This window comes from Physella acuta, unplaced genomic scaffold (assembly GCF_028476545.2).
Source record: "Physella acuta isolate Inbredline_101_S28 unplaced genomic scaffold, ASM2847654v3 ptg001553l, whole genome shotgun sequence".
Classification (NCBI taxonomy): domain Eukaryota; kingdom Metazoa; phylum Mollusca; class Gastropoda; family Physidae; genus Physella; species Physella acuta.
In genome coordinates this window covers 14,572-85,195 of record NW_026733068.1, presented here as the reverse complement: position 1 = coordinate 85,195, position 70,624 = coordinate 14,572, and the positions used below count along the sequence as shown (strand labels likewise).

Sequence of the window (70,624 nt, the reverse complement as noted above, 5' to 3'; positions counted from 1 at the left end):
CCTTAACTTTCCTCTCTTAGCAGTTGTCTGTCTTGCCAAAGTCGAGTAAAAAATCCAAGTTTTTACGATGTTTAATAATAAAATTAACTAATAATAAATTAAATTGAATCTTTTTGTTTTAATACATAATATAGTATACAAACTAAACTGATAGAAATAAAATGTTAGCCAAACAAAAGACAGTAAGCAATTTTTATTAGATTTGACACCTTCCCCGGCCCCACAAAACCCTGACCAATGCTATAAAAAATGCCCCCCCCCCCACAAAACCCTGACCAATGCTATAAAAATTCCCCCCCCCCCCCCCCAACAAAACCCTGACCCAATGCTATAAAAATGCCCCCCCCCACAAAACCCTGACCAATGCTATAAAAATGCCCCCCCCCACAAAACCCTGACCAATGCTATAAAAATGCCCCCCCCCCCCCACAAAACCCTGACCAATGCTATAAAAATGCCCCCCCCCCCCCACAAAACCCTGACCAATGCTTTAAAAATGGCCCCCCCCCCCACAAAACCCTGACCAATGCCATAAAAATGCCCCCCCCCCCCCCACAAAACCCTGACCAATGCTATATAAAATGCCCCCCCCCACAAAACCCTGACCAATGCTATAAAAATGCCCCCCCCCCACAAAACCCTGATCAATGCTATAAAAATGCCCCCCCCCCCCCCACAAAACCCTGACCAATGCTATAAAAATGGCCCCCCCCCCCCCCACAAAACCCTGACCAATGCTATAAAAATGCCCCCCCCCCCCCCCACAAAACCCTGACCAATGCTATAAAATGCCCCCCCCCACAAAACCCTGACCAATGCTATAAAAATGCCCCCCCCCCCCCACAAAACCCTGACCAATGCTATAAAAATGCCCGCGCCCCCACAAAACCCTGACCAATTGCTATAAAAATGCCCCCCCCCCCCCCCCCCCCGCTCCCCACAACACTCTACCCAATGCTATACATAGCGCAGGTGAAAGCGCAGGCAAATCCAGACCTTCATCAATTTTCCTGATTTCCTTCCCAGGTTGAAAGTCGATCCTTTGTCCATCAGGTAGATGGTTCACATATCTGTGGACAGTAAAGACAGTAAGTTGTGGGGACAGCAAGGACAGCAGTCTGGTGAGGACAGTAAAGACAGCAGACAGTTGGGGACAGCAGTCAGTTAGGGAGTTAGGTACAGCAGATAGTTGGGTACAACAAGGATAGCAGTCTGGTGAGGACAACAAGGACAGCAGACTGGACAGTAAATACAGCAGACAGTTGGAGACAGCAAGGACAGCATTAAATTTGGAAAAAGCAGATATACGGGGACAGTTGGTGATGGCAAAGCAAGCAGAGAGTTGGCTAATTTGTAGAACCCAAACGCTAATTTGCTGATTGATTGATGATAAATTTCAATTCTAAAGCTGGGCATGTGAAAAGGTATGACCAGGAGCCGTCCATAAATACATTTACAGGCGTGTGTGTGTGTGTGTGTGTGTGGAGGTGGAGGGGTGTGTGTGTGGGGGGGGGGGGGTACTTTTTGAGCAGGTTTCACCGAATCGTGTGGGGAAGAGGAGGTGGGGGGCGTAAAGAATTCTGAGTTCATTCTATTGTTTGTACGGAAATACACACTAAATTTGTCCGGTTAGCGGAAAAAAAAGTTACCATTTTGGATCTTACTGTCAACGCGAAAGGTGAAGTAGAGTTAACCACTTTTGTGCGGCAAATGAGTGTGGTCAGCACTTTATCCAGCCACCTTAACATTCCTTAACGTGAGTCAGGAAGCCATTAAAGCTTGGCGGTGTACATTTTTAGCCCGAGATCTGAACTCAAGACTTTAGTGTTAGCATTCGTGCGCTCTACCGTTCCACCACGGCCACCACGGCTAACAGAAAAGCACCAAAGCTGGTACAGCAAACAAAATAGTAGACATCCACCTTCCGTACCATGGCAACCACGGCTAACGCCGGGTGACACACTTTACGGGGTGACACCAAATAATCCAATTAATAAAGTGACCGTGTAGTTTTATCAAGTTCGGTACCATGGCGACCACGGCTAACGGAAAAGCACCAAAATTGGTACGGCTAACGGTAAAACACAACCAAACTGGGGTACCATGACAACCAAGGCTAACGGTAAAGCACCAAAGTTGGTACGGCTAACGGTAAAACACAACCAAACTGGGGTACCATGGCAACCACGGCTAACGGTAAAGCACCAAAGTTGGTACGGCTAACGGTAAAACACAACCAAACTGGGGTACCATGGCAACCACGGCTAACGGTAAAACACCAAAGCTGGTACGGCTAACGGTAAAACACCAAAGCTGGTACGGCTAACGGTACAGCACCACCTACCTGCGGTACCACGGCGTGTAGACCTTGTTGGGGTAGACCTTCTTGTACTTCCGTTTGGCGCGCGCCGACTCGGTGATGGAGGGGAGGGGGGGCAGCATACTGGAGGAGTTCCGGCGCAGGTCGAAGATGAGGCTGCCGGCCCTCAAGGTGCTGCTGGTGACCGGACGGTCCAGTAACACGCTGGAGTTCCGGCTCAGCTTCAGGGTGGGGGAGTCCATGGTGCCGACACAGCTGTCTGGTCTGGAATACTGGAATAGTGGGAGGGGGGGGGGTGGAGACGAGGGGTAAATGAAAAGTTAATTTTTAATTTAAAAAATAAAAAAAAAACTTAGCGCATGAGATTTCAAGAAAAAATAATTTTAAAACATAACAGTTGTAACAAAAAAAAAAGAAGTGAAATATCGGTAAAGATTTATAAAATCTTATAAATATTCGAGTATCGGCGGAAATGTTAACAGACTTTAAAAATGTGTAGCTCTGTAGAGCCTAATATAAAACAAGGCAAACTTTAAAGACTAGATCTAGTCAGAGGCGTAGCGAGGGGGGGGGGGGGCGGGGGTGCGGACCGCACCGGGTGACACCATTTAGGGGGGGGGGGGGTTGACACCAAGGCAAAAAATAGCAAAATATATAAAGAAAAACTTGAGGGGGGGGGTGCAAATCGAAAGTTTGTGGGGGGGGGGGGTGCAAATCGAAAGTTTGAAGGGTGGGGGGTGCAAATAAAAAATTTGAAAGTTTGTCCTCGGGAAGGGTCGCTACGCCTCTGGGGGGTGACACCCTTAAGTGCCGCACCGGATGATACCCGACCTCGCTACGCCACTGGATCTAGTATATATGCATAAATAAATAATGCCACTTTTAAAAAGAACTGTATTATCTGAAAAAAAAGCATAATATAAATAAATCAATTTTCAAGAATTCAATTAAAGCGTTAAACAACAATAGACGTTGTCATTTCATATAAGCAGTGATTTCTAGTTGGGATGAAAATAGAGGCGTTATTTGTAACATCAAAACTTTAATACTGTTCTATTGTTGTAGATGGGCGACAAGGACAGGAAATAGAACATTGTTAATAAAAATATCTCTTAGTTATAGTAACAAAATAAATTTTTTTTAAATCATAAAAAAAAAAAAACAATCGAAGACAGGTCTGACCACGAAAACAAAAACATGCGTGAGTATTATATATCAAAGCTAAGTCAAAGGGATCTAACTTTTCAGAAAAGGCACACACGTTAATCCATTTTGTCACAACCGAAAACATATCGAAATTGTTCGAAAAGTCCATTAAAAATTGTAACATTGATGCTCAAAATATTACATTACTGAATAATTTTCAGGCTTAAGTTTTTATTTTTCAATTAGTTTTACGGCTGATTTGATTGCAAAATCTAAATAAATAAATAAATAAATAATATAAAATAAAAAAAAAAACAAGTTTTTTATCCATGCCAACAATATTATAAATAATCATGGAAGTATTCTCGTCTACTCGGTCGTGTCCTTTCAACACTCCGCTTTTGATTTTGCTTGTTATTTTCTGCTTAAAATCTAAATCTACATTTTAACTTGCAACAACAAATGATACAACTAAAATAGAACTTATCTTAACACTCACCAACTCTGCAGAGATAAGTCTAGTATCTATAGATATTTAAAAGATACACATAACTTTTGGCTTCCTTTAAAATTAATTATGTGTTTGGTTCGTTCAACAAAGTTCAGATTGACTAAAAAACGGGAATTCCTTTTCAGAACATTGAGGCGCATAATCTGTGAATTATTGAGCGTATTTTAATCGGTTTCCTAGTTGTAAATACTTCGTAAAGGGATTAATCTTGCGAACGAAATGTCAACAACGTCTACCGAACCGATTTTGTTTCAAATTTCACGAGTTGGCCTACATAGGAGAACAATCATTTGACGTAAATGTTGACACAATAAGTAGGCGCGGTGGAAATGTAGAGCACACGACTGCTAACCCTAGTCGCATGAATATAATCAGTGACACTGGGGAAAGTACATATTTTCTATATAAATTCTATTTCGGTCGGGAGGGGGTGAGGGGGGGGGGGGCTATTTACGTGCTTCGAAGAGGTGACTGAAATCCACTCAGCTCTGATAAATACCTGACTCATTTATGGAAAGCAACGGCGACCGGGCATAGACCCGAACACACTATCTAAAACAATGGAAGTGTACTTCAATAGCCATACACGCTTCAAATCCTATGGCCTATAGGTAACACACAATAAGCAGCAGATTTATATATTAAAGGGACGTAATATGAACTAACTCTTTTAGACATTTTTAAATGGATTGCTTCCCTTTATCTATTCACTGTTGACATCACTTGATTATTACTTGTGTAATGATATTATCATTCACACTGTTCTAAGGGTCATAGGATGATCAGGATTCTATTACCTTAGTAGGCCTATTTTTTCTTTCTTCTTCTTCTTCTTCGTTTTTAATTGTATAGTTAGACGGGATATCCTCCATCACAATTTAGTATTACGTGTAAACATGTTATGGATGGTTTTTTTTTAAAGTGGCGAGCAGGTGAAGTAGAGTTCATGTGTTTCATGTTCTTGACTTTAGATATGTTTGTGTGGTAAGCGTTTTATTTCCAGTAAGGAAAGCGAACCCTAGACTTTCGGCTTAACAGTTATATGTTGTAACACTCGACCATGCCTTTCAAGCTTTCTTTTCTTTATCTACTAATTGACTATCGACGTAATATATATATACGTATTCAGTTACGTCATATAAACTTATAAGGCTCACTTAATTGCTTGATACTTTTCAAAATTTATTAATTTATTATAAATTTGTATCAGATTTGATTTAATATATATTCAGTCAAAACGCTAACTAGGTCCTATAAAGTTTAGAGTGGGACAGAGGTATTGGGGAAGGGGTGACACTTTTGGGTGTTTTTTTTTGTGGGGTGTGGGTCGCGTGTCTCGCTTCTCTTGCTAAGGCCCATTACAGAATCATAACAATAACACCCCCTCTCGACCCTGACACCCCCCTCCCTCTCAATACTGAAATTCGCACCCCCCCCACTATCTTGTTAAGGACCGTGGCAATCAATAACACCCCTCTTGTCTCTTACCCAATACCCATCTCTTTGTTTCTGAGCCAACACCCCCCCCCCCCATCATCAACTCCGCCCACCCCCCCCCCCCCCCCCAAGCTCCATTACGTCATATCTCTCGTTAATGCCCATGCCAATCAATACCAAACCCCTTGCTCGAGTAGGTGTCAGAGGCAACGCTTGTGACGACCCAAGGGCTTTTGTGTGGTTCAGACATATAAAAAACAACCTGGTTAATATATTCAGGAGGGTATCACGTGATACGGCCCTAAAGCTCACCCTTAAACTGTGGGGGTAGTGTGTGGTGTGGGATGGGGTGGTGCAGTGGCGTAGCAAGGATCGTCTCATGAGAAGGAGAGGTTCACAATTTTGTCTTGGCTAGTCCCCTTGACTGATCTAACCATGGTCAGCTTTCCCTAGACCTACTATGTTCCAGATAATTGTAAATTAATTTCCCTCGATGTTAGTAATCGTAACTATAAGCTACAGCCAACATTCTCTTCATAATAGTAGGTTATACTTTGTTATTGTAGAGGCTGAGACCTATAGTGTTTGATGTTTAAGTACTAAATGATAGCGACACAAGTACACCGCCGCCAATAGCTGTATATTAAACGTAAAACAATTCTTGTTTTGGGGGGGGTCCATCGGCACCCCCTCTAACCCACCCCCCTGCCGACGCCGCTGGTGGGGTTGTGACTGGCAGGTGCACCTGGTGGTCGTGTGTTAATCGATATGTCTCATTATGCAGAGACCACCCAAGGTGGCTAATTAAAATACAGGGGACATTAGAATTTTAGAATTTTTAATGCACTGTGCACACGAATGCAAACGGACACACTCACTCACAAGTACTCACACACAAAAAACACACTCACTCGCACCACTCACACCCACACACACTTACAAAAACGTACACATACACACACACACACACACACACACACACACATATATATATATATATATATATATATATATATATATATATATATATATATATATATATATATATATATATATATATATATATATATATATATATATATATATATATATATATATATATATATATTGGTGTGTGTGTATGTATGTATGTAGACCTATTAAGAATTGTGATGAATATCTAACTGAACTGAAAAAAAAATATCTAAAAACATAAAATAAAAATAAACAATCCCCTCTTCTAGATGTTTGTCAGCAAAGGCTAATGTACACATTCTATTTTAGCTTCTGATTTTTGTCATTCGTTGATTGTGAACATTTTTTGGGACTATTGTCATAATATTCATTACATGACCGTTGAAGTTCCAAGTCAAAAGAAACAGATACATTCTACTTCATCTGCCTTGTAAGGAAGCGAGCGTATTCGAAATGTAACTTCTTTGAAAAACGATAATGGAGTTTCCACACATAGTTGTATGATGAGTTTCAACTATATATTCAGCAATATTACCATACATCACAAAGTAAACTTTTTTGATATCTATAAATCTTCTTGCAACACTTGTAAAGTTCAGAGTTTCTTCCAGGCATCTTCGCCCCCCCCCCCCCCCCGAAAAAATTCAACCGCCCCCCCCCCCCCAACGAAATGAAATTTATATAATTTATATAGAAAATATATGCTTTTAACAGTGTCCGCCCCCCCCCCCCCCGAAGAAAGTCTAACGTCCTTCCCCCCCCCCCCCCCCCCGAAATAAGTCTGGAAGAAACACTTGTGAAGTTGTAGTTTTAAAATTGTCAATAAAATATTGGGTTTCCATTACCGCGCCGGCTGTTAAAACTAACTATTTACACTAAAATACCCCCGATTTAACTTTTTAACTACACAGGAAATAGATATTCAACACACCACTTTCCCTAATATTTCAAGGCCTCTACGCAATCAGTATAAGACTTTCGTGTCATTTCAAACACTTATTCCTAGACATATCCGGGATTTCCCGTTTATATTTGACATTCCCCTATCCATATAACAAGCATAGGATGTAAACATTATGATTAAAGAAACATTAAATTAAATACCTGAAGAATTATCACAAGGCTTAAAAAATGAAGTAAGAGCCTGGATCAAGGTGATGGCACTTGGCTTAAAGCTACATGGGAAGGGAAGAGATTTGTTACTAATTTAGTTTAATAAAAAATGTCTACAACACCAACATGCTAAACCTGCTCGCGTCATGCACTGACGAACATGTTTTAAGTTTTAGACCGGGTTAAATGAGTAGATAAGTCAATAATAAGTTGGATAATAACACCGTCTTGCACTAGCATAACTTTATGTATTAGCACCGAGTTTATGAGGTGATAAAGTTTGTTGTGCTAATTGTCTGAGGAGAGATAAGAAACTGATATGTGTTGGCACTGAAAATGTATACGAGGATAAATGTATATATATATATATATATATATATATATATATATATATATATATATATATATATATATATATATATATATATATATATATATAACTGGAAAATATTTGAGCCCACCCCCATGAGACGACCCTGGCTACGCTACTGTTCATGTATATAATTATATATATATATATATATATATATATATATATATATATATATATATATATATATATATATATATATATATATATACACATGTATGTAAATATACATGTATATATACATGTGTATATATATATATATATATATATATATATATATATATATATATATATATATATATATATATATATATGTGTGTGTGTGTGTGCTTGTGTGTACGTGTGTGTTTGTATGTTGTGCTTGCCTGTACGTATGCATATATTTTACGATGAAATGTTTCTGCTTTTGAAATAAATTGCACAACATATCCATACAGCGTAATAAGCTATTTCCAACATATACTTGGAGGTCGGCGTGGTCGGGTAGGTTAAGTTGATAGCTGAATCGAAAGCAGAGACAACTCCAAAATAAAACAACTACTGCTTTGCAGTTTGTTCTTGGTTTTGAAGCAAGTCTGATTCAACGGCCTAAATGGCGTTTAAAAAGTTGACAGGTAATACTTAATTGTGTTGGAGAGAATCCCTTCCAACACTAGACTAGAATTAAGAACGAAGAGGAATAGGAAGAAAAACAATAGTTAAAATATTTCCCTTAACTACATTTTGTTATTTAAAAAAAAGATAAACACATTTTCTACTTGTATTTTTCAGTCTATTATTATTATAGCATAGCAAAGGCATAACACATTTGTTTATTTTAAAATTATAACATGTTTAATTATAACATACCACAATCAATTTACGAAAATATTTTTTTTTTCGCTTTATTTGTTAGCAAGCTGTCTTGTTAAAAACGAAAGTGCATCTAATCAGCAAATTGTTCAGTCTTTGACTGAATGACGGCGTTAGACAGGTGATAAGAATTCGACTATGTAACAGTGCTAGACAGGTGACTAGACATCTACTGTTGGATAATACTAGACAGGTGCTAAGATATATCGCCCTGCACTGTTGAGAAACGAACAGGAAGACAACAGCATAAAATATCTGACTCCGTGTCTTCACTGCGTGATATTTGTTCCGTTTCCATTACACATTTTTTTTAAGTCATTGAGTACATTACACTATATCATTTTTACTACAGTAGATAGCGATGCTGATAATATTTAGTATTCTGCTAAAGTGCTTCTAACATGTAAAAAAAACATTGGAAACAATTATTATTTAAAAGTAAAAAGAACTTTTGCTTTCATCGTAAACAGAACTTGGAAAATATATTTGCTTCTTAAGTAACCTTTATCGGTATTTGGATAAAGCTTTGTCATAATTAATTAATTACCCGACCAGTCTGAAATATCATACACGTTGTTGTGTAGCTAACGGCGGATGAGCGTGACATTTCTGTTATTGAGCCAGGGTTAAATATGATGCCGTATCTTCCTTATTCACAACATGATGATGCTATACGGGTTAAATGTGATGCCGTGTACTCCATATCCATATCCACTACACAAAGTTATGTTATACGGGTTAAATATGATGTGCGGTGTATTATCCACACCACCATAATGTTGTTGATGTGACAAAATATGTTTGGCTTGTGCATGTCGTACACATTTGTGTTGTTGTAGTAAGCCCTTCCAGGACCACCAACACCACCAACACTACCACAACCACCGTCACAACCACTACAACGACAACGGCCTCGACCACGAACACCACCAACAACACCACCACCACTACCAGCACCACCACGATTATACAGTCAATGGGGACTTGTCTGAATAGAAAAACGACTACATTCATCATCAACTAACTTGATTGCGTCTCTAGGATCATAAGTACTGGATTTATCTCCCATATAATCGTGACTTTCCTACGTCACTAGAACCTCGAGGTACATGACCAATATAATGACGACGTCTTTTAAATACTTCAACAACCGCTAGGTGCATCACCAACTTAATGACGACATCTCCATATTTTTAGAACCCCTGGGAACATGATCCCTACACCTAAGGATGTCTCCCCCCATAAAGATGTCTCCCCCTTACTAATTGAGCCGGAAAGAGATCTGAACGGAATCGACGGTGTGGACAAGAAATATGTTGCTCACCTGGCCACAGAGCTAGACTGTCGTGACGTCAGGCTATCATCAAGACCTAGGCCTTGCAGACATGACAGTTAAGTGATGATGTCAGGCTGTCATCTAGACAGCTGCCTAACTAGCTTGACAGTTAAGTCTGGTGCACTGGGGGGGGGGGGGGGGGGGAAGGGGAAGTGGGGGATTAACCGTAATTGGTTAGGCGTTAAATTTTATAATAATTTTTATAAACAATTAAGTATATATATATATATATATATATATATATATATATATATATATATATATATATATATATATATATATATATATATATATATATACATATATATTATATATATATATATATATATCTATATAATAGTTTCGCTGTCTGTCTATCTATCTATCTATCTATCTATCTATCTATCTATCTATCTATCTATCTATCTATCTATCTATCTATCTATCTATCTATCTATCTATCTATCTATCTATCTATCTATCTATCTATCTATCTATCTGTCTGACAAGAACGCTCTAGAGAAAACACAAGGAAAATAAAAACATGCATAGTAATTCGAAAAACGAAGTATGACGTCGACTCATTTAGCACAGAGTAGAAAATAATCTCAAGCCGGATAGTGCACATATTTATATGACGTCATTGATTATCGAGTAAACATTCAATACAAAGGCAATTTGGTCTAATCTAAGTGGTTTGCGTGAAGAGTTTCTTTCATACAATTCTTCGGGTAGGGGCGAAGCCCCACCCCCGCGTAAGAACGTCTGAGCCCCCCCCCCCCCCCCCCCCCCCCCCCTCGGGGAGGGGGCGGACACTGGAAAAAGTATATAATTATATTTCGTTGAATGGGACGGTAGACATGTTTTTTTAGGGGTGTGGGGGGTGGGGTGTGGGGGGGGGGGTGGTTTTAATTTAGACTTTTTCCTCCCCGGAGAGGGGTGGGGGTACTTGAAATTTTTGGTGGCGGGGGTAGAATTTTCGGGGAGGGGGCGGACACTGGAAAAAGTATATAAATTATATTTCGTTGAATGGGACGGTAGACATGTTTTTTTTGGGGGGGGGGGGGGGTGGGGGGGTGGGGGGGTTGTGTGTGTGTGTGTGGTGGGGGTGGTGTGTGTGGGGGGTGGGGGGTGGTGTGTGTGGGGGTGGGGTGGTTTTAGTTTAGACTTTTTCCTCCCCGGAGAGGGGTGGGGGTACTTGAAATTTTCGGGGGCGGGGGTAGAATTTTCGGGGAGGTGAGGACACTGGAAAAAGTATATAATTATATTTCGTTGAATGGGACGGTATACATGTTTTGTGGGGGGTGTGGGGGGGGTGGGGGTGGTGTGTGTTTGGGTGGGGGTGGTGTGTGTGGGTGTGTGTGGGTGTGGGGGGGGGGGGTTAGTTTAGAGAAAAGAGACAGCACTATCAGCCTAGCGCCCGGTGTATCCTTCCTCAACGGGCCATTTTTCTCGTATATATATATAATGCTGTATATATGTATGGGCTACTAAATAGGTGAATCATACTGTACATAAATATGTACTAGTGGTTGAATCATACTGTAGGTATGTGTGAGTTAAAGGGTTAATCATAGTGTAGGTATGTAAGAGTTAAAGGGCTAAGCTATGGTTTATGGCTTGCATATTTTTCAGACAATGATACATATCACATTCGTTTAAGAGAAAACTAACTTTTTCAGCACTTGTTATAATTAAGCTTCAGATCTTCTGCAGGTAAAAGTCAGGATAAAAAATCTCTCTGCTTAATTAAATTTGAAAGTTGTAAAATGAGTTGGAAAGTTTCAAACAACATTCTTTTTTCCGAAGGTGTTTTAATCTGATAAAGATTTTTTTTTTATATTGGCTTGTAAATAACCTGCTACAGATATGCTGTCCATATGCTAGACCCCATACTCTCGATACACCTGATGGACCCAAGAGTCACTGCATTACCTGTACATTTTGGAATCAGCTATAGGGCTGGTAAGTAGGTCACCAACCAGTTATATGGCTCATGCAGGTTTTATTAAGCCGTAGAACTGGTTGGTGACCTACTTACCAGCCCTATTAAATGGAAACTGAGTTGATAATCTCTCGCCTTTGTAGTTCCAATGTGGTTGTTGCTGTCTACCAGCTAACTAACCTCGTTCGCCTAGAGATTCGAACCTGGGACTTGTCTTGTTAGCTTACTCGCCCAACAAGGCCGACGCAAGAATAATTTAAGCACTGGCTATATGCAGAGAAAAAAATCTGATAAAGATGCTTTGAATAGCTTCAGAAAGCCCCAAACAATTAGGGCATACATAAAAATGTAGTGTTTCTAAAGTCAACAAAAAATGGATATAATTATACAAAATATAATATTAGCGCGAAAATTAGCTGACGTACAAAAAAGTTAACAAGTTAACATTATTTTCCCATATTTATTCACAAATAAAGGGAAGAGTGATGACGCAGTAAAGTTATGCAAGATTAGATATAGGTGAAACAGAAAGGGGAAAATGTTGAAATTGGGAAATTGCAAGAAAACAAGCTGACGCTTTAGGTAGTAGCAGAGTAAAGTGGTATAGCTAGAAGATGAGAATAGGTAGGAACCAATGAAATACGATACTACTGGTCACGTGTGACAGTCAGCTGAACAAGCGATAGGAATTGGTCAGAGTTATCGCAGTTGGCTAAATATGGCGGAGTTGGTCTGTCTCGCGGGTAGTACAAAATCAAGTATGAAAAAGTATATTGTGTCGTTGTGTATTATATAGGAGTAACTCTATAGGCCTAATACTGGCTAAAGGAAGACGTATTCCCTAACACATACACACACATACATATATATATATATATATATATATATATATATATATATATATATATATATATATATATATATATATATATATGCCTAAGTATGTATCTATATATATATATATAGCTCACCACAGGAAGGCAGTTAAAGGAACCGGGTTATCTTCCCATGTCGACTTTAAACAGAAGTTGGTTAATTGAAGATGGCGGCATAATTTGAAAGCAGTCTCAGATATAACGCTGACATGCTGTTTCCCGTGTTCTCGTAGACTTGTTGTTAATGTCATATACAAGTATGAGGAGAAAATACATTTGTGTCTGTCTTTATCAGTTAAACCTAAAAAGTAAATACAGGGAGATAATTTTTAGTTAGCCTTTGTTGTGTTTGTATCTCAGGAAAGATTAGAAATAACGTAGAATACTTTACTGGCACTAATTTGGAAGATAATTAAATAATAAAATTATAGATATATCGTCGTTAATGTTTAACAAAAATACCCGTTTACGGATGTATTTTAAACTTAGGCGCTAACCGGGCGCCGACCCTAGGGGCGCCAAAGTGTAAAATGGGTTGCAAAAAAAAATGTAAAAGCTCATTTTAGCTGTAGTTTTGAATTATAAATATTAAAAAAATATTAAAAATATATGGGGGGAGGGGCGCCGGGAGGAGTCGCTACGCCTCTGCGTTGTCCAGGGGCGTAGAAAGGGTTTTTAGAAAATCAGAAACAGGAACACAAAATGGCAGTGTGGACACATCAATATTCTAGGAATTCGGTTTAGTTATTTACCATTTGGTGATTGTATTGTAAATAGAAATGCCATATAAATTGATTAGTTTTAATTATTCGCCTTCTATCTTATTTTTAGAAAAAATTATACAATGTTTTCCTTTCTAATTTAGATAACGCGCCTCTTTTGTAATCAAAGGCCGTAAGCTAAATTTATTACATTTTACAGGCATAAGTCTGTTTGTAAATAATATTTATTAGAATGTACACATATAAAAAAAAATCAACAGCTGTGATTTTATTGAGGATACCGCATTTATGACACACCTCTGACTCTTGCAGTGTGTTTTTGTAATTTATCTGGTATGCCTGTGTGGCTTGTCAGGATGGGAAAATGTCTGCAGGCGACTCAAGGTTTAGTGGGGGATTGAGTTGACAGGTAACATGGAGAGATAACGAGGGGTGGTTGTAACGGTAGTTCGTTAGGGGTGCAGGAAGGTGATGTAGGGGCGTATATGAGGTGGTTGGTACTGGGGGTGATGTAGGGGTGTATCTTAGAAGGTACAAGGAGGTGATGTAGTGGCGTATCTAAGATGGTAGGTGGGGGGCGATGTACTGGCGTACAGGGAGATGATGTAGTGATTGTACAGGAAGGTGATGTAGGGGCGTATATGAGGTGGTTGGTACAGGGGGTTTTGTAGTGGCGTATCTAAGGTTGCAAGGGAGGTGATGTAGTGGCGTATCTAAAGTGGTTTAGCGAGGTGATGTTGTAACGTATGTAAGGTGGTTGGTACAGGGAGGTGATGTAGTGGCGCATGTAAGGTGGTAAGGGAGGTTATGTAGGGGCGTATATGAGGTGGTACAGGGAGGGGGGGTTGATTTAGTGGCGTATCTAAGGTGGTACAGTGAGTGGGGGATGATGTAGTGGCGTATCTAAGTTGGTAAAGGAAGGTAATGAAGTGGCGTATCTAAGAGGATACAAAAGGTGATGCAACGGCATATCTAAGATGATACAAGAAGGAGATGTAGTGGCGTATCTATGAAGATTGGTACGGGGAGGTGATGTAGTGGCGTATCTAAGATGATACAAGAAGGCGATGTAGTGGCGTATCTAAGATGGTACAGGAAGGAGATGTATGGGCGTATCTAAGATGGTTGGCACAGGATAGTGAATCAGTGGCAAAGCTAAGGATGATTAGTAAATGGGGTTAAGTAAATGATATAGTGGGACAGCTGTTTACAATGACGTTACTAGGGTGGTCTTGTAAATCGTGAGAACTAATTGATGCATTACTTCACTAGTTAGCAGTGACGTAAGGTGTGATACAGCTGGTAACAGTGACGTAATTAGGCTTGGTTTCAAAACAACAACATAAATTAGAACTCCCAAAAGACTTTGCTTATGATGATGTTTTATGTGCTATTTACGCTTTTGGCTCATTTAGAAATACCCTTATATTTAAGTTTTAAGAATTGATATTTTGTGTACTTGTTCTTTTTACCCTAAGCATTAGTATTAACTCCTAGCTATACGCTGGGTTATGTCTTACGTATATAGCTAAATAGCAGGTTACAAATACACATAATATACCAATTACAAATGTTTGGCTGCTAGCCAAAGGTCTAGAGTTCGAATCTCGGTTAGGACGCAGTGGCGTAGCTACAGTAAAGCTAGCGTAAGCAAGGCATAGGGGCCCAAGGCAAATAGGGGCCCTTTTTCGAAAGTTTGAGGGGGGGGATGCAAATCGAAAGTCTGGGAGGGGGGAGGGGGGAAGGTGCAAAATCGAAATATTTTGAGGGGGGGTGGGGGGTGGTGCAAATCGAAAGTTTGTCCCCAGTCGCCGGGAAGTGTCGCTACGCCTCTGAGGGGCCCACTAACACTTTTTGCATAGGGGCCCAAAAAACCTAGCTACGCCACTGTTAGGACGTGTAATTGTACGACGTCCTTAAGTCTACCCGTCGGTGAAAATAAAGATGGCTGGACATGGTACAAACCACACCATCCTTATTGTATGCCGAAGCCAAGAAACATATGAACTCTACTTCATCTGCCCAATGGATCGCTACGTTTAAAGAGGAGTCTTTATTTTACTTGGTTTGCGTAACAGGAAATGGGTTTTTGTATTTTCCTAATGACTGTAAATACCTTAGGGAAAATCCAAAACGATACATCAGCTCTACTTCATCTGCTTTAAGAAGGTCGCGGCAGGTAAATAACAATTAGCAGACATCTGATATGCAGAACCGAGTAGAGAAATTTGTTCCCGATGCGAAAGAAGAAAAGAAAATTCTGTTTTTTACTCGCCAGGCAGTTTGCCTGTAACCTAGTTAAACCGGAAATCTTGGCAACCGTATTCGGTCTAAAAATGGCGCTTTCACAAATATCTATGTCATACCACGATGTTTGTTATGCTACAGAATGTCGTTTTTTTATACTTCAGATAGGTGGCTATCAACAAATAGATCTCTGATGCTGTTTTGTTACATTTTCTTGTTTGGTAGGGCGCTAGACTGCTAACCCAAAAGTCTTGAGTTCGAATTCGGATTCAAGTCAGTGGAGCCCAGCTCTAATGGGCATAATGTTGACCATATCACCCCTTCATATGCCGAGGACAAGAAACATATGATCTCTACTTCATCTGCTAAATGGATTGTTAGGTCTAAGGAGGATTTTTTAATGTTTTTTTCTTTTTACTTTTTTATACAGTTATCTTAAATCGTTTATTTATTAATACATATATTTCGTCGTAATTTGAAATTAAAAAATTTAGCTGATTAACTAATTTAATAGGTTACAACCAAAGAGACATTGTTACGGAAGCAATAGGTCAGGAATTAAATAAATTTCTCAAAAAAAAAAAAAGCGGTGATACAAAATTAATAACGGTAATATAGGCACATACTTCGGATGAAACACAAAGAAAACAAAACAGTTTGATGAGGAAAACATTAAGTAAATCAACACGGTAATGGACGTAGAGACACGATCACGCATACACACAAACACACACTCACTCACACACACACACACACACACACACGCACGCACGCACGCACGCACGCACGCACGCACGCACGCACGCACGCACGAACGCACGCACGCACGCACGCACGCACACACACACACACACACACACACACGCACGCACGCACACACACACACACACACACAAAAACATACGCTGGACACAGACATAGACACAAAACATTCGTAGGCCCTAGACATTGTGTCTACTGTAAAAAGGAATGTTCCCTTTCGAACTTGGCGGCAGTGTTTCTTCCAGACTTTTTTCTCCGGGGGGCACTTGAAATTTTCTGGGGGGCGGTAGACTTTCTTCGGGGGGGGGGGGGGGGCGGACAATGTTAAAAGTAAATATTTTCTATATAAATTATATAAATTTCCCCCCCCCCCCCCCCCCGAAGAGATGCCTGGAAGAAACTCTGCTTGGCGGTCCATGTTATATGAAGGAATAGTGTGGTCAGCACTATGCCCAGCCGCTTTAGCCTTCTCTAACGTCAGTTAGGTACCCATTAGAGCTTGGTTGACTCAGGGACGTTCTACGTACTTGTACCAGGATTCGAACTCAAGATATTCAGGTTAGCAGTCGTATGCTCTATCAACTACTCAGTCTTTACTGTGCCTAATAGATAAGTCGACTATGCAGAAATACAGACACACACATACACAGAAGAAACACATATAAACACACCACCCCCCACACATACACACACGCACACGGGCGCAGATATTCCACCACTTACTAACCCTGTTAAAATCAGCCACCGCGCCATAAAGTTGAGGTGAATCACGGGAGATCACTGAGCGATGATGAGAGAAAGTTGAGTTGGAGTTACCGGCGCTGAGAGACTGCCGTAAAATCTTGTTACATGACGCGAAGTGTCAAAGGGGAGAGAACTGAGGCTTCAATTACTCGCCCCTGGAGGTTCGTTTTATCTCCGCGTTTTTCTAGCTCTTTCAGTTCCTTCATTTACGCTTGTAGTATAAAATATAGGACGGCCGTTTTGCCCCTGATTGTAGTACTGGAGGGTTAAGGGAAGCACACCAGACTTTATTTGGTATCATCAAATTTTCCCCGTTAGTGCCCAAGACATACGGGGCAGATGAAGTAGAGTTCATCAGTTACAGGGATTTCGGCATATGAAAGGATAGTGTGGTCAGCACTATGCCCAGCCGTCTAACGTGTGTTAGGTACCCATCAGGGCTGGGGGGAATCAGAGTTTCTTCCAGGCAGTGGCGTAGCGAGGTCGGGTGTCACCCGGTTCGGCACTTAATGGTGTCACCCCTTAGAGGTGTAGCGACCCTTCCCGGGGACAAACTTTTAAATTTTCGATTATGCACATCACCCCCCCTCAAACTTTCGATTTGCACCCCGCTCAAGTTTTCGATTTGCAACCCCCCCCCCCCCCCCAAGTTTTCGATTTGCACCCCCCCTCATGTTTGTCTCTATATATTTTGCTATTTTTTGCCTTGGTGTCACCCCCCTAAATGGTGTCACCCGGTGCGGTCCGCCCCCCCCCCGCCCCCCCCCCTCTCGCAACGCCTCTGCTTCCAGGCATCCCTTCGACCTCCCCCCCCCCCCCCCACCCTGAAGTAAGTCTACCGTCCCCGCACCCCCAACGAAATGGAATTTATATAAAAAAATATATACTTTTGACAGTGTCCGCCCCCCACCCTCGGAAATTTTAGTCAACCCCCACCCCCTCCCGAAAATTTCAAGAGCCTCCCGGAAAGAAAAAGTCTGGAAGAAACAATGGATACAATCAGGGACATTCTACTGACTTGAACCTGGATTCGAACTCGGCACTCTCGGGTTAGCAGTCTACTAGGCCACACCGTCCCATATTATTTTTTATTTGGTAAAATGTTATGTAATGCTTGGTATAATCTATCATGTTAAAACATAACTGTGAATACACAACTACGCAATAATAAAACACAAACAGATTTTTTTTCAATAAAAGAAACTTTAAGCAAATGGAAAACAAACCCTTAAGTGAAATCCAATAGCCACAACAGTGCCCAATAAAATGAGAACAAGAGACATCAGAATGTAAGCCCGAAATTCTACCAATGCTCTTCCAATTTAATGATTCATTTGTAACAAGGGACACAACTTTTAACTACCCTCGGAGAAGTCGTTGAAGGTATAAAGAAATTAGGTAGTAATACAAAGCTCACTTCAATTACAATTTTAAACAAACGTATATTTTTATGTGTAATGTTTTTGACTAATTTCGACATTCTATAGAGTTTCTGGAAATATTATTTGTTTGTAATGTTAATATAAAACCAGTACATTAATATAATATTTTATTTCTAGAAAAATGAAAGTTTACCTTTGAAGACGTTTCCTTTGTTTTTTCACTTTCTCGTATATACGTAGTATAGAGAAAGTATTGTAATCGTGCAAAAAAAAAAAATCGAGATTTTTACAAATCTCGACGTTTTACACCTCACTGATACGGAAAAACATAATTTTGCAATCTTGTCCGTATGTCTGTGTGTGTGTGTGTCTGTGTGTGTGTCTGTCCGTGTGTAAACACGATAACTTGAGTACCGTTACAGCTAGGTTGATGAAATTTCATATATAAGTATTTTATCAAAATCGTAGATCCGTATCAACTTTTGAGCGATTTCCGATAACCGGAAGTGGTACTTTTCCTACTTTGAATTTTTCAAAAGCCTATAACTTGAGTACTATTTCAGATAGATAAATGAAATTTCACATGTAAGTAAAAGATCTAATTCTCTACCTTCTGTTAAATTTTGAGTAATTTCCGTTGACTGGAAGTAGTAATTTACGCTACTTCCGATTTCTCAAAAAACTAATGTAAATTTTTAAAGTACTAATAATATTGCGCACTATTATACGCGTTTTTATTCGGCGTTTGCTTGGTGCGCAATGTTTTTTTTATGAGATTCTATTCTATTTTTAAAAGTTTAAGTATTTAAAATGGATTAAAAATCATAACTATATCCCCAGTTACCATCCCCTGTTGTTTTATATAAGAATATTCGAGAAAGTTTAGGGGAGATCACTACCGGTTTATTGTATGCCTGGTGTTTTTTTTTTACTTTTTAGTATATACGACGTATAGAGAAAGTCTTGTAATCGTGCAAAAAAAAAAAAAACACGAGATTTTTGCAAATCTCGACGTTTTACAGCTCCCTGAGTCGGAAAAACATAGTTTTGCAATCTTGTCCGTATGTCTGTGTGTGTGTGTGTCTGTCTGTCTGTAAACACGATAACTTGAGTACCGTTACAGCTAGGTTGATGAAATTTCATATATTAGTATTTTATCAAATGTGTAGATCCGTAACAACTTTTCAGCTATTTCCGATAACCGGAAGTGGAACTTTTTCTACTTTGAATTTTTCAAAAGCCTATAACTTGAGTAGTTTTTCAGATAGATAAATGAAATTTCACAAATAAGTAAAAGATATAATTCTCTGTCTTCTATCAAATTTTGGAAGTAGTAATTTACGCTATTTCCGATTTCTCAAAAAAAAAAACGCATGTGAATTTATAAAGTACTAATAATATCCCGTACTATTATGTACATTTTGTTTGGTGTTCACTTGGTGTGCAATTTGTTTTTCTACGAGATTCTATTCTATTTTTTAAAAAGTTTATGTAATTAAAACTGGTTTAAAATATTTTCTATATCCCGAGTTGCCACCCCCCCTTGGAGTTATGTAAGAATATTCGAGAAAGTTTAGGGGAGATCAATCCCGGTTTATTTGTAACTATTACAGTGGAAAACTACCCCACAGTAGTTTTGCTTCTGGCCATAAGAAGCCACGATGTCAAATTTTGGCTTCACAGTGGAGGAGGGGCCAATATCTAAATTAGCAGTCGAAAGAAAATATTTATTCTAGATCTTGTGCGATTTTACTTTATTTATTTCATTACAAAATATATGATTTATGATCATTCTTTGGGACTGTATAAAACTACAAAATAAATTATTTTTTATATTGTAAAGGTTTAAAAACTTTTTTTTTTATAAATAAATAAAATCTTTGGGAGGACTGCTATCGGTATTGCTGTTTGAAAGGGAAGAATTTTGATTTGATATGTCGCATTATACTCAACATAACAACCTGGCTGCTTATAATATTTATAATATCATATTTTTACTCCCAAATTTATTTCATCTCCAATTATAAGCCCATACCCCCTCAACCCACCCCGACGGAGGAAATAAAACCTTCTAATTTTTTTTTTTTAACAGAGCATTGACTCATTATTTAATTACACATGCATTTTTAAGTTAAACAATAAAGTTGTAATTAAACGTTTTGTATCAAGTATAAGTAAACCATCTTAAATGAATGAAAGTAGGCTACATGTAAGAAAGAAATATTACTATTGTAAATCTGTATCAGTCCTCACAAGCCGATGATGAAAACTGTAAAACTAAAGCGGAAATGGCAAGGCAAACTGACGCTCTAAATTGGTGTCCGGTCAAAAACCCTCTGGGCATAACCCCTCTTCTCCACCCCAGGGGCTTTTATGTCCAGGGGTTTTTGAGGCAAAAATGTAATGAATAGTTTTTGGGCTATTCTTCCATAGAACTATTGACTCACCTTCTAAAAAGTTAATTACATTTTCAGTTTTTTAAATTTAGACTTTTCGTATTATGTAAAGGTTAAAGTATAGGGAAAAGTCCTGGAGATGCTGGGTTAACGTGGAGCCTTTCTTTGTCTCTGATCTGCTGATACCATAAAACATAACATAACCTATCCTTAACATCATAACTAAATTATGTGCGAAAATAAAAATGTAATTTAAAAACTCTTGCGAACAGAATATCATAAAGCGGTTTCTAAATAATAAAAATATTTTAAGGGGACGGAGTGGTCTAGCGGTAGACAACTGGACTGCTAACCCATATGTCCGGGTTCAAGTCAGTAGACCGTCCCTGAGTCCACCCAACTCTGAAGGGTACCTAAGGAAAGTAAAGGCGGCTGGGCATAGTGCTTACCACACTATCTCTTCATATACCGAGCTCGCAGAAACAAGTGAACGCTTCTTCACTTGCCCTTTAGACCGTCAGGTTTGAATAGGAATTTTACTTATAGAAACAGTGACCTTGCAGAGACATGGCTTTTCTCTGAAGTCTTCCAAGCTTCCAGTCTACAAAAACCTGACGTATTGGTGTTGTTGCTTGCAGACTTGCAGACCTGGCTAATGCAGGAATGAAGGAGCTAATCTGATCCCCCTCCCCACCCCCCTTGTGTACTCCACAGTCGACATGTTACGTACCGGAGTCGCATAAAAACAGAAAGAAGAGCTTAAACCTAAGCTCTTGGTGATCTCACACTTGCCGTAATTGCCTACTGAAGTAAAGTTGGCAATGTTTAGAGAAAAAAAAGTCTACGTTTTTATACAAGCAGAGAAAAAAAAAATTGTTGATAAGAAGTATAGTAATAGCGATGCAAATATTTCTGAATTATTAATAAAAGAGAAGCAGCAACAACATTAACAATATATTCACATTGGATAGAAATAATAGTAAACACATGGGATTTGTTTTTAAAACAGCTATTTAAAAAAAATTGTTGACAGTATTTTTTGGCAGAGTAGCTTATTAGATGCTTTTTTTTTTTTACAGAAAACTTACTTCCTTACCTGGAAAAGTGATTTTTCTTTTTTTATATATTATTATATAATATAAGCCGACAACCTTCAGCATAATGTTTATGTAAACATCAATTATGTATTCTTTGATGTGTTTTTTTTTATTCCTAATACAGTTTATGTTGGCTATAAGCTTAAGAGTATATAGAACGCCGAAGCTTAGAATAATATTTGACTTTTAGAATACGACTCACTAAATAAAAAAGTGTTAATACTTACTAGCTGTCCTGTCTGTTTTGGTCGGTATGGAAAGGACGACGCGCAGCTTAAGCCTACCATATGGCTGGGAATGATAGTTCTACTTGCTCATATTGAGGCAAGGTCAAGGTTAAGGTTAAGGTTAAGGTCAAGATCAAGATCAAGATCAAGATCAAGGTCAAGGTCAAGGTTTAGGTTATGGTTATGGTTATGGTTAAGTTTTAGGTTTAGGTTTAGGTTTAGGTTTAGGTTTAGGTTTAGGTTTAGGTTTAAGTTTAGGTTTAGGTTTAGGTTTAGGTTTAGGTTTAGGTTTAGGTTTAGGTTTAGGTTTAGGTTTAGGTTTAGGTTTAGGTTTAGGTTTAGGTTTAGGTTTAGGTTTAGGTTTAGGTTTAGGTTTAGGTTTAGGTTTAGGTTCAGGTTCAGGTTCAGGTTTAGGTTTAGGTTTAGGTTTAGGTTTAGGTTTTGGTTTAGGATTTTTATTAATGCCAACGCTAGAATTCGCACTTGTTCTTGTAACAGTTGATGAACTAAGTGGTATTTGCGATGTGAATATGTAGTTTAGCCAGTCGACAAGTAATCTTATTTTGTTGTTTTAGAAGTAAGAAAAGGTAGGCTACTTTCATTATAATAGAATTGACTTTATTTTTCGTACAGTCATTACTCATAATAAAAGACCTCTATTATTTATAGTTATCATTATTTTAATTGAAGTGAACTAGGTACAATTGTGTGCCAATGGCGTCTATATTTGGCGGCCTTGAAATACCGTATATATTCTAACATGAGACCAGATTATGAGGAAGACGATAAATTCCTATAAGAGTTAGCAACAAGCTTATGAAAGGGGGGCCACTTTTTCAGCAAACTATGTTAGTTATCTTAATGGAAGGCCCGCGTGTTGCTGTTTAGGTGCTTGTGTTTGTAACGACCAATCTTCTTGGAGCTGAGGGATTTACGCCGCGAAATTTTGGGGAACTTGAATGAGGGAATTAACCCAGATTTTTGGAGATAGGAATTAGGTCAGGGTGGAATGTGAGACGGGGGTTGAAGTGGTTGGGTAGGTTTGGGTGCAGGGGTGTCAGTGGTTGGTTAGGTTTGAGTGCAGGGGTGTCAGGGGTTGGTTAGGTTTGGGTTCAGGGGTGTCAGAGGTTGGTTAGGTTTGAGTATAGGGGTGTCAGTGGTTGGTTAGGTTTGAGTGCAGGGGTGTCAGAGGTTAGTTAGGTTTGAGTGCAGGGGTGTCAGTGGGGTTAGGTTTTAGTACAGGGGTGTCAGTGGTTGGTTAGGTTTGAGTGCAGGGGTGTCAGTGGTTGGGTAGGTTTGAGTATAGGGGTGTCAGTGGTTGGTTAGGTTTGAGTGCAGGGGTGTCAGAGGTTGGTTAGGTTTGAGTGCAATGGTGTCAGTGGTTGGTTAGGTTTGAGTGCAGGGGTGTCAGTGGTTGGTTAGGTTTGAGTGCAGGGGTGTCAGTGGTTGGTTAGGTTTGAGTGCAGGGGTGTCAGTGGTTGGTTAGGTTTAGGTACAAAGGTGTCAGTGGTTGGTTAGGTTTAAGTACAGGGGTGTCAGTGGTTGGTTAGGTTTGAGTGCAGGGGTGTCAGTGGTTGGTTAGGTTTAGGTACAAGGGTGTCAGTGGTTGGTTAGGTTTGAGTGCAGGGGTGTCAGTGGGGTTAGGTTTGAGTACAGTGGTGTCAGTGGTTGGTTAGGTTTGAGTGCAGGGGTGTCAGTGGTTGGTTAGGTTTGAGTACGGGGTGTCAGTGGTTGGTTAGGGTTGAGTACAGGGTTGTCAGAGGTTGGTTAGGTTTGAGTACAGGGGTGTCAGTGGTTGGTTAGGTTTGAGTGCAATGGTGTCAGTGGTTGGTTAGATTTGATCGCAGGGGTGTCAGTGGTTGGTTAGGTTTGAGAACAGGGGTGTCAGAGGTTGGTTAGGTTTGAGTGCAGGGGTGTCAGTGGTTGGTTAGGTTTGAGTGCAGGGGTGTCAGAGGTTGGTTAGGTTTGGATGCAGGGGTGTCAGAGGTTAGTTAAGTTTGAGTGCAGGGCTGTCAGTGGGGTTAGGTTTGAGTACAGTGGTGTCAGTGGTTGGTTAGGTTTGAGTGCAGGGGTGTCAGAGGTTGGTTAGGTTTGAGTGCAGGGGTGTCAGTGGGGTTAGGTTTTAGTACAGGGGTGTCAGTGGTTGGTTAGGTTTGAGTGCAGGGGTGTCAGTGGTTGGGTAGGTTTGAGTATAGGGGTGTCAGTGGTTGGTTAGGTTTGAGTGCAGGGGTGTCAGAGGTTGGTTAGGTTTGAGTGCAATGGTGTCAGTGGTTGGTTAGGTTTGAGTGCAGGGGTGTCAGTGGTTGGTTAGGTTTGAGTGCAGGGGTGTCAGTGGTTGGTTAGGTTTGAGTGCAGGGGTGTCAGTGGTTGGTTAGGTTTGAGTGCAGGGGTGTCAGTGGTTGGTTAGGTTTAGGTACAAAGGTGTCAGTGGTTGGTTAGGTTTAAGTACAGGGGTGTCAGTGGTTGGTTAGGTTTGAGTGCAGGGGTGTCAGTGGTTGGTTAGGTTTAGGTACAAGGGTGTCAGTGGTTGGTTAGGTTTGAGTGCAGGGGTGTCAGTGGGGTTAGGTTTGAGTACAGTGGTGTCAGTGGTTGGTTAGGTTTGAGTGCAGGGGTGTCAGAGGTTGGTTAGGTTTGAGTGCAGGGGTGTCAGAGGTTGGTTAGGTTTGAGTACAGGGGTGTCAGAGGTTGGTTAGGTTTGAGTACAGGGGTGTCAGAGGTTGGTTAGGTTTGAGTACAGGGGTGTCAGAGGTTGGTTAGGTTTGAGTACAGGGGTGTCAGAGGTTGGTTAGGTTTGAGTACAGGGGTGTCAGAGGTTGGTTAGGTTTGAGTACAGGGGTGTCAGAGGTTGGTTAGGTTTGAGTACAGGGGTGTCAGAGGTTGGTTAGGTTTGAGTACAGGGGTGTCAGAGGTTGGTTAGGTTTGAGTACAGGGGTGTCAGAGGTTGGTTAGGTTTGAGTACAGGGGTGTCAGAGGTTGGTTAGGTTTGAGTACAGGGGTGTCAGAGGTTGGTTAGGTTTGAGTACAGGGGTGTCAGAGGTTGGTTAGGTTTGAGTACAGGGGTGTCAGAGGTTGGTTAGGTTTGAGTACAGGGGTGTCAGAGGTTGGTTAGGTTTGAGTACAGGGGTGTCAGAGGTTGGTTAAGTTTGAGTACAGGGGTGTCAGAGATTGGTTAGGTTTGAGTACAGGGGTGTCAGAGGTTGGTTAGGTTTGAGTACCTGGGTGTCAGTAGTTGGTTAGGTTTGAGTACAGGGGTGTCAGAGGTTGGTTAGGTTTGAGTACAGGGGTGTCAGTGGTTGGTTAGGTTTGAGTACAGGGGTGTCAGAGGTTGGTTAGGTTTGAGTACAGGGGTGTCAGAGGTTGGTTAGGTTTGAGTACAGGGGTGTCAGAGGTTGGTTAGGTTTGAGTACAGGGGTGTCAGAGGTTGGTTAGGTTTGAGTACAGGGGTGTCAGAGGTTGGTTAGGTTTGAGTACAGGGGTGTCAGAGGTTGGTTAGGTTTGAGTACAGGGGTGTCAGAGGTTGGTTAGGTTTGAGTACAGGGGTGTCAGAGGTTGGTTAGGTTTGAGTACAGGGGTGTCAGTGGTTGGTTAGGTTTGAGTACAGGGGTGTCAGAGGTTGGTTAGGTTTGAGTACAGGGGTGTCAGAGGTTGGTTAGGTTTGAGTACAGGGGTGTCAGAGGTTGGTTAGGTTTGAGTACAGGGGTGTCAGAGGTTGGTTAGGTTTGAGTACAGGGGTGTCAGAGGTTGGTTAGGTTTGAGTACAGGGGTGTCAGAGGTTGGTTAGGTTTGAGTACAGGGGTGTCAGAGGTTGGTTAGGTTTGAGTACAGGGGTGTCAGAGGTTGGTTAGGTTTGAGTACAGGGGTGTCAGAGGTTGGTTAGGTTTGAGTGCAGGGGTGTCAGTGGTTGGTTAGGTTTGGGTTCATGGTTGTCAGTGGTTGGTTAGGTTTGATTGCAGGGGTGTCAGTGGTTGGTTAGGTTTGGGTATAGGGGTGTCAGTGGTTGGTTAGGTTTGATTGCAGGGGTGTCAGTGGTTGGTTAGGGTTGAGTACAGGGTTGTCACAGGTTGGTTAGGTTTGAGTACAGGGGTGTCAGTGGTTGGTTAGGTTTGAGTGCAATGGTGTCAGTGGTTGGTTAGATTTGAGTGCAGGGGTGTCAGTGGTTGGTTAGGTTTGAGTACAGGGGTGTCAGAGGTTGGTTAGGTTTGAGTGCAGGGGTGTCAGTGGTTGGTTAGGTTTGAGTGCAGGGGTGTCAGAGGTTGGTTAGGTTTGGATGCAGGGGTGTCAGAGGTTAGTTAGGTTTGAGTGCAGGGGTGTCAGTGGGGTTAGGTTTGAGTACAGTGGTGTCAGTGGTTGGTTAGGTTTGAGTGCAGGGGTGTCAGAGGTTGGTTAGGTTTGAGTGCAGGGGTGTCAGTGGGGTTAGGTTTTAGTACAGGGGTGTCAGAGGTTGGTTAGGTTTGAGTACAGGGGTGTCAGAGGTTGGTTAGGTTTGAGTACAGGGGTGTCAGAGGTTGGTTAGGTTTGAGTACAGGGGTGTCAGAGGTTGGTTAGGTTTGAGTACAGGGGTGTCAGAGGTTGGTTAGGTTTGAGTACAGGGGTGTCAGTGGTTGGTTAGGTTTGAGTACAGGGGTGTCAGAGGTTGGTTAGGTTTGAGTACAGGGGTGTCAGAGGTTGATTAAGTTTGAGTACAGGGGTGTCAGAGGTTGGTTAGGTTTGAGTACAGGGGTGTCAGAGGTTGGTTAGGTTTGAGTACAGGGGTGTCAGAGGTTGGTTAGGTTTGAGTACAGGGGTGTCAGAGGTTGGTTAGGTTTGAGTACAGGGGTGTCAGAGGTTGGTTAGGTTTGAGTGCAGGGGTGTCAGTGGTTGGTTAGGTTTGGGTTCATGGTTGTCAGTGGTTGGTTAGGTTTGATTGCAGGGGTGTCAGTGGTTGGTTAGGTTTGGGTATAGGGGTGTCAGTGGTTGGTTAGGTTTGATTGCAGGGGTGTCAGTGGTTGGTTAGGTTTGGGTTCATGGTTGTCAGTGGTTGGTTAGGTTTGATTGCAGGGGTGTCAGTGGTTGGTTAGGTTTGGGTACAGGGGTGTCAGTTGTTGGTTAGGTTTGAGTGCACGGGTGTCAGTGGTTGGTTAGGTTTGTGTACAGGGGTGTCAGAGGTTGGTTAGGTTTGAGTACAGGGGTGTCAGAGGTTGGTTAGGTTTGAGTACAGGGGTGTCAGTGGTTGGTTAGGTTTGAGTACAGGGGTGTCAGAGGTTGGTTAGGTTTGAGTACAGGGGTGTCAGAGGTTAGTTAGGTTTGAGTGCAGGGGTGTCAGTGGGGTTAGGTTTGAGTACAGTGGTGTCAGTGGTTGGTTAGGTTTGAGTACAGTGGTGTCAGTGGTTGGTTAGGTTTGAGTACAGGGGTGTCAGAGGTTGGTTAAGTTTGAGTACAGGGGTGTCAGAGGTTGGTTAGGTTTGAGTACAGGGGTGTCAGAGGTTGGTTAGGTTTGAGTACAGGGGTGTCAGAGGTTGGTTAGGTTTGAGTACAGGGGTGTCAGAGGTTGGTTAGGTTTGAGTACAGGGGTGTCAGAGGTTGATTAAGTTTGAGTACAGGGGTGTCAGAGGTTGGTTAGGTTTGAGTACAGGGGTGTCAGAGGTTGGTTAGGTTTGAGTACAGGGGTGTCAGAGGTTGGTTAGGTTTGAGTACAGGGGTGTCAGAGGTTGGTTAGGTTTGAGTACAGGGGTGTCAGTGGTTGGTTAGGTTTGAGTGCAGGGGTGTCAGTGGTTGCTTAAGTTTGAGTGCAGGGGTTGTCTGGGTTGGTTAGGTTTGTGTAAAGGGGTGTCAGTGGTATGTTAGGTTTGAGTACAGGGGTGTCAGTGGTTGGTAAGGTTTGAGTGCAGGGGTGTCAGTGGTTGGTTAGGTTTGAGTACAGGGGTGTCAGTGGTTGTTTAGGTTTGAGTACAGGGGTGTCAGTGGTTGGTTAGGGTTGAGTACAGGGGTGTCAGTGGTTGGTTAGGTTTGAGTACAGGGGTGTCAGTGATTGGTTAGGTTTGAGTACAGGAGTGTCAGTGGTTGGTTAGGTTTGAGTGCAGGGGTGTCAGTGGTTGGTTAGGTTTGAGTACAAGGGTGTCAGTGGTTAGTTAGGTTTGAGTACAGGGTTGTCAGTGGTTAGTTAGGTTTGAGAGCAGGGTTGTCAGTTGTTGGTTAGGTTTGAGTGCAGGGTTGTCTGGGTTGGTTAGGTTTGAGTGCAGGGGTGTCAGTGGTTGGTTAGGTTTGAGTGCAGGGGTGTCAGTGGTTGGTCAGGTTTGAGTGCAGGGGTGTCAGTTGTTGGTTAGGTTTGATTGCATGGGTGTCAATGGTTGGTTAGGTTTGAGTATAGGGGTGTCAGTGGTTGGTTAGTTTTGAGTATAGGGGTGTCAGGGGTTGGTTAGGTTTGAGTGCAGGGGTGTCAGTGGGGTTAGGTTTGAGTACAGGGGTGTCAGAGGTTGGTCAGGTTTGAGTACAGGGGTGTCAGTGGTTGGTTAGGTCTGTGTACAGGGGTGTCAGTGGTTGGTTAGGTTTGAGTACAGGGGTGTCAGTGGTTGGTTAGGTTTGAGTACAGGGGTGTCAGTGGTTGGTTAGGTTTGAGTACAGGGGTGTCAGTGGTTGGTTAGGTTTGAGTGCAGGGGTGTCAGTGGTTGGTTAGGTTTGAGTGCAGGGGTGTCAGTGGTTCGATAGGTTTGGGTATATGGGGTGTCAGTGGTTGGTTAGGTTTGAGTACAGGGGTGTCAGTGGACTGGTGAATCTGATGTGTCTACTCAAACTGAAAAAAAAATAACATAATATATGAGAAAAGTTTTTAAACTTTTTTACTTGAAATTACGAGGGAGTAAATTGTAAAGACAATTTTTTGAGCAGCTTACAACTGTAAAACAAATATAGCATTTAAGAAAAGTTTTTAAATTTTTTTTGATCTTTTTGTTCGATGTGATTTGATGTCTCTAACGGGTTTGGTAAATTTATTGTCAAACTTTTCTTGATACTTTTTTTGGGTTCCGTGACAAATGATCTCAGGACAAATGATCTCAGATAAAATATCTCACTAAAAACAACTAAAATCATAGTATATACTATTTCAATTTTGCTGAGAGATATTTTTTCTGAGATATTTTGTCTGAGATCATAACAATTGTGCTGATATATTTTGTCCATGATATGATTTGTCCTGAGATAATTTGTCCGTGAGATATTTTGTCTTAGATCATTTGTCCTGAGATCATTTGTCCTGGGATAATTTGTCCGTGAGATATTTTGTCTTATATCATTTGTCCTGAGATCATTTTTCCTGATATCATTTGTCCGTGAGATATTTTGTCTGAGATCATTTGTCCGCGAGGTATTTTGTCTGAGATATTTTGTCTGAGATATTTTGTCTGAGATAATTTGTCCTGAGATCATTTGTCCTGAACCGTCTTAACACACAGAGAAGTCACTGGTGGGACGAGAAAGAGTGGGTGGGACTTAAAACTGTACAAAAACATGAGTCGGCAAAAAAGTGTTCTTTTTTCTCTCACTATTTAACTTTAAAATTGATATTTTTTTAAGAAAAAAAAAAATAGACCACACAAGTTAGCTGTAACATATCAATAAATTTTCAACATTGCTGTTTGATTAATTTTCTTTCTTAAATTAGCAAAACTATTCCCTCTTCCCTCTTCCCCCCCCCCCCCCCCACCCCCACACCAACATACGTAAACCTTCATTAGGAGCGGCTGAAGACATTTCTGTACAGATTTCTATGTTGAATTTTATGCACATATTTTGTAAAATCCCCAGAAAATTTCGCCGTTTGTGCAAAAATAAAAATAAAAAATTAAACGACCCCCGCATCATAAAAAAAAAATGTGCGTGCGTGTGGGTGGGCTATATTTAGTCTCACAACTACAAAAATCATATTTATAGCCTTTAGCCGTATGGTGGCTTGCAAAAATAATTAGTAACTGATGTTTTTAAAGCCTTCAAAGGCCGCACCATTAATAACACGAGATGTGACTCACACCATACTATCGTTGGCGCGCGGGAATTGGGTTTTCCCGAAACCTGTTTATAGCAGCACTGCTCGGGTTGTTTCGCTACTCGGCGGTAATTAAACAAATCATAACACGGCTTTTTTGCTTGGTGTTTGTTTGTGAGCTGCGTTCGTCAAAGGGGGGCTACTCTGTCGGTGTTCTCATCATTGTTTATTGCCCTTTGTAAGTGAGTACATCAAGAGTACTGAGGTACCTCATTTCAAGAAAGGAGGTTTATAGAGGAGGATGAGGTTAAATATGTGTGTTAGTGAGTATAAAACTCGAGCAGTGGCGGATCAAGGGGGGTAGTGGGAGGAAGAATTGGAACCCCCATTATTAATTTGCCCAAAATTTTCTTTCCAAAACGATAGTTTTACTTTTAGGCTAACAGCTTCGTTTTATTATAATAAATGCAAGATTTGACACATATTTAGTTTTGTTAATGAATTAAATATTTATCACAAGTTGTATTAAAATGAGTTGTATATATTAGAAGAACTTAAAAATAATGAGAACTTTGGCAGTAGTAAAGTTTAGATTAGAATTTTAAACACACGTAAACTTTATTGTAGTATGAAATTTAAATGACGATAAATTTTATAGTTTTTTTTTTAAATAGGTTATTTTTTTAAATTTTAAATCGAAACAATAAATACATTTAATTTTTTATACTTATATAATAAGATTAGGGCCTATATTTTAAAAATATATTGTTTGATAGTTGTAAAAATGGTTGTATTTTACATGAGCCCATAACTCTAACTCCTCTCAGAACATGCGAACAAAATTTGACATACGAGTAATTTGATTTTCGGGCTAAACAGTTATTAAAAAAACACCTAGAAAAAAATGCAAATTGTGAGTCTGCGCTATTTAATGACACTTGTCAAAGTTTTTTCTAAACTATTCTTAAATTGAGAAAGAAAATAAAACTTTTACAAGTTTATTTTTAATACCTTTGTGGTAAAATAAGGAAAGTGAGGACAATTTTGCAAAGATTTTGAAAAGATTTGACGAAAATTTAGCTAAAGTAACATAACATTTTACAGCAACATTTATGTTCAATTGCGTTCGACGTTGTTTATGTTCAATCTGTTAACTTTAGGGATTAAGTGCCGCGTTAAGAGTGTAGCAGAAAGTGAATTAAAATAACAGAAACAGCTTACCTTTAACATTGAGTTAACCATACACTAGGCCTCTAACTACACCAGCGTTTTCCGTCTGCGAATATTCCTACAGGATTTTTTCTTACATGAAATTTACTGTCTAAACTTTAAGCACTCCACATAACAGCTAATCACAAATCAATTAACCATTCAAATTCTCATATGCTTTTTGAAAACTTAAGCGAAGCTTGTAATAATGCCTTATGTGTGTATATATATATATATATATATATATATATATATATATATATATATATATATATATATATATATATATATATATATATATATATATATATATATAATTTTTTCATTATTCAATAATCAATTTCGTTATTATAGTTTGAAACAATGCAATATTAATATTAAAATTAAATATTTTGTTTGTTTGGTACCTTTTCCCAATATTACATTTAAATGTATCAAGGGACACAACCAATAACTGCTTACTCATAAGTCGTTAAGGTCGTTAAACAAATTCACTGTTAATAAAAGTATTAAGATTTACAATAATGTTTAAGCAATAAGTTGTATTTGTGAAATAAGTGTTCAACGTCTACATTTTATACATATTTTAGTACTTTTTTCCGACTATAGTACTATTTCTAAAACTGGTAGCTTAATCATAATTTTGGTAGTACACAAGAGACATTTTCTTTTCATTTAATGCTGTGAATCTAATAACTTTTCCTTAGGTTTTAACCAAATAAAAAACATTACAAAATCCATCGATAATTCCTTGTTAAAGAACAGTTTCGTGGAAGTTATCCAACAAACGAAAAATGTCGGTAGAAGTGCAAAAATGGCATATCCATTAAGCAGATCCCTATCTTTTTTGTACTCCTATCCCCCCCCCCCCTTATTACAGAAGCGGAAAGACTTGGCATTTTAAGGTGAGACGCAATGACAAACGTTTGGCGATCTTACGCTCTACTAATTAGACTTAAGATAGCCTTTGTAACCTTCCCCCTATTTCTGACAATACGGGTCCTATATCTTCTATTCTCACATGCCCTAAGATCACGTCTATGTATTTCCAACTTCGTGTTCTGATGGTCTAACGTTTATTTGATAGTTACATTTATTATTTAGGACGAAAAACAAAAATATTCAGCTGTAATTGGCTATAAGTTAAAACTATCTTCCGAAACAAAGTAAATAGTACATATAGCCAGTGGCGTCGCTAGGTCGGGTGTCACCCGGTGCGGCACCTCATGGATTCATGTATTCATGAATTCATTGCTTTCAGTGTAAATTATAAGGTTTTGGTGTCACCTCCATCCCGTTCGTTGATTGACTTATCAGGTATTCAAAACACTAAACAAAACCCCTTTTCTGCTGTTTTACAGTGTGCACAGTTAATGGTACAGATGTTTATCTATTGTCAGTTATTAATACAGGTGGGTTAACTCTAATTAATCATTACTTGCACTGGTAAAATGCTTATTTTCTTTATATATTTAACATATTTTATACTAAATGGTGTCACCCGGTGCGGTCCGCACCCCCCCCCCCCCCCCCCCCCCCCCCCCCCCGCCTCGCAATGCCTCTGCATATAACGACTTTTTATGTCGTGTTTTTGTTTTACAATATTTATGCCTATTGATAAACACTGAAATGATGCAATAATCAAATACACGTAATTTCTTTCTAATGTAGGGATGGAAAACACTGCTCTGGGTAAAGATCAATTTCACAGTATTTTAAACCTGTGTGTTGAATATTGTGGTCCATGGGTGCAAATGCAGTGAAGTTCATCCGTCCAACCTCTATGTAAGAATACAGTGGTCAACACTTAGCCCCACCGGCTTTAATTTCCTAGCATGAGACAGGTACACATCCCAGCTTGGGGCGGTTAGGATTCGAACTCGAGGCTTTTGGGTTCTTAAGCTGGGTTCTATCGAATCCCAGAGGTTCGGTGAGCCCGTCTTAGGCTATTCTATTTTTAGATTGTGTTTATTTACAAACATGGGACAAACGCGTCAATTGATTGTCAGAATGTCAAATCACAGTTCATAGTTTCCTTAGCAAATTGAATGACGCTGCTTTTGCTCTTGAAGTATTAGTAAGACATTAAATTCCATGATGTTTTTTTTATCAATATGTTATTGTCTAAAAAATAGTTTCAAAGCAATTAGAAATATCGCAATTAGATTACTATGTGGTTTTAGGTCTATGTTAAAAAACAAAATAACTTGTTAATTTTGTGCATAGTTTGTAGGCGTACGTTGTAAAAAAATAATAATTCGATTATTGCTAGCCTGTAGGCTTTCGTTCGCAAGACAATTTTTTACCTTTGTGAACCTTATACAAGTATGACCCCCACCCCCGCCCCCCCCCTCCACACACACGCCTAGTGACGTCACATATTATGATTACGTTATGTGAAGCACAGCCTTATAGTACCACTGTATGTTGAGAGAGATACAGGTTGAGAAAGAGGGTAGTGTAAGACATGTATTTTCCCAAGCTTCGATAAGTAATACATAATAAGAAGAGAGAGCAAAGGAAACAACTACTTGAACTCACATGGGAGACAAGTCTGGTGCGAATCAAGGGCTGAAGGTTTTAAAAAATACAAGAGAAATGTTATGGCAAGCTGGCCTAGAGAATGTGTGTGTGTGTGGGGGGGGGGGGGGGGGGGGAGGGTGAGTGAAGGTAAGAAAAAAAAACACACCTGCCCGTCCACACAAAATATTACACGTGCGACATGAGTGGCTCACTCATAAAAATTGAAGAATGAGAATAACAGTTGCAGCAGCCTAATTGTGATGTGTGTGTATGTGTGTAAATTATACACAGGTGTGTGTATGTGTGCAAATTATAGACAGGTGTGTGTGTGTGCTTGTTTCACTTTTGAGATGTGAATTTGTCAGCAATATTTGTCGACACCCAATAAACAATCTTCTGAGGAAAAAGACAAAATATACCAGACAGAATATATCAGGATAAAATATCTCTGGACAAAATATCTCAGGACAAAATATCTCAGGACAAAATATCTCAGGACAAAATATCTCAGGACAAAATATCCCTGACAAAATATCTCAGGAAATATATCCAATAAAAAATATCCAAGACAAAATATCCCTGCTAAAATATCTCAGACAAAATATATTTCAAAACGTAGTATTAATGCATAATCTAAAATTTAAGTAAATAATTTTTCAAATATAATTTCATTTTAAATATATGATTTTTTTAAAATTATTAACTCGTATACATGTATATTTTCAAACAGTATAATATACGGTCTAATAACCTACAAAGAAACGATTAAACCGATATTTAAAAGGGCTGATTACAAGCATCAAACTTTAACAAATAAAAGAAATATTCTCAGGTAAACAACATCCTTTGTTTTTTACGGCATTAATTACACAATTAATAATTAAAACGTTATCAAAGTGGGTGATTACTTTGAAGAGCCGTACACAATTTTTAAAAAATCTAGTTTGCTCAGCACATTCTTAAGACCACGTAACGGCGTTGATATATAAGTAACTCTTGTTTATTGATAAGACTTAGGAACTTAGCGGCTGTAGTAGATTGGTATCTGATAAGTGGCGGCTGGGAATTATTGGCGTGAGTAAGGATTAGATGAACACAAAGATTTCCGGTCTGGTGTGAAGTGAGCAGTTCTAGAGGTCGTTGTGACGACACACGACCCTTGGGGTCAAGTGGAGGGGGGTGGGGCTGGTGATAAAACATCACACCGTTTGTTGTGTAATATCGGCAAGTGCTCATACAGAGATGGAAGAAATTGCTTGAACGCTGGCGGATGTAAGATAGGTCACTTGTGTAAGGGGACGAAGGACGACTAATTGGGGGGGGGGGGGGTGTGGTGTGTGTGTGGGGGGGGGGGGGGAATTGTGCCTACTGTGCCATGGGATTTGTGTGGCTACTCACAGATAACCTACTTGTATTTAGCTATTAGTAACGGTCTATTAGTTTGAACGCTTTGACCCAGTGACTTAAGATTTGTAATACGTTATGATTTTTAATAGTTAAAGAATAACTTTTCCCTTTGATCTTTGATGCACACAATTAAAGATAACCATATTGCTAATCCTAACAGAATCTGTAACAGCAACCATATTAATACCTTATATTTACGGTTCTGTTAAGTGTTAAAATTAAGGAATCTTAACATATTTTTTTCCTGTTTAAGAACAATGTTAAATCATCATAAAGCGATAACTTTGTTCATATGAACACATGATGTTGTGAAAAAATATGTACATTACTGACATTTCAACCAAAAAAATGTCAATAAAATGTTCACAACAAGGTTTTTAGTTAAAATTTACTTTTCTATATTGAGTAGTCCTACCTAGTAAAGGGAATGGTTGTATGATAATAGTGAGAGACACGGAACGGAATTTGTCTGCCATTATGCCTTGGTGGATTTAGAAAATAAAGGTGTGCACATAAATCTGGAGGAAAAAAGCAAAAAACAGTGTTAGAAAAGGCTGGTTCAAGGTAAGCAATACATAAATACACACACACACACACACACACACACACATACACACATAATATATATATATATATATATATATATATATATATATATATATATATATATATATATATATATATATATACATATATATATATAATTTTGTTTTTTATATGTAGACATACAAAAACTGAGAGACAGATATCTCTACAAACATAAACCAACCGTGCATAGTAGTCTATCTCCCGTGTTGTGATATGTTCACCTCTAGCTTGGGTAAACAGATGAACTTGTGTACTTACAGTTGTTTATTTTTTGTTTAGTCTACGTGGAACGATCTCTCTCAGTATAGGTGTGTCTATAAAAGTGTGTCTCTGCGTATGTGTCTTAGTATGTATGTCTAATTATGAGCATCACTATGATTGTATGTCTCTATATGAGTGTCTTTCTATGTATGTGTGTCTATATGTTTGTGTGTATATGTTTGTATATCTTAATGTAGGTTTGTCTTAAGGTAGGTGTGTCTTTTTGCAGGTGTCTCTTTTTATGTTTTTCTATATATGTGTCACTATAAATGTGTCTCTGTACGTAGATGTGTCTCATGTAGGTGTGTCTCGGTCTTTGCATGTCTCCACGTGTTTCTCTATGTGACTATGTCTCTATATACGTGTGTCTTTATGTAAATGTATCTTGATAGCGGTATTTCTCAATGTGGGTGTGTCTCAAGGTAGGTGTGTCTCTATGCAGATGTGTCTCAACGTACTCATGTCACTGTGTAAGTGTCTCTCCTTGTTTACGTATGTCTTTACGTATGAGCCATAACTAATGACCATCTCCAAACACACCGACACACATACCGTTGTTTACAACATCCACCACACAAGCCCACGCCCTCTGTAATCCTACCAGCGTCACAGCAACTTGTTTACCCTAAGCCCCCCCGCGCCAGCTGCCGTACGCTGTTGTAAGCTTACAAGCATCACATTAGACAGGGACCAGTCAAGCGTAGCCAGACGTTAATTAGCTTCGTTTTAAGCGCCCCGTACCTAACCTTTCAACTAGCTGGCGTAGACCCTCGTTCTGAGAATTCCCCTGGAACTTGCAGGATGTAATTTCTGTCGTTTTCTTCTTTTCCGGGTGCTATTTTTAGACCCACGTGAAGGATGCACCGAAAACGAGAGCGTGCAAAACGACCCGAAGTATTTGAAAGTACTTGTGGGTAGGGGATTCGAACAGGGTCTGTGTCAGGTATTGAGCGTCTACAGGGGAAAGATAAGGGAAAGAACTATAGAGTGGTACTGCAAGCACATTTGTTCTCGAACATTTTTTTTTCACAAGAATTTTTCTTGAGGTTTGTTTTTATCTGTCTCTAGTGATAAAATATTTTTAGTCATATTTTTCTCCAAATATTACCTGTGGAAACCTATCTTATGTGTGCTTGTTTCTCCGGTTGCTCCCAGTGGTAATCCATCTTTCTTGTGTAGTGTGTTTTTTGTTTCTAGAAACTATACTGATTTTCAGCCATGGTATATCTTAAAATGGTGCTCTATAACATCCAATTAATTGCTATTTTCTTTGGAAGATATCATTTTCATACTATTTAACTATGTAAACCACTTCTTCCCACGATTGATGAACCTGAAACAGTTTATACCATGCAGGCAAATTAAAATAAACTTAAATCGTAAATGAAGCATCAACAAGGGGTATCAGCTTTAGTTTTATAATTTAAGGATAGAGTATGCGGATAGAGTATCTTCGCTGAATAGGCCATGGGATTCTTCCCTTTTGCAGACTGGTATTCCTTACTACACAGTGTCGGACTCAGCGTTACTAATAACGCAAATACTTATTGGTACATACTTAGCGAGGGACTGTGTGGCCGAGCGGTAGAGCGCTAGACTACTAATTCCAATGCCTCGAGTTCGAATCCGGGTTCAAGTCAGTCGAACGTCTCTGAGTCCACCCAGCTCTAATAGGTAACTAATTCACGTCAGTGAAATTAAAGGCGATTGGTCACACTGCTGATCACACTATCCCTTCATATGCAGAGGTCACATAAACAGGTGAACTCTACTGCACTTGCCCCATGTACAGTCAGGTATGAAAACAAAGCATTTCTACTTTACTACATACTTAGAGTGCTAAAGTATAGAAAACGTCACACTACATTTAAAGGAAAAAAAACTTTGAACCGTACGAATAGATACGAGTCAGCTACACTTTACAACTAATGGCCAATAAGCGTACAGATGAAGTTGTAATTTCTGTTCGCTGTGTGACTCCGTGAGGGTTCGAATCCTAATTAGCCATCAAGGTGCAGCGTCATTGGTTAATGACATATTTGTGTTCTGGTAAATCTACGATCTATTTTCGGAGGTCTATTTTTAGGATTTTTACGTGCGTCAAGATAAACAATTTGTTTTGAATTACTTTTAAACGAGTTGATTGGCATGTTGTCGGTTGAAAATAACCAATGGGGATTTAGATCGTTCTTGTAACGAAGTTCTGAGATTTACATTCATGAAATGTACGCACTAAAACTAGCCCGCTACTCTAATATGTAAACTATTTTGTACTTAAAATATTTACTGATGAAATCAACGAATAAGTGCGAAAAAATAATAAAAAATTGCACTAGGTAATGCGTTAGAAAATATTTTTAGTGATATTTACTAGTTCATAAATGACGCTGTGTAATTAGTTTATTTAATGTTATCGAATATTTTGGTCGCTTAAGTTGTACATATTAACTGAAGATATCTACATTTGAGATAGCAATATTAACAGAAAGTGATTTTTCCATTGCCTCAACACGTTATTTGAGATAGCGAATCTCTTGAGTCACACCAATAAACTGGATTTTTTATTTATTTTTGGAAGTAGAACTTCGGGGTTAGACTTGGGTAACCAACTGCGGATAACTATCAAGGGAGAGAAAACTATGAAATCAAACTAGAGTGGCGTTCCTTGGGCGATATAATCTATCTATATATATAATTCTCTTCTGGGATCAGTTAGAAAACAAGCTGCAAGCGCGCCTTTGCAGTCCCCTCTCTTCCTCTCTATCACTTTCACTACCACCCCCCACCCCACCCCCACATGATCTGGTGAGCGGTGTTCACTCTGTTTACATTTTACAATCATAGGGGACGGGTTTGGTGACGGCTATTAGGGGCAGATAATTTAGTTTGAAACAATTTTAAACTTAGAGGAGGTAACTAAGAGGAGGCTGCTTTCACGTGGGGGGGGGGGGGGGGTTAGTGTTTTTAAGCAAATATTTTCAATGGCAGCATTGGTTCTCAGGGGCGTAGCGAGGGGGGGGGGGCGGGGGGGGGCGGACCGCACCGGGTGACAACATTTAGGGGGGTGACACCAAGGCAAAAATTAGCAAAATATATAGAGAAAAACTTGAGGTGGGGGTGCAAATCGAAAGTTTGAGGGGGGGGGGGGTGCAAATCAAAAACTTGATGGGGGGTGCAAATCGAAAGTTTGAGGGGGGGGGGGGGTGCAAATCGAAAACTTGAGGAGGGGGTGCAAATCAAAAGTTTGAGGGGGGGTGCAAGTCGAAAACTTGAAAGTTTGTCCCCGGGAAGGGTCGCAACGCCTCTGGGGGGGGGGGGTGACACCATTAATTACCGCACCGGGTGACACCCGACCTCGCTACGCCACTGTTGGTACTGTCGAATTCACAAATTATAAATTACTGAAAAGTAGAAAAAAAAAACAACTAAATAGCGGCGTATGATACGCAGCGGGTCGGCTCGTATATATATAATTCTCTTATTGGAGACGCTAGAAAACAAGCTGTAAGCGCGCCTTGCAGTCCCCTCTCTTCCTCTCTAGGAAGTCTGGTGAGCTGTGGTTCACGCTAAATGTTTACAATCGTAGAGCCGGGTTTAGTGACGGCTATTAGGGGCAGATAATTTAGTTTGAAACGATTTTAAACTTAGGGGAGGTAGCTAAGAGGAGGCTGCTTTTACGGGGGGGGGGGAGGGGGTTAGGGGTTGGGGAAAGGAGGGGGGTATCGTCCTTAACGACTTACTGATAGTGTTTTAAAGCAAATATTTTCAGTGGCAGCAGTGGTACTGTCGAATTCACAAATTATGAATTACTGAAAATCAGAAAATAAAACAACTAAATAGAGGCGTATGATACGCAGCGGGTCGGCTCGTTGACAATATTTATGATTTTCTAGCTGCAGTCTCTGGAACATAGGTTGGTACCACACACAAGGATCGGGATTTCATTTGCATTATATTCGAAAACGTCGTAAAAGAATCACGATACAAAGGCAACCCATAATCTCTTCATATTAGATCTTGTACGTGCCTCAAGGCCTTTACTTCTTAGTGTGCATTTATCGCCTCTAGAAGCAAAAAATACTAAAAATAGACGTTTTAAACTAGGTTCAATCTTTTTTAGTAGATTTTGGAAGCCTGTACCGAGTGTTTCAATGTTATTATTATTATTATTATTATTATTATTATTATTATTATTATTATTATTATTATTATTATTATTATTATTGTTATTATTATCATTAGTATTATTATTATTCTCATTATTATTATTATTATTATTATTTTTATTATTATTATTATTATTATCATTATTAATTATTATTATTATTATTATTATTATTATTATTATTATTATTATTATTATTATTATTATTATTATCAGTATTATTATTATTATTATTATTATTATTATTAAACGAATATCCATAACTTACAATTGATTTAATTAGAAAAGAATTTCGACTACAATGCACCTTTTAATACCAAAGCACTCCAACATTTAATTCAATGACACTGATATACTTTTAGTTTAGACAGGTGTTATCATGTAGCCTAATTTACTTAATTGTAACCACCTCTAAATAAAACTATTTGACTTGTTAAATTAAATCATTCCATAGTTTCTTGTGTTAACTTTATTTTTTTAAATCAGGTAAATATTTTGACACCTAATTGTAAAAACATTTTCCCATAATAAAAAAAAAAAATAACAACACTAAAATACGCATTAAGTGTTGGAATATTCTAGTAGATTTTTTCGAATATTTAAGTAGATGTTTAACCTCTTGGCTCTCGTCCAGCTTGGTGTTGTGTTGGGTTGTGACTCACACACACGCTCGGCTACATCAAATCAATACCAGCTTACAAGCAGTGTATAGCATTTGACTTGTGCAAGTTACATATATATGTACATGATCGAGGACTGATAAATGAGGTGTGTGAGGGATCAGGGGGTCAGGGAATCAGGGGATAAAGGGGATTAGGGGATTACGGGTTTAGAATGATATTAACTGTGAGGCGAAGAGATAAAAAAATAGAACGCCATTGAGATAAGGATATATGTTATGCGATATCAAGAACACAAAACCCCAGACTAACTGGAATATATAGAATGTAGAAGGATTACCCAGACCTAGTTCTAATTGTTTAGGTAAATCCTGAAGTGCACGCATATGTTCATACAAAAGCTAACACACATACACGCACACAAACACATACACGCATAGACACTCAAAAACACAATTTTTTTTTAAACTTACGATTTTTTAAATGCTCACTTGCATCTGCATTCTTGTAAGTTACTCTCTATAAAATTTGACAGTAAAGCAACAACAAAAAAGAAAAAAACAACAACAAAAGACAAACTTTTAAACACTTTTCAGACCTCACCTTTCGTGGAGCTTAACCTAGGTCGCCATGACCAAAACTCAACAAACACCATAAAAAAAAAACAAAAAAGAAAAAAAAAACATAAATTACTTGAAGAAAATGTCTGGGTAGATGAAGCACTAGATTTAGACCCACTCCATTCATCATCGCCTGCGTATTCCTGTTAATTTATTTCCTTCAGGCTGAGAAGCGGCGTAAATTGATCTACCTTTAATTAAGAGTATTGCAGTTAATTGTCATCACGGCGAGCTGTGAGTAATTAGATGAGAAATATTCATTTGATACAGAAAGATCCTGGTTGGTCATGCTGGTATTTGGCACGTTGATGGAATGTGCAATCAACTTCACATAAGCCTCACAGAATCTTTTTTTTAGACTACACACACACACACACACACATATATATATATATATATATATATATATATATATATATATATATATATATATATATATATATAATTCTAAAGCAAGTTTGAAATATATGTATTATATATATTATATAAATTAATTTTAATTCATATATATATATATATATATATATATATATATATATATATATATATATATATATATATATATATACATATGTGTGTGTGTGTGTGTGTGATACAGATATTTTAAATCTTGCTTTAGAAGTAATTTTATGTTTTTACAAAGTGCTGACCGCACCTTTCCAACATAAGCTGAGGCCAAGTAACATATGAACGGATCGCTAGGTCTAAAGGGGATTATTTTACTTGACTTAGCAATTATGAAAGAAATAATGACAAACCAAAGAAAAAAACAACTGTTTTTAAACTTCTAGAAGCACCATTTAAGAATTGGATTGTTTTTTTTTCTATGTTGGCATGACGATAAACATTGCTTGGGACAATTATAATCTCATCCTAAATCTAGCCCTAACTATAACCCTGGCTTTCACCTTAATTAAGTCCTAACCCAATACAGAATTCTTGTTATAAACCCGAAATTTACAGAATTTCTTTCAGGTATCTCTTCAGGATAACACCCCCCCCCCCTCAAACACGTTTACCGTCCTCACACCAGATTTAAATATAATTTATACAGATAATATATATTTTTGCCAGTATCCGTCCCGCCACCCCACCGGAAAATCAAGTCCCCTAAACCCTAAAGAAAAAAGTCTGAAAGAAATAGTAGACCTTTATTTTTAACCCCACCCGATTCCTTACCTAACCCCTATACCAAAATCTGTTACAGCATAGCAACTTGAAAAGAATCTAAATTTCCTTGCATGCTCTCTTTTTTAAAAAAAGCCCAGATATTTTAAATAGTTTTAAAAACAAATAAATAAAACTCCACTTTGACCGACTTTAAGTGTATAGCACCAGTCTTCTCTAAGTCTCTAGAACTGTACAGGAAATCAATGTTTACTTTGTAGCCTAACTGGCACGCCAACACGTCTTCTCGTACGTACCACTAGCAGACGTTGATATGTTAGCACTGGCATTTGATGCAACTTCTCAAACAGCTGAGACCCAGTCGACATTTGAATTCTCGATGTACAGTAGTGTATCCAAAATTTTGTTAATAGTTAAATAAACAACCGACAACGATCACGTCACATTCCTTTATGTATTCGCAGGTGGATATTGGGAAGAGGGGGGGGGAGGGGTTAAATAATTCTAGAGTGATATCTTATAAAAGTGAAGAATCCTGTTTAGACCTATTGATCCATTAGGCAAATGAAGTAGAATTAATGTTTCTTGACCTCGGCATGCCCAGCCGCCTTTACTTTCCCTAACGTGAGTTAGGCACCCATTATAGCTGAGTGGACTCAGGGAAGTTCCATAAACTGTAAACCGATTCGAACTCGAGACTTTTGAGTTAGCAGTCTAAATCATTGGGTTCATTTGATAGTGCCAACAACATTTTTCTAGTGGTCTAACCAGTTGCTTTAAAAAATTGTTAGGGTTAAGCTTAGCTTTAAAAGTCCGATTCAACTACATGGTTTTGTTTGAAAAAAGGGTTAGAATTAGGTGAAAAGGGTTAAAATTAGCTAGATTTAGAGCAAGGGTTTTGATGTCGATACTAGCAAACATACAACCTTCCGACGTATTTATAGCTAGGCGTGCTTACACTTACTTTTTAAACAAAATTTAAAAAAAAAAGTTATTTTTTTAATTTAGAAAGTAAAGGAAAGCATGTTCGAAAAAACAACAACATTACTTTTAATAATAAAAAAGCCTTGATACTTTGAGTTAGGAAAGTATTTTAAAATAAAAAACAGCAAAACATTTTCGCGCATGAGATAACTGCTAATGATTTGTTTATTATTTTCTCTAAACTTGCTACAAGAATACATAGAAGTAAAGATCACAGAAACATGTTTAGTGTCGTCGAAAGAAATCAACCGTGATATTTTTTTTCTCTTTAACTTTCTTTTTGTAACCGAAAAAAAAATATTTCGTCGAATGTTTTAATTGGCTTCTCCAACGGGAATTACCGAAAAAATAAAAAAATAAAAATAAACGAAAAATAAAAACCATTCGGAGTTGAGTGTTACTTGGGATTACCGAAAAAAAAAAAGAATTCTTCTGTTTTTAAAATCACTTGTAAAAAACTCACAAAGTAAAGGGATCACCGGATCTGAGTGGTGCTTGAGCCGCTGGCCAGATTTTCTTGACGTGGTGATGAGTGTCTAACAAGCGTCTCATTATCCCCGCGTCCATTGCACGCGCACGGGATTACAGATCACCGTTCTTTGTTTCCCGGATTCCGGAGAGCCAATCGACACCGTGTGACTCGGCATATTGATGAGTCTAATCGATATCCTGCAATTAGATGGGTACTGGTATTTTCTTTGTAAAATATCTTGGTCGTCCTTTGTCTCTGTGTTTTATAATCATTTTAATGTTCAAAGATTTTATGTTCAAATGAAGACTAATAAAACTTTAGATTTTAGGGAGTGAAGTTTTCTTCTTCTTTGTTCTTAATTTAAGTTTTTGAAGGGATCCCCTCAAACACAATTACGTATACGTGTCAATTGGTTACGCGCCATTGAGGCCATTGACTACGATTTCAGCTTGTTTTTCTTTTTGAATTGGTCTAACCAAACTACAAGGCAGCAGTTGTATGATTTTGAAGTTGTCTCTGATGTATTTTACACATTTTAGAGATGGTGTCTATTGTATTTTAATCATATACATTAATCCACAGTATGCCCCAGTGTATGACCCAAAGTATGACCCACAGTATAACCCACAGTATGACCCAAAGTATGACCCACAGTATAACCCACAGTATGACCCACAGTATGACCCACAGTATAACCCACAGTATGACCCAAAGTATGACCCACAGTATAACCCACAGTATGACCTAAAGTATGACCCACAGTATGACCCATAGTATGACCCACAGTATGACCTAAAGTATGACCCACAGTATGACCCACAGTATGACCCAACAGTATGACCCACAGTATGACCCACAGTATGACCCACAGTATGACCCACAGTATGACCCACAGTATGACCCACAGTATGACCTAACAGTATGACTCACAGTATGACCCACAGTATGACCCATAGTATGACCTAACAGTATGACTCATAGTATGACCTAACAGTATGACCCACAGAATGACCCACAGTATGACCCACAGTATGACCTAACAGTATGACCCACAGTATGACCCACAGTATGACCTAACAGTATGACCCACAGTATGACCCACAGTATGACCTAAAGTATGACTCATAGTATGACCTAACAGTATGACCCACAGTATGACCCACAGTATGACCCACAGTATGACCTAACAGTATGACTCACAGTATGACCTAACAGTATGACCCACAGTATGACCTAACAGTATGACTCACAGTATGACCCACAGTATGACTCACAGTATGACCTAAAGTATGACTCATAGTATGACCTAACAGTATGACCCACAGTATGACCCACAGTATGACCCACAGTATGACCTAACAGTATGACTCACAGTATGACCTAACAGTATGACCCACAGTATGACCTAACAGTATGACTCACAGTATGACCCACAGTATGACTCACAGTATGACCTAACAGTATGACTCATAGTATGACCTAACAGTATGACCCACAGTATGACCTAACAGTATGACTCACAGTATGACCTAACAGTATGACCCACAGTATGACCTAACAGTATGACTCACATTATGACCCACATTATGACCCACAGTATGACCCACAAATGACCCACAGTGTGCCCCACAGTATGACCCACAGTATAACCCACAGCGTGACCCACAGTATAACCCACAGCATGACCCACAGTATGACCCACAGTATGACCCACAGTATGACCCACAGTATGACCCACAGTATGATCCACAGTATAACCTACAGTATGATCCACAGTATGACCCACAGTATGACCCACAGTATGACCTAACAGTATGACTCACAGTATGACCTAACAGTATGACTAACAGTATGACCTAACAGTATGACCCACAGTATGACCTAACAGTATGACCCACAGTATGACCCACAGTGTGCCCCACAGTATGACCCACAGTATAACCCACAGCGTGACCCACAGTATAACCCACAGCATGACCCACAGTATGACCCACAGTATGACCCACAGTATGACCCACAGTATGACCCACAGTATGACCCACAGTATGATCCACAGTATGACCCACAGTATGACCCACAGTATGATCCACAGTATGACCCACAGTATGACCCACAGTATGATCCACAGTATGACCCACAGTATGACCTAACAGTATGACTCACAGTATGACCCACAGTATGACCCACACAGTAAAATAATACATCACAATGATTGGAATCAGTGTTCCTTCCAGACTTTTCTTTGGGGGGGGCACTTGATATTTTCTGGGGGGGGGGGGTGGATGACTACATTTTCCGGGAGGGGGGCGACACTGGTAAAAGTATATGTTTTCTATATAAATCCCATTTAGTTCGGGAGAGGGGGGGAGGGGAGGCGGTAGACGTTCTGCGGAGGGCGAAGAAGAAATTCCGGGAGGGGGGGGGGGGAGATAAACTTGTAAAAGTAGATATTTTCAAAATACAGTAGATTATACTTTTCTTTTCAATTTTGTCCGGGTGGATTCGCATTGGAGAGATGCCTGAAAGAAACACTCAAACCGAGGCTAGTATGTTAAAAGATTTGACACTGGTTTGACACATGGGGTCAGATGAAGCAGAGTTTATCTGTTTCAGTGACCTCGACATACGAGGGAACAGTGTGGTCAGCACTTTGCTCAGCAGACGTAGTTTCCCTAACGTTAATCAAGTACCCATCAGAGCTGGGTGGACACTTATATTAACCCGGATCCGAACTCGAGACTCTCGGGTTAGGCCAGTGGCATAGCGAGGTCGGGTGTCACCCGGTGCGGCACTTAATGGTGTCGTCCCCCCCCCCCCAGAGGCATAGCGACCCTTTCCGGGGAGAAACTTTAAATTTTCGATTTCAGCCCCACCCCCCCCCCCCCCCCTCCCCTTACACTTTTGATTTGCACCTCTTAAAACACTATTTAACACTCAAATGTATGACTTAATTAAGTGGAATTATCATTTTTCTCTATATATTTTGCTATTTTTTGCATTGGTGTCAACACCCTAAATGGTGTCACCCGGGGCGTTCCGCACCCCCCCCCCCCCCCCGCTCCCCTCTCGCTACGCCTCTGGGTTAGGCCACGCCGTCCCCTATTACCTTCCTAGGTATGGGAATTTGACTTTCAATTAAGCGTTTATAAGAGCGAAATGACATTTACAGAAAAAGTGCAGGGAAAATCCAACAAAAAATATCTTTAAAAAAAAAAAAAACAATGTTTAGACACCTTTATAGTTTTTTGTAAAAAAAAAAATAAATCTATTTTTAGGTCTGTGAATGGATGTTTCTGTCTGTCTGTGTGTAGGAAAGAAGGAACTCAATCCTGCTGTTTCTAAACTGTCTTGGCATGTCTTGATTTATGTGTTTTTCGTACTCTCTGCATGTCGATGGCTGAATGCTATCAAATGAAGTTGGTGATATTTTTTTTTTACCATTTGGCAAGTCTAAATATTTATGGCCAGAACAACATAAAAAATGTTTTAAAGCTTTGGCATTGTCGGCCAAACGCAATATTGTGGTAATTAGTGTCTTTAAAATCGAGTAGGCGCGACAATACGCGAAAATATTTTTTTTGTTTCATTTTTTCGTCGAGTTGAAATTCATGAGTACGGTTAGGCTGAAAAATAAACTTGCGCACAAATATATTTTGGACACACGCAGTTTATTTCCTGAGTTTGGGGGGTCACAATGCACATTTAAAGCGATTATATTACTAGCATGAAAATAAAACGTATTTGACAAATAAAATGCGGAGATGTTTTAAAAAATACAGAAAGTCCCTTTGTTCTTTCTCGTCAATAATTATATTCTAAGCTTTGTCTCAATATTAATTTGTGAAAATCTTACATATTCAAGAAAAAAAATACAATCATTTATAAACTCATGCCTCAGAAAGATCCTGCGAATTCGCTGGCCTAAAACCATCAGAAACGATGTTCTATGGCAACGGACAAATCAACTGCCAGCTGAGGAAGAGATCCTCTAGTGGAAATGGAAATTGATTGGTCACACACTCAGGAAGCCTGTATCCAGCATTACAAGACAGGCCCTCACCTGGAATCCACAGGGCAGGAGGAGGAAAGATAGACTGTGATGACGCTAGTTTAGGTCAAGTAGGTAGAGGTTAGCAGAAAGAGACGATAGATAGTTGAGTAGAGAGACCAATAGACAGGAGCTAACCGGTCACGTGGGACGGTCAGCTGACCACTGAAGCGTGGGTCAGTAGTGAGATTAGCGGCGGACTTGGTGTTAGAGACGGTCGAGATATGTAGGGCTAGATAACAGTTGATAATTAGTAAGAGAGCGGTCAGAGTTAGGTAGAGAATTAGAGGTAGATCGTGAGGTAGAAACGGTCAGATAGGTAGATCTAGGGAACTGTAGACAGTAGTAGCAGAGAGTATAGAATAGGCTAGTTAGGTAGGCAATGAATTTGATTGTTTAATAAAGGACATGTATCTTGTGGATCGGACTTGTGTGTGTTAATTACAAACTATAACCAGGCTGGTATTATCTTCATCACCCTAACTCACATATCTGGGGTAGTTGTTGTTTATCACCCCCTCACAACTGGTGTGGCTGAAGATCTAACCATCTACCCTCACACAGACCAAGGAAAACCTTGAGAGATGATCTGGAAGAAGATACCAAGAGGATTGGATACACCTGGGGACAGTTGGAGAGACTAACCTGGATACACCTGGGGGCAGTTGGAGAGACTAGCCTGGATACACCTGGGGACAGTTGGAGAGACTAGCCTGGATACACCTGGGGACAGTTGGAGAGACTAGCCTGGATACACCTGGGGACAGTTGGAGAGACTAACCTGGATACACCTGGGGGCAGTTGGAGAGACTAGCCTGGATACACCTGGGGACAGTTGGAGAGACTAGCCTGGATACACCTGGGGACAGTTGGAGAGACTAGCCTGGATACACCTGGGGACAGTTGGAGAGACTAGCCTGGATACACCTGGGGACAGTTGGAGAGACTAGCCTGGATACACCTGGGGACAGTTGGAGAGACTAACCTGGATACACCTGGGGGCAGTTGGAGAGACTAGCCTGGATACACCTGGGGACAGTTGGAGAGACTAGCCTGGATACACCTGGGGACAGTTGGAGAGACTAGCCTGGATACACCTGGGGCAGTTGGAGAGACTAGCCTGGATACACCTGGGGGCAGTTGGAGAGACTAGCCTGGATACACCTGGGGACAGTTGGAGAGACTAGCCTGGATACACCTGGGGACAGTTGGAGAGACTAGCCTGGATACACCTGGGGGCAGTTGGAGAGACTAGCCTGGATACACCTGGGGACAGTTGGAGAGACTAGCCTGGATACACCTGGGGACAGTTGGAGAGACTAGCCTGGATACACCTGGGGACAGTTGGAGAGACTAGCCTGGATACACCTGGGGGCAGTTGGAGAGACTAGCCTGGATACACCTGGGGACAGTTGGAGAGACTAGACCAGGACAGGATACACCTGGGGACAGTTGGAGAGACTAGCCTGGATACACCTGGGGACAGTTGGAGAGACTAGCCTGGATACACCTGGGGACAGTTGGAGAGACTAACCTGGATACACCTGGGGACAGTTGGAGAGACTAGCCTGGATACACCTGGGGGCAGTTGGAGAGACTAACCTGGATACACCTGGGGGCAGTTGGAGAGACTAGCCTGGATACACCTGGGGACAGTTGGAGAGACTAGCCTGGATACACCTGGGGGCAGTTGGAGAGACTAGCCCAGGACACCTGCGAACAGTTGGAGAGACTAGCCCAGGACACCTGGGGACAGTTGGAGAGACTAGCCCAGGACACCTGGGGACAGTTGGAGAGAATAGCCCAGGACACCTGGGGAGAGTCGGAGAGACTAGCCCAGGACACCTTGGGACAGTTGGAGAGACTAGACCAGGACAGGATACACCTGGGTACAGTTGGAGAGACTAGACCAGGACAGGATACACATGGAGACAGTTGGAGAGACTAGCCCAAGACAGAGATACCTGACACCAAGAAGATTGAATACACCTGGGGACAGTTGGAGAGACTAGTCTGGATACACCTGGGGACAGTTGGAGAGACTAGCCCAGGACACCTGGGGACAGTTGGAGAGACTAGCCCAGGACACCTGGGGACAGTTGGAGAGACTAGCCCAGGACATCTGGGGACAGTTGGAGAGACTAGCCCAGGACATCTGGGGACAGTTGGAGAGACTAGCCTGGATACACCTGGGGACAGTTGGAGAGACTAGCCCAGGACATCTGGGGACAGTTGGAGAGACTAGCCCAGGACATCTGGGGACAGTTGGAGAGACTAGCCCAGGACATCTGGGGACAGTTGGAGAGACTAGACCAGGACAGGATACACCTGGGGACAGTTGGAGAGACTAGACCAGGACAGGATACACCTGGGGACAGTAGGAGAGACTAGCCTGGATACACCTGGGGACAGTTGGAGAGACTAGACCAGGACATCTGGGGACAGTTGGAGAGACTAGCCCAGGACATCTGGGGACAGTTGGAGAGACTAGCCCAGGACAAAGATACCTGACACCAAGAAGATTGGATACACCTGGGGACAGTTGGAGAGACTAGCCCAAGACATAGACGCCTGGAAAGCTCTTGTCAGCGGCCTATGTCCCAGGAGGGACGACAGGCAAACCTAACCTAACCTAAGTTTTGTCTCGATATTAAGTTGTGAAAATCTTACATATTGAAATTATTATTGACCACCTAATTTAAGATTATAACATGGATATGACAATCTCTACATATTGCTAATAGCATTGAATATTAAATAGATATATTTAAATACAAATATTAATTAAAAACGGAATTGTATTATAACTCAATGACTATACAATATTATACAACGACCTTTCAATGACAATATTTTGTTTTATAAGATTGCTAAACAACTGTATTGTATAACGTCTGATTATTAAACAGCTATATTGAATTGTGAACTTGACAAGCAAATGGCTAAATTATATTATTAAATTTCACTATTAAATAGTTGTACAGTACTTTGATTATTAAATAGCTATAATGTCTTATAAATATTAAAAGTCTGCCTACCTGAATTAGTATGGGAGGGATTTAAACCTGATTTAATACAATTCTAGACTCTAGACCTTTGCTAGACTAATATAAATTTGGAGCATCAAAACAAATTCTAGTAACGTGCTTTGTAGTTCGAACCTGATTAATTTTTCTTGTTTTAATTAGTTTATGTAGTTTCTAATTTACGAAAACATAGTTCAACATACGAGTCATCTTCATTATCCACAAATTATCTCTAAAATATTTCACCTGATAGCATGTGGCATACTTATGTTGTTCTTTAACCGACCACAAAACACTGTTTTAAATCACTAAACAATCGGGTCCCGTCATATCGTTATCACTCTAGTTATACTTCTAGTCTGAAGTGATTTAACACTTGATAAAAATACTCTCCAAAACAAGCCTAACGCGCCCGTGTGTCTGTGTGTTTTTATGTGCATAAGATTGTTTGAATTCACCGTAGGTACCATAAACTATTTAACGCTTGATTTATCTACAGAGATAAATATAATCTTAACTCAACCTGAAGATACCTAAGATTAAGCCTAAAGTTAACCCTAAATCTAAACCTAAGCTTGATACAGATAAGCCAACTGCTCTATTACCCTATTTTATTTGACTAGTTTTCAACCAAACGAGTTGTAACATCTTAGCTACAAACTTTAGAGCCCCATGGCAAGTATGCGAGGGTGTAGTAAAAACGTATGCTCCCCGGGCAGATGTACCCTCGCACCCCCCTTAACTACCCCACTTATCAGACTTTTTAATTCGTCAGGAATGAGTTATTTCGGCGAGGGTGGGGATAATCTAGATAAGCACTCTAGAAATGTTCCCCCCCCCCCCCCCCAAAGAATCCCATTGTTCTAATTGTCAACAACTCGGAGATTATGATTTTTTTAAAATACTAAGGCTGATTTCTTAACATCTTCTTTGGCTTCATTTTAGAAGACGTCACGTCGCTTTAAGCTGTGGTATTTCCTAATTCGATTTACATTAATATGAGAAGAGGCTAGGGCTGCCGGGTTTAGCAGGGCGCATGTAAAGACAGATCCCCAACATCGTGTGTTTTATAAGATTTGTAAGAGTGAGTGTTTAGAAGGGTGCTAGTAAAGATTGATCCCCCAAGTCGTGTGTTCTTCTTCTTCTTCGTTTTTTCTTCTTCGTTGGATCACCCTCCAACACAAGTAAGGATACGTGTCAACTGGTTATACGCTATTGAGGCCATTGACTTCGATTTCAGCCTACTCTTCTTTTTGGATTTGCTTCTATAGCCTTTGTCCAACCAAGAACAAACTACAAGGCAGCATTTGTTTGATTTTTGGAGTTGTCTCTCCTAGAAGAGTGGCTATCCCCAGCTAACGAGCCTAATCTGCTTGAGGGTTCGAACTCGAGACTTTTCGGTTTAGCAACCATGAGCTTTACCAACTCGACCACGTCGACCCCTATACAAGATGTGTGTTTGATAAGATTTGTAAGATGTGTCTTTATAAGCCCTTTGCTCCCCAGGGGCCATCAAGGAATAAGAACAATAAAGAAGAAGAATGTAAGTAGTCGTACTCATTTAGTATGCACTTGCTTGACACCAGTGAACCCGCTTATGTCGTAAACACATATTTCCGAGTCTACGTGCACAATGCCGGAATTTCGTTTCTATTTATAGTAACAACATTGATAGCAGATGCAGTCGCGAATTTTTGTGAGTTAATTGTTTGTATTGTTTTTCATAGCCCTCTTCCTTCCACACACGCCTCCCCCCACCCCGCGCGCGGGTTGTAGACAAGTTAATATGTTGCAGGTGTATGTGGCTGATGTTATGTGAGTTTATGGCTGTCTAGAAACAACGGTGACGGCGTCTGTTTCAATTTGGCGTGTAACCACAAATGTCTACGGAAATCTTTAACGGAAAACGGGAAACGTTTAGGCGATTGTATAAGCTGAGGTGTGTGGCATCTCGATTTGGTCGTCCGTTTCGTAGAGGTGGGGGGGGGGGGGGAGTATGGTCGGATGGTAGAGCATACAACCAGTGTTTCTTTCAGGCATCTCGTCGGTCCCCGGAAGCACGTCTACCTACCACCCCTACCCCCAAGCCATATTACGAAATATATTTAAAATAGAAAATATATACTTTAATAAGTGTCCGCCCCGACCCCCTCAAAAATCCCCCCCCCCCCGCACCGAAATTTCAAATGCACTCACCCAAGGAAATAAAGGCGGAAAGAAACAGTGCATAGACTTGCTAATCCGACAGTCTCAAATTACAGTCCCGGGTTTGTCCTGATGAACTCTACTTCACCTGCCCATTGGACCGTCATGTTCGCAAGAATATTTTTTTTTAATTGAGAAGGTAAATTGTGCTGTTTTTTTTTAAAAATTAGTTGTTCTTTACGCAAGACTCTTAATTTACTTTATTGTGTTTCCCCTTTAAGTCGGATACTCTAAGGTTGTTCACGATCCTAGTTCGAATCCCAGGCGTGCAAAAGTGCTTGATTTATATAAACAACTGATAAACAACTGATGCTGGGTATCCTTTAAAACCTAAGCCGGCTCAGACAAAGTCTATGCCGAACTACAGTCGTATCCTGGATATAAGGACACGACCAGAATACGAACACACATCACGATAGAGGAACTTTACCACACGACAGATACGCCTCCAGTTGCATGTTGTTTTTTTTTGGTCAGTAATTTATGACATTTTTACCTATTTATATTATGCTCAGCGCAACAAGAAACGGACAAATGTACTGGATTTTTTTGTAATAAAATTGTATTGAAATAGAACAGGGGTCGGCAACCTTTTGAAGCGGAAGAGCCAAAAGTTACAATTTTCAAAATTTCCCTGGTTTTAAAGAGCCACTAACATTTATTTTATTTCAAATATGTTATTTTTTTATTAAGATTATTAGTATTTGCACAAGGAGCTGGAGAGCCGCATCTTGATATCAAAAGAGCCGCATGCGGCTCGCGAGCCGCAGGTTGCCGACCCCTGAAATAGAACGATTTCGCTCCTTAAGTGAATCAACCTACAGCTGATTTCGCTGCAATAGTTACTAATATTTAGTCAAGAAAAGTCCAGCGTATATTTCCAGCATACTTTATTTAATATATTTTATTTTTTATAGAAATCTAAACACTATGATCACGGCAGAGCTAAGCAAATTATATATTATTTTTTTACATTAGTTGCAATTCATTTTACAAACATAAATACTATCTTTCGTCGGACTGAGATTTATTTTTCCTAAAGCGCAATTTATTGGAGTTCCCTCCCTTGAACTTGAATTTTCAGTAATGGTATATGACATAAGAAAGGAAAGATAGAAAATGGGGGGGGGGGGGGGGGGGGGTGTAAGAGGGAGTTGCATAAAAAAAAGAAAGTTGACAACATCCAAAAATCATCTAAGTTTTCATTATATTCATCCAATAAGTAAACAAGCTCTCGCGGATGCCAGTTTGAGAACAGCTGCAGAGACCATCAACACAAATTTGTGTCTACAGATCATTTGTCCTACAATAAAACCTTCCCTCCTACCCATTCTTTGTCCCCGGTCTCCTACCCACCCCTACCCACCCCTACCCAACCATACCCCCAGCCCTCAACCCACACCTACCCCTAGTCTTCTACCCATTTATACTTTAATCCCTTACCCACCCTTTAATCACAGTCCCCGACCCCCCCCCCCCCGACCCCTAGACCCCTACCCATGTATACCTCCAGTCCACTACCCACCCTTTAACCCCCTCCCCCCCCCCCCCAAGTCTTCTACCCACCCCTACTCACCATATCCACCCCCTCCCTTCTCTCACAACCCCCAAAGGTTTGAACCTACTTCTGGATACTGCGCATGACACCACCTCCTATGCCCCCCCCCCATCTACCCCTGGCTAATGATCCCATCATGACGTCATCACACATGAAGCTTATAAACACAAGTCTGACCTTTTACAGGTAAAAATAAAAATGGCGGCTACATTAAAAAATGTCGCGTTTAGTTAACCGATTTTTTTTCCACGTCTAGAAAAACTATTATCACATTTCCCAATTAGCTCCAGCCTTAATTAATTAATAACCAAATGCTAAATACTTTTATGTTTTATCGCGTTATAAGTTAAAATTTGTTTCATTACTAGGAGCAAGACGGAAGGTATTAACTTTGAAGTATATTTAGGCTTCAGATTCTATTTACAGGGGAATTAAGAAGAAAAAAAAAATGTTTTTGAAGGAAGGGAAGCAACCCTGCCAAATTAAATACTTGCCTTTCTGTGTGGGCGTATTTTGTAGTGCGTCGGTACTTAGCGGAAATTTAAGCCCGATGTTAAAGAGGATGAAAAATAGTTTGCAAAAGTTCAACTTTCTTTTACACTATTAAACGAAGTTGAATTGGGTTTATCGAAACGCAGTAATTATTTTAAAAATGAAGTAGGCCCTATAATCAGAATCTCGAAAAATAAGAAGCTACATTTAAAAAGCGTAATTGCGTTTTCCGTAAAATCGAAAAACTAGGTCTAGATCCAAAGCGAACAAGAGGGCAAGGCAGAGGCGTAGCGACCCTTCCCTGCGCCCGGGGACAAACTTTTCGATTTGCACCCCCCCCCCTCATTCTTTCGATTTGCACCCCCCTACCTTTCAATTTATTATTCCAACCCATTTTGGCGCCCCCTAAGGTCGGCGCCCGGGGACATATGCCCCCCCCCCCCGCACCCCCCTCGCTACGCTACTGGGGCAAGGTAAACGTGATGCTGTAAACTACCTATTACTATTTAAGACAAGGTCATATTGGTATTTAACCAGAGCGTAATATATAATGGGGATGGGGGGGGGGGGTGGATTGCTACAAGGTGGTTGTTAGTAGTTCTATATCAAAGATATTTTTAAAAAAATTATATTCTGGGTGTGGGGGTTTCAGTATTAGTCTCTGTTGCCTCATAATATATCAGCGCCTCTTACAGAACCCACTTTTTTTGCACAAAAGGGTTTGCATCTTAATTGGATAAATGATTGGTTAGGATTGAGTACGTAATCTGCGATTAAATTTTCAATATTTAAATTTGCTCTGCTTTTGACGTAACAGAAAACTACGTTTTTTTTTTTTTTTTTTTTTTTTTTTTTTTTTTTTTTTTTAAAGATTTGCAGCTATTAAGATTTTCTTTCAAACCTGACGTACACAGTAGAGTTCACTTGTTTACCTGTTTCTGTCTGTGACCTCGGCATTTGAAGAGATAGTGTGGTCACCACGAAGTCCAACCGCCTTTACTTCCCCTTACGTGAGTTCGGTACCCACTAGGGCTGGATGGACTCAGGGACGTTCAGTTGACTTAACTCGGATTCGAACTCGAGACTTTCTGGTTAGCAGTCTAGCGCTCTACCGCTAGACCACGCCATCCCCGCAACTGTTACATTACGAACTTACAACGCAGGCAAGAACCGTTTAGTACTATCTCTATTATTTTATATTTTTCTCGTACATGATTTCATTGATTTGCTTAATTTTAGTTTTCGTAATCTTCAGCAAATGTCAACACTTACAGAATTTCTTCCAGGTATCTCTTCGAAAAATGTCTACATCCCCCCCACCCATCCCCCCTTCGAGAAAGAAATAGCATTGATATAGAAAATATATACTTTTACCAGTGTCCGACCCCCCTCCCCCCCCCCCCCCACGGAGAGAAAAGTCTGGAAGAAACACTGAAAAACTTATTTTTCCAAGGCCAAAGTTAAACTGTCGAGTGACCTAGCGTATCTGACTTTTCGTTTTTTTTTTATTCTTAAATCTTTATCAGCGTGAATTCAGAGCGGACACAACACCCCCCGGGGGAAAGAGGTGGAGTAGAGTTACGCAACGTCGCTCACCCAACCAGTGTTTCTTCCAGACTTTTTTCTCCGGGGGGGCACTTGAAATCTTCGGGGGGGCGGTAAACTTTCTTCGGGGGGGGGGGGGCGGACACTGTTAAAAGTATATATTTTCTATATAAATTATATAAATTTCATTTCGTTCGGGGGGGCGGTAAAAAATTTTCGGGGGGGCTTCGCCCCCCCGAAGAGATGCCTGGAAGAAACTCTGCACCCAACCCTAGGCGCAACCCTTGATACTGTTTATTTTTGTAGCGTCGGTTCTAAGGATTGAAAAACATTCCAGAAATATATATTTTTTTAAAAGCGTTTGAATCTCGTGTCGACGAGGCTACGTTCTGCACGTGGTTTGACGAAAGCGAGGCCGAGATTTAGAGAAATCGCGCGTGAGTGACGAAACGAGCAAGCGCTGTTCTGATTGGTTAATTGTCAGAGTTACGCGATACTTGTCATCGCTGTTACGGATTGGTGATAAAAATAGAAATGGAAGAATTCCCCCCCCCCCCCCCCCTCCGCCTCGTTTTTTTTTCCTGATAAATGGACTAGCTCTACGTGTTTTGTCATTTAGTAAAGTATTCGTTGTCGAGCGAACACTCTGATTAAAATAGATTAAATTTCATCAGTTCTCAAGTAACTATTTTAATTCGTTTTAATTATAGTGGTTAAGCATTATAGATATTAACCGATTTTCTGAAACACGTGTTATTGTATTTTAATTAAAGAGGAGCTATATTTATCTTCGGAGAAGAATGAAGCGTGTCGTCTGCTAGAGTTATGCTAAGCGGGATATCGAATCGATAAGGGGAGGTAATGCTTAGCGGTCGTGCGAGACAGAGTTGCGTCGCGTTACAACCAGTCGGACAAGATACAAGCGGGGAAACAGGGGGCGCAAATCCGCAGGGGCATTCACTCATTCATTCATACAGTTCTGCAACTGGCGACGCGTTGACAATTTTCACCACAGCACTTGAGATCTATTTTGTAAGCAGGGATTTGGGTTATAGTTTTTTATTTTTTTTTGTATAGGAGTTAGGGAGGAAGGAAAAAAGTTTTCAGACAAAAGGTTTTTAATTCGGTTCGTGTGTTCGCAGAGATTATTTTGGAGTGTGTTTCAGGGACTTTATTTGTATGTGGTGTTGGAATAGAAATGTGGTTTTTAGTGTTCATTTTTCTTGTAAATAATGGAGGAATATTAGTATATTAATCACATAATTTCGGATTTATTTCTGCTGATAGTTTTAAAAGAAATAATATTTATTTAATTTTTAAAATAGTTCAAGTTGTGTACTTTTTGTTTTAATTTATATACATTAAAAAAATCATGTAAGAAAAAAAATTGACTATGGAAACATACTTTAAAATTTTGAAAAAAAAAATGTAAAAAAAAATACAAAAAAAAAAAAAAAAACATTTCTGCTACACTGTAATAACTAATTACGTTTCCTAGGTTAGGGTTAGGATGTGGATTAAAATAACCGACCATTTGTGCTACTTTATAGAAGAGTAATACACATAATTTACAGTCGGTTTGAAAATTTGCTTACGGCTAATCGTAACACACCCAATCTTATTGCCTAAATTCATCCTACAACGCGACAATTAGCAATCACATTTTGATTGTAATTATTTTAAATTAAGTACAATACAATACTGTTTGAAGAAATATGAAGCAAAGAGGTTGGCGTAGAATAGGGTTGTCATGTTAGGGGCTGGTCAAGTTGTTCAACTCTTATATCACTAGTGGTTTGAGCGGTGGGGGGGGGGGAGGTCTAGATCCAGTGTCAGAACTCAAACCCCCTTCTAGTGTGTATAACACGCCAGTGCTAATGTGTTGGCTATACATATTATTTTTAGTGATAATCACTTCTGCTGACGTAGGCTAAAAGATCAGCCTTACCGCACTGATCTATAAACTGTTGTTGTCGCCATAACTTGTGGAGACTTGTGTTCACGACGTACACAGGGACATAACAACGGTACACAAAGCCGCTGTCTAACATTAGTCGTAATTGTGAACCTAATTTTGACCATAATTGTAACCCTAAATTTGACATGGGGAAATTATTGTCAATATCTCACACCTACCTTTAACCATAATTGTGATCCCAATCCTGACATTAGGATTATATATATATTGTTGCTATCGTAAACCTAACTTTAACCTTAATTGTGACCGTAATATTGTCAATATGGTGATACATATTGCCGCTATCTAAACCCTAACTTTAGCTCTAATTATGATCTTAATCTTGTCATTATGAGGAAACATATTGCCGCTGTCTTAACCCTTACTGTAGCCATAATTGTGATCTTAATCTTGACATTAGGAGAATACATATTACTGCTGTGTTTACCTTAACTTTAACCGTAATTTTGACCCTACTAATCTTTACATTAGGATGCATATTGACGCTATCTTACACCAAAGATTAGCCGTAATTGTGAGGATATATTTGAGATTAGGAGGATAGATATGACTGCTTCTTAGTCTTAACTATAACCATAATTGTGACCCTATATTTGACATAGGGAAATATATTGCCGCTATCTTACACCAAACTTTAAAACTAAAATTGTGACCATCCCCTATATTTGACGTTATGAGTATATATATATATATATATATATATATATATATATATATATATATATATATATATATATATATAGCCACTTTCAACACTGAACTATAACCAAAATTTTGACCCTAATGTTGTTATTATGTGGATATGTATAGCCGCTATCTTACACCTAATATTGGCCTTAATTATGACCTTAATTTTCACCACACAAATATACATATAACCACCACTTAAACCCTATCTTTAGCCCCAATTGTAGCGACAATCCGGAGTCTAATAAAACCTCAACAGAGAAACAAAAAAAATTCTCACACTATAATTAATGTATTGGCGTTCTGGAAAACATACAAGTACGAGTAAAAATAACATCTAACGGTTTTTATAGGACGTCGTTCTAATTCTAAGACCCGGACACATATTTTGTCTGATGGAAACATTCCTAATTAAATTTACGTTAATTAAATATCCCTCTTGTGTAAAAAAATATTTACATAAACAAATGCCACATATTTGATTATGTTTGTTTTTAATTTCTTGCCAGGCATAACAAAATGCTATTGAATCAGGTGATGTTATATTAACAAATACCTCAGACATTGTTACATCATACACCAACCGCTGGTGTTAATTGCAGAAAAGAAAACTTAACTTAAGACTAAAAGTCCATTAAACGGAGATTTTAGTTATATTTTTTAACAATATATTTATCAGTTTAATAAAGTATTCGGTACCTCTAAAACTCGCACTTACCCACACACAACCAAGTAGGGCCTATCAAAATACCAATATATATATATATATATATATATATATATATATATATATATATATATATATATATATATATATATATATATATATATATATATATATATATATTTATATATATATATATAACGTTTTAATAAGTATATAATCTTTATTAATTCATATATAAAACTTGGACACATACAAACTTTGTTAAGAGTATTGTAACATGAAATCTTAATGACTGCTTTTAGTTGAAAGTGGACACTAAAAAAATTCCCAAAGATAAACAACAAAGAGACGTCCATCAAACAAAAGCCACTGAGAGGCACTGTATGTCAGATGTCAAATACAGATTTCATTCTGTTTATTGAGATAAAAACATGTCTGTTTGCTCTTTATAAATAATTTTATTCATACCAAATCATATTAATTTTATATTTCAATTAGAGTTAATCATCATAATAACTATACAATAAAATAAACATTATTTCTAAAATTTAATTTGCAATAAAGAAAAAATAAACTAGAAAAGAAAAACGATCAAATTAATAAAATTACAAAAATGATTACCTTTTAATAGGTTTGATGGAAGCCACGACCAAGACTCATTAGATGCATATCTAAAGATTTCCTTACAAAAACTTTGTTTTAATCAGTAATTTACCTGTTACATATACCCATATCTAATCCTATTATAACACATTCTAATTATTGTTTTTTTAGTTCCCTCGTTTAGACAAAGCGTGTAATTGTTTGATCTTCATGTTACAGCAGTTTTTGAGTGAGTACTAAACCCGAGCCAAGTAACGAAGAGTCACATCTTTACTTCTGCATCTTGGAGATTACACTTTTTTACCTGTCAGTTTCTGTTGATAGTAGGAGGTGGTGATTCAGACAACTAACGCAACCTACAACAGGTAGACTGGAAAGTGCATTTTCACAGTGAGTACTGACCAAGTGGTTTGAAGTCTCGGTGAGCATAGTGTAGTGGTATATGAATAGTTTGTGAGCTGTTTAGAGAATATTTCTGGAATCTTGGCGTCGTTTGATTGGATTTTTTTAACGTACGGATACAGTGAGCTCTACCTGACACGATGGTACCAGTGTGGGCTTTGTTCTTGCTCCTGATTCCGCCGATGGTGAGTACATTTTATCAAATTATAAAATAGTTTAAATGTTGTTTGAGTACAATTTGCAGAAGTATTGTATCAGGATATCTTGTTGAGGTGATGTTGTGTTAGGGTAATATATTCAAATATTTTAAATGTTGCGTGAGTACAATTTGCTGAAGTATTATTTTTATCGGGATATCTTAATGTTGGGCTATTGTGTTAAGGTAATATTCAAATAGTTTAAATGTTGTTTGAGTACAATTTGCAGTAGTATAATTTTGTTCGGGATATCTTAATGTGGGTCTGTTGTATTAGGGTAATATTCAAATATCTAAATGTTGTTTGAGTACAATTTGCAGAAGTATTATATCAGGATATATTGTTTTGGGGCTAAAGTGTTAGGGTAATATTCAAATATTTTAAATGTTGTTTGAGTACAATTTGCAGAAGTATTATTTGGGATATCTTAATGTTGGGCTAAACTGTTAGGGTAATATTCAAATATGTTTAATGTTGTTTGAGCATAATTTGTTGACGTATGTACTTGTGATGATGTCTTCTTGTGGTGTTGTTATGTTAGGGTATTATTAAATTATCAGACTACATATATTTTATTTAAAAAGTCATTTGAGTACAATTTGCAGAGGTTTGTTGGCATAGTTTGTTGTGGTGTTATGTTAGTGTAATATTAACATATTTTAAATATTGTTTAAGTACAATTTACAAAAGTATGATTTTCCCGGGATATCTTGTTATGCGAATGTTTTTTTAAGGTAGGGTAGTGTTAAATTGGCAGGCTGTAGATATTTTCGAATATTAATTTCATTACAAATATCATTTCAGAATAATTTGTAGAAGTAAGAGATTTTCGGGAAGTTGCAGGCTTATTTTGTTAGGGTGTTTTTAAATTGTCAAGCTGCACATACTATTAGATATTAAGTTATTTTAAAAATCGTTTTAGGATAATTTGTAGAAGTAAGATATTGTCGGAATGTTTTGTTGTGGGGTTATTTTGTTTAGGTAATTTTAAAGTGTCAAGTTTTACATAATAATATATTAAGCTATTTTAAAAATCATTTGAGTATGATTTGCAGAAGTATTACTTCTTTGTCGGTATATGTTGTTATGGGACTGTTATGTTAGGGTACTATTAAATTGTTAGGACTGTACATATTATTAGATATTATTTAAAAAATCATTTGAATGTAATTAGCAGAGGTATAAGTTTTAGTTTTTTTTTATAAAAATATCTCTTTGCGAGCTTGTTAAATTTGAGGATGTCTTGCATTTACTCAAAACTCATCAGATCTTATTTCTAAATAGTAAAGTGTATGTTTACTATATAAATTCCATCTCGTTCGGGGGGGGGGGGGGGGGGGGGCGGTAGACTTTCATCGGGGGGGGGGGGGGAGGGCTCAGCCTCCCGAAAAGATGTCTGGAAGAAATTATGTGTATATTTATACTCCACATCTCACGTATACAAAAGTGACAACAAATTTCAACGCAAGCCAGAAATGCTTACTTAGCAGACGATCAAATCATTAACAGGTTTTAGGTCACCCCCCTCCCCCCCCCAACCTCCCACCTCCCACCCACCCACATGTTTACACCCGTGCGAACAGATTTTAAAATCGTCTGCTACGACCAGGTGTGTTACCTGTATTCCAAACCAGAGGCGTATATTCTTTTAAAGTATTTTTTTTTTATATTTGTAAGGACCAACTCAGCTATAATTACAAATACAAGTGTACCCTCTTATCCAGGAAATATACTGGAAATAGCGTAAATCTCTTTTGGTGTTAATTTTTTCCTTTGCTAATTATTTTACGTGTAACTAAAGTTCTAAACTTATGCAAGCCAAGTTATTTTGAATGATGTTGTGGAAATTGAAGTTTTCATCCAAATTTAAACTAGCTTAGATTTTTTCTTTGCTAATTATTTAACGTGTATCTAAACTTATGTAAGCCACGTTATTTTGAATGAAATTGCGGAAATTGCATTTTTTCATCCAGCTTATTTGCAAACTAACTTAGATTTTTCTTTGCTAATTATTTACGTGTATCTAAAGTTCTAAACTCATGCAAGCCAAATTATTTTGAATAACGTGGAAATTGAATTTTTCATCCAACTTATTTGCAAACTAGCTTAGACGTAGAGCGCAAGACTGCCAACACGAAAGTCTCGAGTTCGAATCCGTGTTCAAATCGGTAGAACATCCTTGAGTCCACCCAGCTCTAATGGGTACCTAACTCACGTTTGGGAAAGTAAAAGCGGCTGGGCATAGTGCTGACCATACCATCCTTTCATATGCTTAGGCTACTGTCACAGATGAACTAAACTTTACTTGCCCCGTGGACATTTTAAATTTGCAAACGGTGTAAAAAATAAATTGCTTCACCGTCCTTTGGTTGTATAAGCTGGTAGTTATTTAAGACCTATAAAATACACTATTTTAAAAACGTTGCTAAATGCTATGTATATTTTTTCGCACATCTTGGTTGGTATAAATCTTCTAAAGTAAAACTTAATATGTGAGATACGTTTCGTACATCTTGTGAAATAAAATTCCAGAGTACTCATTGTGCGCAATAGCAAGTGCACTTAAATGTTGTTATCTAACTTCCTGTACATTTTATTTTACGAATTCCTGTTAATGTTTATCATATTTTTTTTAAAAATTAAACCATCCCAACTTTAGATTAAACTATCCTATCAAAACAAATCCCGTTAAAAAAAATTAAATACATTAATTACCTATTGCCCAACGCAATGCACATAATTAAATATATTTTTTTACGCATACACCATTTGTTTTTTAACAATTTGTTATGCTATTGTAAGCCTTTTATCTAAATTGTTCGAATAACGATATCTAATTAACACTAATCTAGCAATAAGCCTGGTGTTATAAGGTTTTGGCCACTAATTGGCATTGGATTTCAGCCGTCATTCTGGAGTTTTCTAGAGAATTCGATAAGAAATATAAACTCTGTTATGATTATCTAAACCATGTGGGAAATAAGAAAATAGGCTACATGAAAACTGCGATTTGTTTTGGAACTTCGCAATAGAATTTATTTACCTGGCTAAGCATACACGAACACATACACATACACTCAAGCACGCATACACATATTGACACACATCCATAAAGACATACACATACATAGATGCTCATGCTTGTATTAAAGAAATACACATAAAATATGTACATGTATATTAGAGAGCAGACCACACGCACACATCACACAAATAAAAAAAAAAGCTCTTACTACACTGGAATGAAAGACGCTTTTTGGAAGTTTATTACCAAAACAAATTTTCTAAGCTAGCAATACAAATCACCGATTACTTTTGTTAGTTTATGTAAATCCGTGATTACATAGGTTGAAACTGAAGGTACGTGGGCGAATGCCTCTGTTTGTGTTTCTAAGTTTGGCAGTGTGTATATGTGTATGTATATATTTACATACACATGTGCGCTATTCGATGCGTGTATGTGAATATATGTGTATGCCTCTGTATCTCTGCGGTGTATGCGTGTGTTTTGTATGTGTGTGTGTGTATACACATGGATATGCGCTTGTATAACTCTAGGCGTGCTTGTGTGTATGTGTTTATGTTTGTATGTGTGAGTCTGTATATGTGCGTGATGTACATGTCTGAGTATACCACTGTATGTGTGTGTGTGTACGTATAAGTATTTACACGCTGTATGTAGCTGTGTGTATGTGTGTATATGTGCGTCATTTAAGTTTGTGTGTATGTGTATATGGGACGGCGTGGCCTAGCGGGAAATCGTTAAACCAATAGCCCTAAAGGCTCGAGTTCGAATCTAGGGATGAAGACCTTCCGTGAGTCCACTCAGCTCTGATTGGTACCTGACCCACTTTAGGGAAAGCAGATGTAGCTGGACATAGTGCTGACCACACTATCCCTTCATTTGCCGAGGTCACAGATACAGGTGAACTCTACTTCAATTTTCCCATGGACCGTCAGGAAACTTCACTTTCTTTTACTGTATGTATGTATGTGTATGTATATATGCGTCCACGTTCATGCTTTAAGTAGCAGCTTGCTATGCGTAAGGGTGAGTAATGCCATATTGGGGCAGGGAGGGGGTTGTTTTACATGAACTAGATTAACACAGGAACATACTGTAGCAGCCAGTGTTACTGGATTGTAATTTAATCTTCTGCTTCTTGTTTATTTTGGTTTCCTGGAGTGCTTACATCCACCACGACATTTCGCCAAAGAACATGATTGATGGCTTCTTTTCATAACTCAATCCATGATGTGATAATCGAATCATGAAAAAAAAAATAAAAACATTAACTCACGCATTTTTGTCATATATATGCCATATATATATAAATAAATAAATAAATATATATATATTTATTTATTTATAAATAAATAAATAAATATATATATATATATATATATATATATATATATATATATATATATATATATATATATATATATATATATATATATATATATATACCACCAAAAGCTATACACAAATACACTTATACACTTACATAATATACATCTACAATACATACATATATCGTATGAACAAATTGATATATATATATATATATATATATATATATATATATATATATATATATATATATATATATCACCAAAAGCCATACAGAAATACATATGCACTTGCAAACATATACACCTACAATACAAACATGTAAGGTATTAACACATTGATACATATTACTTATTGAAGTCAACACATTTTCTTCAGCTAAACTGTACCAATAGCCAGTCTAAATTTAGCAACTACCTAATTAAACACAATTTGTGTGTGAAAAGTGTGGTATCGATTAGATTCGACATCTGGTCGTGTCGCGTTGAATGGTGGTAGTGACGTTTTATCTCATCAGAGATCACAACCATCATTACAAGTTTTTATACTGCTGGCGTGGCATATTCAGCTGCACATACCTTTACGGTGAATTGCTTCAGGGATTCTCACGCTATATATATATATATATATATATATATATATATATATATATATATATATATATGTACTATGCTTTACTCGCTGCAATTGTAAACAACACATTATCCATCACGCAAAAACAACAGCCTGATTTGTTTATTACTTCCTCATAACAATAGAGTTCTAACTATTTAATAAGCAATATAGACGTACCGTGTTATTTCATTGCCAAATGTAGACATGTACATATTAAAATCAAAGGAAAAACAATCTACAATCAGACAGGATCCGAACGCGCATTCCATGTAGTCCTCGTCAATTGAGATTACACTTTATGTCTATATTGCTATTTAATTAACAAAGCCTGCTTATAAACACCTTTTCATTTTTACTCTATTTCACGATTCTTTTTCGAGATTTATATCCACGAAAGTATCACAAAAAAATTATTCTCGACCAAAACTTCTTACCATTGTTACACACTATTATTACATTCTATTTCATCAAGTACCTCAATTAGAAATATAATGGAAAGTAAAACGATTAAGCTCTGTAATAAATTAAAAACTAGAATTAGATCATTCTGGTTCTGGGAGAAGCCAGTATGCAATAAAGGGTTTTCAAGGCCGATAATCTCTCTATTTAAATTGCTTTCTGTGTGAGGTTAAGTTAATACCACACAAAAAGCAACAAAAAAATATAAAAAAAAAGAACCCTTTCATATTGAGACGAGGCAATCCGTTATTTTTGGTCGCCCCCTCCCCCCCCCCCCCTCTCCGCCCCCACACCAGACGTCTGATGATTTCACTCTGGAATCTTTTTATAGAAGACACAAAGGTGAATTGTTAAATTCCAGACAGGAGCTAATTGTTTTCACGTGATACATGCGAGGTCCTTCCGCCATTTTGGCTTTAGATTTGTGTTGGTCTAGATCTAGCATCTTGGATATGCAGGTTCATACATCGTATCCTAACTTTGACCGAGCTTTAAATAGACATTACACTAACTTTACAAAGCCGTATAATCTTGGATCAAAATACATGCTTCTTAAAATAAGTTTGTCCTAGTTAAATAACCCATACACTAACATCACGTAACTCTTACATAAACTTTACATGACCCATACACAAACGCTATATGACCCATAAACAAACTTTACATAACCCATACACTAACTTTATATAACCCATAAACAAATTTGACATAACCCATTCACTAACATTATATAACCCATACACTAAACTTTAAATAACCCATACACTAAACTTTAATTAACCCATTAACAAACATTACATAACTCATACTCTAACTTTATATAACCCTTAAACAAACTTTACATAACCCACACTCTAGCTTTATATAACCCATAAACAAACTTTACATAACACATACACTAAATTTATATAGCCCATACACTAACTCACATAATGCTCATATAGGTCTACCTGCCATCTTAACATCACATACATATGTTGGACCAGACAAAAATACCCATAATACATAACATCAACAGCTTTCTAATGAGAGTTGCGTGGCAGTTCAAATTACAAAACACGTCAGCTTTGAATATTGATCAACTTCGTTTTCCTACGCATAAATTGTCTGACCGAAAAACACATCAGTATTTTCTACCTTATACATATATGTATAGAGAATTCCCTCATATCTGCTCGTCTTAGAGTCATGAGTCCATGAATATATTTAACGTAAGCTTATTTGATATCCTCATAAGTCTATTTTTTCGTTGTTAAAAAAAGATATTCAAAATACAGGAAAATAAATAAGTCGTCTAGGCGAAATACAGAAATGTTGTATTCCAGCGGAGTAGAGTACAACACTTTCATAAGCTACGCCTACTTCTGTCCTCATAATGAGTGTGTGCGCTTGTTCCAGAGGCGTAGCGGGGGGGGGGGGGATATGTCCCCGGACGCCGACCTTAGGGGGGGGGGGGCGCCAAAATGGGTTGGAAAAACAAATTGAAAGTTTGAGGGGGGTGCAAATCAAAAGTTCGATGGGGGGTGCAAATCGAAAGTTTGTCCCCGGGCGCCGGGAAGGGTCCCTACGCCTCTGGCTTGTTCACTTGTGTGAGTGTGTGTGTGTGAGTGTGTGAAAGAGTGTGTGAGTGTGTGTGTGAGTGTTTGTGTGTGTGTGTGTGTGTGTGTGTGCGTGTGCGTGTGTGTGTGATAGTTGAAAAGAATATTAATGACAGAGATGTCTTTTAAAATAAAAGTGTCAATAGAAACTGTTCAATAATGTTCATGATTTTCACGATGACTGTTTTATATTTTTTTTTTGATTGTATTTTTTATGTTATTGTTTTTCATTGCTTTATCGATTGTCGCAATGATTTAAGCTGACTTGAAAAGTTGCGACAACAAACATTTCATAGCATCGGCGTTAGTGATGTAAAAACGTAGCAATTTTATAATAAACGTACTAAAACTGTGTCTATAGAATTTTCCACAAACATGCGTCGCAGATAACAATACAACAATGCACAGATAACAATACAACAATGCGCAGACAACAATACAACAATGTGCAGATAACAATACAACAATGTATGATTTTAATTATATAAAATTATCGAACTGTAACTAATGGTGCTACACAGAGTTATTTACAAAGCGTACCAAGCATTGTATTTAAAAGTGGAATGTACAGTTAAACAGCATGCAATGTTAGCCTTGAGAGCAAACCCATTGTTTCACCATCTCGTGACACACTCTAAACGTGTTAAACAAACAAAGTTAGAGAACTCTGCTAGAATATTTTTTTAAGTAGGACAGTCAACCCGCGAGTCGTATGTAGGCCAGAGTACTCAGTGCCTGCAGAATGTACTACACTGTACCAGGACACACAGGCGTGTCTGGCAGGAACCAGAGTCTGTCTGCTAGATCTGGCATTCGGACTGTGGTTGGTAGCCAGTAAATTGTTGGCACTCACATACATACACGTTCACGTATGTATGTGTATATATATATATATATTTATATATATATATATATACATATGCGTCTAATATATATATATATATATATATATATATATACATATGCGTCTAATATATATATATATATATATATATATATATATATATATATATATATATATATATATATATATATATATATACAATATATATGCATATATATATATATATTTCTATAATATATATATATATATATATATATATATATATATATATACGTCTATAATATATATATATATATGCATATATATATACTATATATATGCATATATTGCATATATATACTATTAATATATGCGTTTATAATATATATACACTATATATATGCATATATGTATATATATATATATATATATATATATATATATATATATATATATATATATAAAGTTTTTATAAAGCTTAGACTGCTAGGAATATGATACATACAAAAAACATTGTAATGTGGAAAATTATCATACCTTAATCCATATTTGATGGCCTAAAAAAAGTACAAGTGTGAGCTTATTAATGCCAATTTAATGGCTTAAAAATACCACGGGAATTGGGCGGTGTCTTGATTAGAAGAACGTAAACACGAAGGAGGTTACCGTGCCTGAAGTCCCTAGAGATAAATTTGTTTATCTATGTATTTTTAGGTTTCGGAACCTTTACACATTTTTAGTCAATATATATTTTTTTCAGTTTTAATTATGCCATACTGTGGTTGATTGATTGAGTTATTAGTCTTGCTTTGATAATGAAAGCTGTGTGATTAAGTGTATTGTCATTGTGGTGTATAATTGTGGTCTAAGTTGTCTGATGAAGGTTGTTATTTTTTTTTGCAATTAAAATTTCGTTTTTTTTTTCTAGGTAAATATTTCTGCCTCATTTTCAATTCAATCTAGTTACACAGTTTTCTCATGCAGCAATACGTTTCAAATCGTTATCCTAGATACC

General features: G+C 38.7%; 1 protein-coding gene across 1 annotated transcript; it reads left to right on the top strand.

Moving 5' to 3' along the window:
* Nucleotides 1-9,913: 9,913 nt before the first annotated feature.
* Nucleotides 9,914-46,510, top strand: LOC131928827 (protein TsetseEP-like). The gene is made up of 5 exons (XM_059284955.1): nucleotides 9,914-10,054; nucleotides 44,935-45,065; nucleotides 45,163-45,271; nucleotides 45,973-46,164; nucleotides 46,265-46,510. Exons 1-5 carry the CDS (start codon nucleotides 9,914-9,916, stop codon nucleotides 46,508-46,510), a joined length of 819 nt encoding a protein of 272 aa, XP_059140938.1.
* The last annotated feature ends 24,114 nt before the right edge of the window (nucleotides 46,511-70,624 follow it).

Bases quoted from the DNA above. Each gene is read 5' to 3' on its own strand.
- LOC131928827 (XM_059284955.1), top strand. From the start codon at position 9,914: ATGATCCCTACACCTAAGGATGTCTCCCCCCATAAAGATGTCTCCCCC. The intron at 10,055-44,934 runs GTCAGGCTATCA...ATTAATCCACAG, and splicing joins CAGAGCTAGACTGTCGTGAC to TATGCCCCAGTGTATGACCC. The intron at 45,272-45,972 runs GTATGACTCACA...AATGACCCACAG, and splicing joins ACCCACAGTATGACCTAACA to TGTGCCCCACAGTATGACCC.